Below are 72,089 nucleotides of genomic sequence, written 5' to 3'. Positions count from 1 at the left end.
TGCCTAGCTTCAAAAAGGAGGATATAGAAAAATGACAGTTAATGGATGAAACGTTTTAGTAAATCAGTACTTTAGGTCAAATGGTTAGAGATAAGTTGGCATATTAGGGAATTGGCTTCAAAGTCAGGAAGATTATTTCTGACAGTGACTATGTGACCCTGGACAAATTTCTTCTTAATTTTTTTTATTGAATCACTTAATCTCTTAGGGCAGCAGAAGACTCTCAGAGACAAAGTAGGTCTGTGATGGTCACACTGGTAGAGAAATCCCCCAATTTGAATTCCCAATGCCAATGAAAGCTTAGCTTTTTCCCTTTCTGATTTCCCTTCTTGGTAAATGGTAGTGAATAGTAATAACTGTGACAAAGTTATCCTGGTCTCCACCAGAGCTGGAACTAGGATGGCACAACTAGAGCTTTGTTCCCAGAGGGCTGAAATTTAGAGGTTACTAACAGCACTTTTAAATTTAGATTTGGAAGGGAACTCTAGTTTTGGAGGCAATCTAGCACAACCTGTACCTGAATAAGAATCCCTTTTATGAAAAATCTATTAAATTGTCACCCAGCTTCTGCTTGAAGACACCCAGTGATGGAGAACCAAGGCAGTCCTTTCCTTATGTATAGCCATCATCAGGAAGTTTGTTTTCTTGCTAATTTCCTTATATGAAAAATAAATTTTCCACTTTGCAAATTGTACTCATTACTTCTGGTTCTTTCCTCTGGTACCAACTGGAACATTCCCCCTGTCTCTTTTACTTGACAGGCCTTCAAATACTTAAAGATAGTCTTCCTTTCTCTAGGATGGCATTATTATCAGTGTAGAAATAACTAAACATAGCATAAAAATAACAAAACTAATTATTTTAAATTGAAAGCTACCAGATGGAAACTTTTTTGGCCTGCCTGCTAGACCCCAGATGAGATCACCTCCTATAACAACAATAGTCATTCCCCTTCCTCATTGAATTAACCTTAAAATGATTTGAAGGTCCTTGTTCCAGGTTTGTATTTTGTAAAGCCCACCCTAGACATTAAATGCAATGCCTTGCCTGCCATGAACTCACTTGTGACTTTTACATGTCTCTTTAACCACTCTGGGATTTATTTACTTATAAAAAGAACAGGACTAGGAGATACCTAAAGTCCTTTCCAGCGCTCAAAATTCCTGTTATTCTAGTCCCCAACTTCATCTTTCCATCAGCCTGAAAAGGAAAGAAGCCGGCAGGTAAGTTTCTTAGAATCCTCTTTGAAATGGAAGCCAAACTCACCAATTCTTGGGCTGCCAAAGGAATTCTTTTCATGCAATGCAAAGGTATCCTATTTAAAATGGCTCACAGACAGCACACAATTAGGGGTGGAAATGACATTTTCTTTCTTCTACACATGAATTAATGGCACCAGAGCCCAGAATCTAGCAGGTTATCCCAAGGTCAAGTCATCAGCACCAGCCGTGTAGATGTTTCCATCCTGGAATGCTGGGTAATGCGGTCCTGACACTGCCCCGTCCCAAACACATGGTCAATTCTTGGCATTCCAAATCATGTATTAAAGTGAAGCCAATTATAATAGAGAATTTGTATGCATACGAAGACATTCTTATTTTGCCAAGAATTGCTCAGGCATGAAAGAATATTAAATAAACAGTCTAAATCTGTATTGGAATAAGTCTCGCAAATTGCAGGAAATGTGTTCAAATGACTTCCATTAAGTTTCAGGGTAAATTTAGTAAGAATTCCCTAATAGGTGTATGCATAGAGATTTTTATAAGATATAGGAGCATGTTACAGACTCAAGCAAATTACTCATTTTATGCAGCACTTTTATTATATATCATATTCCATATATAATATATAGATAACATATATATATATATATTATATAGCACTATCTTTTACAACAATCTTGTAAGGTCAGCAGTGCAAATATTGGGCTCATCATCTTACAGACTAGGAAACAAAAGGATTTACCAGAGACCAGAGGATTACCTGGGAGAGGCAGGAGTCAAGCCCAAATCCTGTGCTCTCTCCACTCAGGTAGGCCAATTGTCAAGTTCCTCTTCTCCTATTTTACTTGCTGAACCAATGCTGCATTCCCAAATAGAAGGGAAATACTGGGCCCCATCCTTGCCAGGGTACTGACATTTCAATGCTCCAGAATAGATAAAATAGTCCTAGTGTCTTAGGATTTGTAAAAGGGATTGATTGTCGACAGAATGACCACAATCAGTTGACAATCTGCTTTTTGAAATATAATCACTATTTTTACCCAGTTTTCTACCCGTTATTTTTCTTAGATTCTGTTGTCTCCAGACCCAATTTTGTTATAGAGATAGCAAGAGCACTAAACCTGTGTTCAGGAAGTTCTAAGTTCAAATCCAACCTCATTCACTTGCTAGCTGTGCAGTCCTAGCAAATCTATCTATCTCAGTTTCCTCACCTGTAAAATGGGGACAACTGTAGCACATGCCTCCCGGGCTCAAATGAGGATCAAATGAGATATTTGTGAAGTGCTTCACAAATTCTAAGACACCATATGAATGTTAATTGTTATTGCTATTATTCATCTGATTCAGCTTTCACAAATCTTACATAGAGCTGGAACAGACCCTAGAGGTCATTGAGTCCAACCCCTTCATTTTACTGTTGAGGAACTATGTCCCAGATCAGTTAAGTGATTTATGCCGGATCAGATATTTCGTAAATGTTGGAGGTAATAGTTCTTCCTATCTCCAAATGCAACACTTTGTCTACTATGTCCTGATTGCTTTGATTTGGTGCCCTCTGTCTCTGAAATCCGAGGATCTGGGTTCAAATCCCATCCCTGATACTATCTATGTCACCAAGCATAAGTCACTTTACTGAGTCTCATTTTCCTAATCTGTACAACGAAGAGATTAGGTGAGATAGTTTGCCTTTAGATCTCATTCCTGAGATCTAGTGCCCCTTGGATCTAGTGCCAAATTTCTAGCTTCCCCTAGTATTCCTCACCTGGGGGCTCTCATATTCACAGCCTCTCAATGGGTGGGGGAAGGGATAAAGAATTGGAGTGGATTTGCTTTATCCACCCAGCTAAGATGCTGGTGCCCTCTGCTGATCACTGAGAATTCTGCTGCTGCTAACATGATTTTAAACACCTAATACAGCTTTCCTAGCACATTAAACCATGACAGAGAAGTACTCACCCAGTTACTGGGTACTATTTTGTATGTTACCTACTTTTATTTTCAATCTCAATGCCTTTTAACTAGAGAATTAATTGGGGACAAACCCTCTGCATCCGGAGTTATAATGAAATGGTTGAATTGACTGGTAACAAACTTTGCTATATATCATCTGATCATTGGAAAAGGAGATTAGGAAGTCACATTTTTGACTACCCACAAGCTTTATGTAGTGATTCCAAAAACTTACACCCATGAACCATCCCCATTACATATGTCTCATGTGCCTGGAAAAAGACTTTTTACCAAGAGTGATTTCTCTGGGTAATCTTTTCTTTTAATTATTGACAAGGTCAAACTATATGGCTTTTGCTCAAATCCTGGGCAAAAATAGCATCATTTCTCAATCATTCCAAAATGGATTATTCAGTGCATGGATTTATTTAGGTCCCTAGCTTTTCTTCCCTTGTCCTTGGCCACCTTTTAGCAGGGAGATGGAAAGAGTTAAAACTTAGACATAATTCTTCAAAACTCTGAGAGTGTGAAAGAGCTTTGGGTCTGGTGTCAAAGGACACTGGTTCAAATGTCAGCTATACAATTTACTACTCATGTGATGCTTATGTAAATCCCTTCCCTGGGGATTGACCAAGATGACCTCTAAATCAAAATCATTATCAGCAGCTCAAGTACAAAGAAATGGTGGGATGGTCTCAATGATTGACTTTCCATAATGATGTTGACTTTAATATGTATTTCCGTTTTCTCACCTCTGGCTATCCCCATCCTTGCTAAAATGAAGTCTTGGCTGTCAGAAGAGGAATTTCCTTTCTCTGTGCCCCGATCAGGGCTGGTTTCTTTCTTTTTTTGACTTTTTTTGCCACAGTATGTGGTCAATGACGAACGTCTGGCTCCTCTCCTATTCAATTTGTTCAGAAACCCGGCCATTTTAATTAACCGATGTCTGTTCCAGAAACCCGCATCAAATTCCCTGTGATCTTTCATGGGGATGCAGAAACCATTGGGCAGTGGGGACAGGAAATGGGCCCTGCCCCCGCCACCTCCTGCTGATTGCCCTGAGCTGGGGCCAGAAACACCCCATAAACTCTTGGGCAGCCATTTATTAGAAATAATGTCAGTGAACTTGAAGTTGCCATGGTACAATGGCCGGCCTCCAGCTGCTCAAAGAGTACTAAGGAGGAGGGATATTGCTTTCCCAGCTCATATTGGTTCAATGTTACTTTGACCCCCTACCTAGCAAAGCCAAGTCAATATAATAGAACAAACAGAAATGTAGTATCAGCTGTTTGTTTGTTGTTGCTATTGTTTTTAAGTTTTTCAGACATGATTTCTATTCAACACATCTAAATCCAATTCAGCCAAACTGATCCAGGCAGATAGTTTGAGTTCAGATCTGGTTTAAAGTTCTTTAATTGCTTTGCCATATACATTCCCATCTGAATGAGAGAGGAGCAGAAGGAAAGGTTTCATCACTGAGGTTTAAAAATCCTTAGTTACAGAAACCAAACACACAGCCACAAACTTGACTACCAAGTTTGTGTTCACCGGAAAAATAGCTGATATGTCTGGAATGATGGGGGGTGTGGAGAAGAGAATGACAGAAACACAAAAAGAGAATGATCATTCTGATTTTTAAAAATTAATTTTTGTAAAAGATTCAATTGTCTTTTATTTCTAAAGAGATATACTCATGAAAATCTGGCTGGGAAAAAAGAAAAATTGGTGGAGATATTCATGTTGGAACACATTCTAAAGAACTCGTGCCCTTCTGAATCCTCTGGGTTCTATGCAAAAATGAATGAAGGAATATTACTTAGATATGAACAAATGAATGAATTTTATCTAGATGTAAGTGAATGAATGAATGTCGCCCTTGATTTGAAAAAAAAATGAATGCATACAAGCTATTTGTGAATGAATTAATAAAAATGAATGAATGAATACTACCTAGACATGAAAGACTAAATAAATATAAAATGAATGACGAAGGCATTTATTTAAAGCTCTTACTTACATATAAAGCACATAAACTTTAGTTCCCTGTTTAAAGTGAATGGGAATTCTATTCAATGGAACTGAGACAATGAGAACAAAAGTAGTCTCCTGCTTCTGTCTTCGTTCCACAGGATCCTGATGCCTTCATGCTTAAACAAATACAATAATAGCAGCAATATTGAAATCTAACTTCTGGTTATCCATGGGGTTGTCTGGGACAGCTAGGTGGTACAATGGGTAGAGCACCAGATCTGGAGGGAGAAAGACCTGAGTACAAATTTGATCTAATACATTGCCTTGCTGTGTGACCCTACATGAGTCATTTAACCCTATTTACCTCAGTTTCCTCTTATGTAAAATGGGTATGATAATAATAGCACCTGACTATTGTTAGGGTTATCATGAGAATCAAATGAGGGAATATATGTAAAGTTCTTAGCAACAGTACACATTAGGTGCTATATAAGTATTAACTATTAATGTTATTGTTATTAATAGATATTGAATTAGGAAGCAAAAGTAGTAGGTGCCAATTACAGATCTACTATAAAGTAGCTGGATGACTTTGGACAAATCCATGGGCCCAGTTCTGTCATTTGTAAAAGATGGGAGTTATATACTCAACAATCCATTCTAGAATACAAATGCTCTTGTATTTTGGAATGTTGAATCTAAAAACATAGGATCATATGATTTAGAACCAGAATGGACCTTATAAGTTATCTAAGTCACTGATGTTAAACTCAAATATGATGGATTTCTGCTGACCTGATGATGCCTTAGAAAACCACAAATTAACATTATTTGTGTTGTATTATATTTTTTATCTTGTTAAATATTTCCCAGTTATATTTTAAGGCAGCAACATGGCTTAATGCATAAAATATTAGGTCTGGAGTCAGGAAAACTCACCTCCTAACTGAGTGACCTGGGCAAATCACTTAACACTGTTTACCTCAGTTTCCTCATCTGAAAAATTATCTGGAAAAGAAAAGGGTAAACTGGGGCAGCTAGTCTGACCTCAGACAATTAACACTTCCTAGCTGTGTGACCCTGGGCAAGTCACTTAATCCCAAATGCGAAAGAAAGAAAGAAAAGAAAGAAAGGAAGGAAGGAAGGAAGGAAGGAAGGAAGGAAGGAAGGAAGGAAGGAAGGAAGGAAGGAAGGAAGAAAAAAAGGAAGGAAGAAAGAAAGGAAGGAAGGAAGAAAAAGAAAAAGTAAACCACTTTAGTATCTTGAAAACCCCCAAATGGGGCTAGGGATGTAGAACGCCAGTCCTAAAATTAGGAGGATTTGAGTTTAAATTTGGCCTCAGATATTTACTAACTGTGTGGCCCTTGGCAAGTTGCTTAACTCCATTTACCTCCAAAAAAACAAGAGAAAGAAAAGTAGAGTCATGAAGAGTCAGATAAGACTGACCAATAAGAAAAATTATATTTTAATATGGTTCGATTAACATCTAGGAGTTCTGTAAACTACTTGGGATTGGAAGGCCCATCTTTGACACCTAATTTCCTGAGGAGAAAACTAAAACCCAGATTGACTGGGTTCCTCCTCAGATAATTCAGAGCAGACAATATATAAAGCCAAATGCTCTAACTCCTAATCTAAATCTCTTCCTGCTCCTTAATCCAACTGCTCACTTGTCAGTCACATGAGAAAACAGCAGCTGAAATGAATGATATTGAAAAATAACAATAATATTTAAATGTCACTTGATATAGTCTGAATTTCCCAGGGAATACCAACAGCAAGCACATCAATCAGCCTAAAAGGCAAAGGACAAGAATGAAATGGTCCCCTTTGAGTAAAAAGTCTTCACTGGGGATCTGGAAGCAAAGTTACAAAGAACACTCCAGGACCCATTTGTCTATATACAACTAGATTAGAAAAACTCTTCTTGGTTTACCCAACTACCTCTGAAAACAGTATGATTTTCATCAGCTCAAACTTCTAAGAGGATTTATTATCCCTCTTAGGGATCTCTTCCACCAACCCATATTTGGAAGTATCAAAATGCTGTGGCAATCATATTTTTCAAACTGAAAAAGGGGGAACATGGTAAGACAAAAAGAACTGATTTTTTAAAAAATAATTCTCTGTCAAGGTACAGATGCTTTTCTTGAAATTTAAACAATCCTGTAAAATCTGGGACATGTATCCTTTAAAACAAAGCAAAAATTAAATATTCATGTAGTCTAGCAATGCAATTTAAACAAAAATATAGCATCTGCTGTATTCAGCACATTGTGCTAGGTACTTGGAGAAAGAGGTTTCATATAGACAGAAAAAGGTTTAGATAAGTTTAGATGTGACAAGGTAGGGACTCTTATAGAAGTTACAGCATAATTAGGAGGTATATGCCCATAGAATCCTAGACTGGAAACTGCAAAAGTACAATTTAAATCCCAAAAATCCAACCTCAATGAGATTAAGAGACTTGCCTGAGTCTACACAGAGTAAGCTAGCTGAACTGGATTTAATCACAGGACTCTTACCTTCAAATTTAACATCCATGTCCCTGCATCATCACATTGCTTCCCTCACAAAATAACGCATAATAAATGCATAAATTTCTTCTTCCTTCCTTAATAAATGCAACTGTTTCCTCATCTGTCAAATGAGGGATTTGGCTAAATGCTTTTATGTAGCAACAGCAAGATTATACAATGATCCATTCTGATGGACATGGCTCTTCTCAACAATGAGACAATTCAGGCCAATTTCATTGATCTTGTGATGATGAGAACCATCTACATGCAAAGAAAGGACTGTGGGGACTGAGTGTGGATCACAACAAAGTATTTTCACTTCTTTCGTTGTTTACTTGAATTTTATTTTCTTTTTCATTTTTTTCCTTTTTGATCTGATTTTTCTTGTGCAGCATGATAATTGTATAAATATGTATGCCTATATTACATTTACATATATTTTTTTTACCATGTTTAACTATATTGGACTACTTGCCATCTAGGGAAGGGGGTGGGAGGAAGGGGAAGGGAAATTGGAACACAAGGTTTTGCAAGGGTCAATGGTGAAAAATTATCCTTGCATATGTTTTGAAAATAAAAGGCTTTAATAAAAAAAGGAAAAAAATAAAACGATGTTGTATTTACGAATAAATGAAAAATAAAGGTTCCCTTCCCACTTTAAAAACTATTATCTTATGTTGCTAAATGAGGTCCAAATTAGGTTTTTCAATAATTACTATACACAGATTATTCTGAACCACGGCACCTCCAGACATAAAGGATAGCACAAGGTATATAGAATCCCCAATGTAGAAGTAGAAGGAACTCCAGACCACAATGTCCAACCCCTTCATTATACAAAAGAGGAAAGTGAGACCAAGGAGTCCAAAGTCATTTAAGTAAACAGAGGAACATAACAGATAACAATATATAAAAAGATAGAACTAGTCATTATTTTTTATTTTTCCAAGTTTTTAAAAAAATATGAAGAATGTTTTAAGGGCGGCTAGAGATATGATTTCATTGATTTGGTAACTCCTGGGTGAGGGAAGAAACATTCATTTAATGCAAGGTATCACCCTCTCTGAAACTTTATCATTTATAGTTCCTTACAGAATTGAGATACTAAAGACTTCATCTGAATATAGCATCCCTTCCACATCATGACTTTTGCTATCATGGTTTTGAAATATCATGGGTCAGTATAAGAAATTACATCAGAATTTTGGGGGAGTTTTGCAAAAGCCTCAGACAAGATAAGAAGGCCAGCCAATGACACAGAAAAATGCACTCAGAAATGCATAAAATATATGTATGTGTTATGTAATCTCAACGTATTTTTTCTTTTAATACCATAATAGTTCAGACTTCTTCCCTGGTACGAAGGGAGGGTCAAAAAACTTTACAAAGATCCTCCATATCACCTGGCTGCCATAACCTAACCCTTGTCATGTGGAAGGGAGCCTGGCTAGGTCTTCCTAGATCTGAGGCTGGCTCTCTAACCACTACATCTCACTGCCTCTCAGCAGAACAAGGAAATAATAAGTTACTTCTGTGCTTCCCTAATGCATCATGTTATGGTTTGAAAATCTGTAACACCTGAAATTACAGTTGTTTCCACTAGAAGGCAGATATATGTCAGTAAAATGAAACATTGACATTTTCCACTCAACCTGTGAAAAGGGACCAAAAAGTCAGTTAAAGCAACAACCCATGAAATAATGGTATTTTTAAGCTACCCCAGAGGAGCATAACTACAAAACGTAAAGTGGGGATTTCCTATATGTATTAACACAACTACCTATTTAGGGAAATCCCATGTACAGAATTTTTAAATTATTACAAAAAAAGTACTGTATTTAACATTTTTCAGCATTTCTTTCAAGTTTATGACTGGTGGACTTATTAAGTGACGTGTGTGCCTCTCTTTCTACAACAGATGCGTTCTTGAAGAGTTGTACATAAAATGTATTTCTGGAAACAAAATCCAATTTTCTACTGACTTTGAAAGATGTGTTAGTGACATTGATGACTGAGTGGCAGCAAGGCATTATGGGAAAAGTATTGGACTTTAAATCAATAGACCTGAGTTTGAAACCTATTCCTTACAACTTGTGTGACCTTGGGTTAATTCTTTGATTTTGCTTGGCCTCAGTTTGCAAAATAGGGATATAGTCATTTATCATTTACCATTATTCATTGGTTCTAGAAAAAAATTAACTCCAAGATTAAGGGAAATATATTTGGGATGGCACTAGTGATTTCACAAACTCTATGAATCGAATGCATGTGAAATGTTTCATCACCAAAGTTTGATACAGACCTAAATGGTTCTCTTCCTTTCACTCTTGATGATCACCAACCTTTCTGCTTTGTCTTTTGAAATAAATCCTAGAAACTAAAAGACAGAAGTCTGACGCCATTTAGTCTAGCTTGCACCTAGTCAATGAGCAAATCTACAAGATGTCCACCAGATTATCTATTCCAAGACCTCAACTGAGAGAAGCCCACTCTCTCCTGAAGCAGCTCATTCTACTTAAAGATTGCTCTTATTATCTGGAAGGTTTTTCCTTTCATTAAGTTGAAATCCGCTTCTCATCAATTTTCTCCCATTGGTCCTACTTTTGCCTTCCAGGAACAAAGCAAAGTAAATCTAGCCTCTTTTCTATCTAGGAGCTCATTAAAGACCATCAATTACCACACCTTTTCTTCTTCAGTCTCAACATGTCCACTTCCTTCATAAGATAGTATATATCCAGTCCTTTCATTATCCTTTGTCCCTCTTCCTCAGACCATGCTTTAGCCTATCTGACATTTCTAAGATGTAGAACCCAAACTGAGCTCCAGATAAAGCATAACCAGGGCACGATAAAGTAGAACTATTAAGTCCCTCACTGTGGCACTATCAATGACTATTCTTTGGGGTGAGTAATTGAACCAATTTCAAAAGTTGGCTACCTTTGTTATAAATCTAACCCAAATCTCTCCTTGTTCACAAAGATAGCATGAGAGATTTTGTCAAATGTTTTACTGAAATTTAATAATGTCTATATAATTCCTCTATCAGTATTCTCTTTTTTAAAAAATAAAAAGAAGGAAATGAAATTAGTTTGGTATGACTTGATTTAAATGAACACATGCTTAACTTTAAATTATTGTTTCCTTCTCTAATTTCTCTAATTTCCTTCTCTAATTTCTCCTCCTTTACTCATGTGTTCTAGAATCTTTCCAGGAATTCACTGTCTTCCTTTTAAATAAAAAGAAGGGGGGGCAATTTTCAATTTTCTCCAGGTCTATGTTATCTTATCTATCACCTTTCCCATTTCAAAGGTCTTCCAAAGATCACCAATAGTAGCTGAATAATAAGGATCCTACTGACTGATTTTTTCATTCTTTTAGGATAAGTTCATTCTTGCCTGATGATTTGAATTGAAAGCAACTAAATTATGTCTGACCATCTCACTAAACTTGGGTTTCCATTCCTTACTAGTAGTTTCTATTCTAACTTTCTCAATCCCTGGTATGATCCTCTTTGAAAAAGAAAATAAGCAAAATAAAAGTTGAAAGATTCAGCCATCTCAATTGACCATTATCAACTTACCAATTATCCCAAGGATCTGATATATCCCTTTTTTGTCTTCTTTTTTTAAGACAAAAACAAAACAAGTGTATATTATATGTTTATAGATATCCGTATGTGTGTGTTCATACTTAGTTTAGTCTTCTTTAGGGTGAGAGAGAAGGAAGGTAAAAAAAAAAAAAAAAAGTTTAAAAGTGACCAAGAAAAGGGAAAAGAACCCACATGTGCAAAAATGCTTGTAGCAGCTGTTTTTGTGGTAGCAAAGAATTGGAAAATGAGTGGGTATCCATCAATTGAGGAATGGATGAATGTTATAGTATATTAAAGTAATGGGATATTATTGTTCTATAAAAATGATAAACAGGCTGATTTTAGAAAAGCCTAGAAAGAGTTACATGAACTGATACTGACAACAAAATTAAGTGATAATCACCTATGATATACTTGGCTCTTCTTAGCATTTCAGTGATCCAAAGCAATTCCAATAAACTTTAGATGGAAAATAACATCCACACCCAGAGAGAAAACTGTGGAGATTGAATGCAGATCAAAGCATACTATTTTCACCTTTTTTTCCTTCTGTTATTTTTTTTCTCTTGTGGTTTTTCCCTTTTGTTCTGATTTTTATCTGCCAACATGACTCATATGGAAATATGTAAAAAATAAATGTACATATTTAACCTAATATATATATATATACATATATATGTATGTGTGTAATACACGTGTGCACTGCACCTAATGTACCTATCTATATATTTCTATCTATATCTGTACCTATCTACATATCTATATGTCTATATCTACATACCTATATATATCTAAATCTATATCTATATCTCTATAACTACATATGTGTACATATATAGATATATACATATCTATATGTAAAGTACACAGCAGAGAATAAAAGAAAACCAAGAAGGAAGCAAAGGAAAGCAGGAAAGTCAGGCAGCTTTTAAACAATGTGTAGTATTTATCATATAGGTTTTCTTCAAATAGTAATTTGTTATTTTATATTGAATCCTCTCATGTTCGGCTACTTACATAGCAATTTTTTTCTTTGTATTTGTTTAAGATAAAAAAAGTATTAAGAAAAAAGAAGAAAATGAAAGAAAAATAATCATTTTCTTATCTTTAATATTCTTTCAGTTTTTCCTTCTCCTGGGCTTTAAGACTAGTGACATTGTTGTTCTTAAACTACTCCTCATCCAGGTAGTCTGGAGGATGGGGCACTGGAGTTGTTAGGAAAATCTGAGTCCACATCAAGCTTTTCATACTAACTAGCTATATGAGCCTAGGAAAGTCACTTAGTCTCCATCAACTGGCCACATGTATTTGGTTTTATTACCCAGAATTTGTGCATTTGTATAAAGGCATGTGTGACCTAGGGATAGACATTTTTCTCAATAGCTATTCTCTTGTTGGTCATTTCCTGTGAATTACTGGGCTCCTCTTTTATTATTCTTCCTCCTACATATTCTCAGTAGTAGCAGGCTTCTCCAATCTTCATAATCCCCTCTCTTCCTTTTCATTATGAAGCAGTATTGGAAAGATTTTGAAGATTCAAGGCAGACATGTTGTTGTTTTTTATCAGCCCATTTTGGTACATTGCATCCCTAGCCAAGAGCCCATCATTCATATATTTTAGACTATGGCCCCCAAATCCAGATCCCATTTTAAATACCCTCTTCTTAACTAGCAGGTCACTCTACAAATTTGCCTCTCTCCTGAGTCAATTACTGTTAGTTACTCAGCAGACATGAGGAAGACACCTCTGCTCACCCTCTACCTCCCCCCCCCCACTAAGATCTTCAGGGGAGTTTTGGGCAGGATTTCATAATACCTAACAGGGCCTTCTAGTTCCCTTTTAGTGGTATCATTTATCCTCACATGAATTACCAGAAGTGAGTAGTGCTTCTCGGATTTGACTGTCCTCAGGGGACTATCAAGTCCCAGATGTATGTCCTAAAAAGACATCAATTCTCTCTATTATTTATATCAGATAGACAAATAGCTCCCTCTCAATAGGGAATCACCAAGGTCAAGGTTTCTCACTGTATCTAGGGTCATCTCCAATCATCCTGATCTATATCTGGTCACTGGACCCAGGTGGCTCCAGAGGAGAGACTGAAGCTGATGACTTTGCACAGTCCTCTCTCACTTAAATCCAATTCACTTGCACATCATAGCACCATCTTCCTGATGTCACAGTCTTCTTCAAGAATGAAAGACAAACAACAACCCACAACTACTGATTTTCCCTTTTTTTATAACCTTTCACAAGGTTGCATTTATGGATCACACGTCTTTCTTCTGACACAGGAAGTTTCTTCCTCTAGAGATGATCTAGTTCTATCAGGAAGTGGGGAAAGGGAGATGGGAGGAGGGGAGAGAAAGACAGGGAGAAAATGGGAGAGGGAAAGAAGTAGGAAGACAAAGAGGAAGTGAAGGAGGAGGAGAAAGAAAAGTAGGAGGGAAAAGAGGAGGAGGAGGAAGAGGAAGTGAAGGAGGAGGAAAAAGAAAAGTAGGAGGGAAAAGAAGAGGAGGAGGAAGAGGAGGAGGAGGAAGAGGAAGAGGAGGAGGGGGGAAAGATGGGGGGAAGAAGAGGAGGGGAAGAGAAGGAGGAAGAAGAGGAGATTCTAATAACTGCTGCAAATGTACAGTGGTGCTTTTCCTCCATCTCTGTATCACCTTCCTTCTTCAACCTACTGATATTAATAAGAAATCTCCCCTTTCTTTTTGCATCCTTTTTCTTCTTTGCATCCTCTTTGAAATGCTTCTTCAATTCTTTCAATGAATGTTTCATTTTTCTTGATCTTATGAAACAATCATAATTCCTATGACTCTTCAGACCAAAACTCCTTTTCTTGGCATATATATATATATATATATATATATATATATATATATATAGTCTCCTCTATTAGAATGTAACTTCCTTGAGGGCAAACATTCCCTTTATATTTTTGTATGCCTAGAGCCTAGAATATAGTATGCACTATAAAAAATCTTTTAGAGATCTTAAAGGAAGGAAAGGGACTTATATGTGCAAAAATGTTTTTGGCAGCCCTTTTTGTAGTAGCAAGAAACTGGAAACTGAGTGGATGCCCATCAGCTGGAGAATGGCTGAATAAGTTACAGTATATGAATGTTATGGAATATTATTGTTCTGTAAGAAATGACCAGCAGGATGAATACAGAGAGGCCTGGAGAGACCTACATGAACTGATGCTGAGTGAAATGAGCAGATTATTGTACATGGCAACATCAATATCATACAATGATCAATTCTGATGAATTCACATTCTCTTTCCAACAATGAAATGATTGATGCCAGTTCCAATGATCTTGTGCTGAAGAGAGCCATCTACACCCAGAGAGAGGACTGTAAGAACTGAGTCTGGATCACAACATAACATTCTCACTCTTTTTGTTGTTCGCTTGCAGTTTGTTTTCTTATAATTTTCTTTCCTTTTTGATCCGATTTTTCTTATGCAACAAGAGAATTGTATGTTTATACATATTGGATTTAACATATATTTTAGCATGTGTGACATATATTGAATTGCTTGCCATCTGGGTGGGGGAAAGAAGGAGAAAATCTGAAACAGATGGCTAAGCAAGGATCAATGTTGTCAAATTATCTGTGCATATGTTTTGAAAATAAAAATCTTTATTTAAAAAAAATTCTTTTAAGATATATCCATTCTTTCTTTCTTCATAATTACTTGGACAATAGAAATTTGCTTCTTGCATTCTCCTACAAAGAAGACTAACTTGTTCTATTGTATCTCTGTGTATGTATGACATCATACTGACAGAAACATAAATGTGGTTTCTTTCTTCAGGTCATACTAAAATTTTCCTTATGTATATTTAATTGAGGCAAACCTCATAGACTTTTTTTACAGCAGCTTTCTTGGTTAACTTTTGGGACCGACTATAGCTAATTGACTATGGATGAGAGCACCCAACACAGATATAGTGACATCTACCTACTTTATTTCATCTTGAAATGCCAATGTTGCTGCTCTCTAGAATCCTCCATTTCCCAAGGCATAAGCTTCTTTGAAAAACTCTTGAGATCCGCCCAAAATGCAGTATACTCTCAAGAAACCATTGCCTTCCTGTAAGTGAAGACTGAGACACTGAGTAGCAAAAGTGAGCTTCACTTCTTGGGCAGAATTATATTTTTGCTACTTCATTGATAATGAGTGCTACTTTCTGACAGTTGTTCCTCCTCCATAGAAAAACAACAAAGAATTTTGCTTCCACAGCATCCCAGAAACACCATAAATTTCCCCTACCCTTGGAGATTTCATTCTTGCTTGGTTGGTTGTTCTTCATTCTTGAAAAGGACCAAAAAAATATCACTATATTAGAGTTGAGTTACAGTAAAATCCTATTGTGGCTGATCAGACTGATATGAGCTCAGAACGCTCTGTCACAGGTCAGACACAAATAGGGACATGTTCATGTCCCTATGAACAATGGGAGGGATTCTGTAATTTTGTTTATCTCACATTTCTTCTGAGTTAATTCAATTCTGCTTTGCTCATAGAGCACAGCTCCTTCTCTGATGAAAGCACATCATGCTGGGCCACCATCATTAGTGGCGATGCTCCCACAGAACAAATACTGATGAGGTCAAAGAAAAATTTTATGAAGCCCTGAAGACCCTTATTATCTTTGTACCAAAATAGAACAAGTTTATAGTTGTGGGTGACTTTAATAATAAAGTGGGATCAGACTACCAGACATGGCAGGGAGCCCTTGGGAGGAATGGAGTTAGAAACAACAGCAACAGTGATCATTTACTATTGAAGACTTGTGCATCTTATGACCTCATCACCAACACTATTCTATTTACCTAAATGCAAAAAAAAACCTTTCATGAATGCACCCTTACAGTAAACATTGGCATTTAATTCTTGGTTGACCCACTTCTCAAACGTAGGAACATTCCATGTAGGAACATTTCAGCCTATGGAGAGCAAGCTTCTTAAGGTCCAGGACTATTTGTTTTTCATATTTATATTCTTGGCAACTAACACAGACACGGCTGTAACACCTGGCATGGAAGAAGTCCTTAGTAAACTTTTGCTGAATTTGATTAAATTGAACCTTATATGAGAGATAGAAGGGTGTATTATAAAATGCAGCTTGCGGGCAACTAAGCAACTAGTAAAGTGGATACAAGTCAAGGGACCTGACTTCAAATCCAGCCTCAGACACTTAACACTTATCAGCTGTGTGACCCTAGACAAGTTACTGAACCCCAATTGCCTCACAAAAAGAAGAAAGAAACAAGAAAGAATGAAAAAAAATGAAAAAAATAGGTATACCCACTGGGTGACTATGTTCATTTAACCCCTCTAACCCTCAATTTCTTCATCTTTGGATGTAGCTAGTTCTGTTCATTATAGATCATGTTAGTAACTGTTTAAGCAGAAATTAGCTACTTGATGATAGGGAGAGAGAAGTGAAGAAACATTTGAAGTGAATGAATGAATAATACTTATTTTGCACTTAATATCCATAAGGCATTGTGTTAGGTTCTGGGAAGAGGGAGGTATAAATGCAAAAATAAGATAGTTCATGCACACAAGAAACAGTCTAATCCAATGAGGTGATATAAATACATGGTGAAGAGATGATCAGGGAAAGAAGTTTTGTTAATAATTATATATAATAATATAATAATAATAATACTTATATTTAGAGCATTCATTATTTAAGCATACAAGATCATCATTATGTGGTTAGTGTGGAAACAGAGGAGAGACCATCATGGAATAGGGGAAGTACCCAAAAAGTCATAGATATCAGCATTTAGATTTATTTTCAGAATGGTCTTGCCAGGAGAACCACAGAAAAGGGGAAATGGTGATTGTATCTATCATATATCAGGCCCCTCTGAGGGCAGCAGCATGAACTCTGCTCCCCTACAAGACTCTGAGAGACAGGCCAGTTCCAATGATCTTGTGATGAAGAGAGCCATCTGCACCCAGAGAGAATACTGTGGGGACTGAATGTGAATCACAACATAGGATTTTTACTTTGTTGTTGTTATTTGCTTGCATTTTGTTAACTTTCTCGTTTCTTTTTCCTTTTTGATCTGATTTTTCTTGTGCACAAGATAATTGAGAAATATGTATAGAAGAATTGCACCTGCTTAATATATTACTTGTCATCTAGGAGAGGGGAGGTGCGGAGAAAGGAGGGAAAGAAACTGGAACACAGGTTTTGTGAGGGTGAATGCTGAAAATTATCTATACATATGTTTTGAAAGTGAAAAGTTTTAATAATAAAAAAATCTTTAAAAATAATTTTAAAAAAGATTCTGAGGGAAGTGAGCCCTTCAGTCAATACTAGTACTCAGAGAGCAATTTCTTCTTTGAACAGATGTTCAAACACACCAAACAGCCAACTGCATCTTGAAGTCACACCCTAAATTGACCATTTTTGAAGTAAACCAAGACTACATCTGCAACTGATAGAATCTGGCAAACACAACAGCTAAATTTTGAATGACCAACTTCTTGCTCCTTCTCATTAATTTTGTGCTGGAGGTTTGTCCACATAAAAACTCATTAATATGCAGCTGCAGGGTAGAGTATGTTTCCCAACAGTCAAAAATGTTCATTAAGGAGAGAAAAAAATATTATCCTTTACATTGAAGCATGTCACAGAAATAGCCCTCAAGTCTTTTCTAACCTCTAGTCTTCAGGCAGAAGGTTCCTTACAAAATCCCCCAAAGAAATGTCCACCATTTTTTTCAAAGTCTCTATTTCCATTGTCTCTTCCTCTTTATGGTCATGTAACCAAACATGTATATGTTCTTTTCATATCCACATCTCTTCCATGACTGCTTAAGTCCATTTTTATGGATGCCTCACTTGGCCAATATTAGTAGCTTCATAAGAGCCAAGAGAAGGTCTCAGTAATCTCATAGATTTCAGCTATTATCGTCAAAATATTATCAAGACCCTGAGCCTGTAGGTTCTATCCTTGGTCCATGTACAAGAAATGAAGAAGAGAAGATGTCTTCTCTAGAGTTCTAAACAATATTTTGGCAATCCAATAGTCCGCAAAAATTTCTAAATCACTGCCAGATGTTGTGATTTAATGTCTTAAGGGTAACACAAGTGAATGTACTTATTTCCTTAAATCTTACTTCTGAAAAGCCCAAATTCCATAAGCTGTTCATCCTATGGCTTTATAGAAAACTCACTTATACAGAGTTCACAATCTCAAGCTCAAGTGACAGAATAAAAGGATGTCCTCCTACCTCCCTTACAAGGCCCCTTAATATTACTTCCCTGTTTCCCTGCCCCTTCTTTGCTCCAGCTCTTCTAGTCATACACTTAGAAATTATGGCCTAGTCAGCATGGCATCTTGCCACTTACTCTACTGCTCTGCTTGTAGCACCCCATCCCATCCCATTCCACTCCTTCTTCTTGCTCCACAAACAATAATCAAATCAACTCTGCCATGGTTACTGGAAATGGCATGACAATCACTTCCCTGTGATTCCATTTTCCATTCCTCTGACTACTCAGAACAAAACTTCTTTCCCTGATCATCTCTTCACCATGTATTTATATCACCTCATTGGATTAGACTGTTTCTTGTGTGCATGAACTATCTTATTTTTGCATTTATACCTCCCTCTTCCCAGAACCTAACACAATGCCTTATGGATATTAAGTGCAAAATAAGTATTATTCATTCATTCACTTCAAATGTTTCTTCACTTCTCTCTCCCTATCATCAAGTAGCTAATTTCTGCTTAAACAGTTACTAACATGGTCAAGTAGCTAATTTCTGCTTAAACAGTTACTAACATGATCTATAATGAACAGAACTAGCTACATCCAAAGAAAGAACATTGGAAAATACGTATGAACCACAACATAACATTTCCACTCTTTCTATTGTCTGCTTCCATTTTTGTTTTTTCTTCTCAAGTTATTTTTATCTTCTTTCTAAATCTGGATTTTTTACAGCAAGATAACTGTATTAATATATATATATACACATATATTATATTTAACATGTACTTTAACATATTTAACATGTATGGGACAACCTGTCATCTAGAGGAAGGGATGGAGGGAAGAAGGGGAAAAGTTGGAACAGAAGGTTTTGCAAGGGTCAGTGTTGAAAAATTACCCATTCATATGTTTTGTATATAAAAAGCTATAATAAAAAAAAACATTTACTAACAGTTTAGAGGTTAGCTTATGATTGGTGGTTATCCTTCATGCTCAAAAAGGACCAAGATGACTTCACTATGGCAGGGTCAAACAATGTATAGTATGTTTGACACTGACCATCACTACAGCTCTGTCTGTGACTATTAATATGAGCGCAGAAGGCTCTATCACAGGTTGGGCACAAATAATTCATATGGACATTTGGAGTGGAAGTGGCTCTAAATTTGAACATCTCATGTTTCTTTTGAGCTACCTCAATTCTGCTTCATTCATAGAGCATAGTACCTTCTTTGATGAGGGCACACAGTGCTAAGGTAGTCCTATGCCAGTGTCTCCTATATCTCACAATCCATTCCAAAGTCCTCCAGAGAAACTTTGAGAGTGTTGTTGTATAACTCCTGACCTCAGTGTGAATCCTTGCCTTGTATGAGTTCTTTACAAAATCATCTTTTAGTTGGACATCCCAACATGGAGGACCAATACATTGGAGTTGTACTCTCTGCAGTAGAGTTGGAATACTTGGCAATTTAGTTTTTTTGTTTTTGTTTTTGGGTTTATTTTTTTTTTGCTGATGCAATTGAGGCTAAGTGACTTGCTCAGGGTCACACAGCCAGGAAGTGTTAAGTGTCTGAGACCAGAGATTTGAACTCAGGTCCTCCTGACTTCAGGGCTGGTGCTCTATCCACTATGCCAGCGAGCTGCTCCAGCAATTTAGTTTGAGAGAGAGCTTTAGTGTCTACTATCTTATCCTGTCAAGTGATCTTCAGAATCTTTCTAAGAAAATTCAAATGGAAGCAATTCAGTTTCTTGGTATGGTGTTAGTTCACTGTCCAAGTTTTACATGCATACAACAATGAGGTCAACACAATAGCCCTATAAATCTGAAGTTTGGTAGTCAGTCTAATATCTCTTTTCTTTCATACTTCCCTTTGGAGTCTCCCAAATCCTAAACTAGTTCTGGCAATGCATATACTAATCTTATCACCTATGTGTACATTTCTGGAAATTACACTGTCAAAGTAAGTGAACTTATCCATATATATTTTAAGAAAAGACCCCAAGTTCAGCCCTAGGTACAGATATCAGTCAAGGGCCATTAGACCCTGTAGTAGAGGAGTCTAGTCCCATCTTTTTGCTGCTGTGAACTCAAGATTTAGAAGGAATGTTTGCCAGTGCTCTTCCCCCAACATTCTTCCAGTGATGGACTCAACCAACTCATACCGTGTAAAATTTTTGGTAGAAAGAACTTTTCTCTCACAATTCTCTCCAATTCACAAGGGATAGAATGAAGGAAAGTTTGGAAAATCCTAGCTTACAACTTCCATTCCCATAGAGCTCAAAAACTAGAGGCTTCCTTAGGAGATGATGCTTTGTCCTCACCTATTCCATGTTTTAGCAAAAATATTCTTATCAGTGATTTTCAGTTATGAAAAGAGATACCTCTAGAAAAGAGGCAGTTTGCTGTTGACAAAGCCTTTAGAATGATTTATTCCATCTTCAAGATCTTTCCTGCTACATAATGAAAATTCCCCTAATGCTATAGTGATCATAATTTTCAAATTGTAAATGGGAACACACAATTTGGAAAAGGATATTCTTTGTGTAAATCTTCCTGTTTTTCCCCCTTTCAAATCTAGACTCTCCTGTAAAGTCTGCAACATGTGGATACCTTGCCTAATGAGCACCAATCACTGAGACTCAATTTCATCCCAGTGACAATCCCTAGCAATAGTTGTTCTTCCCTATCACTTCATTCTTCCACATTGGAAAGGGAAAGGGAGCCAGGAAAATCTGTAAAACATAGTCATCAAGTAAGAAAATGGACAGGAAAATACTTTGCAAAGATAATTATAAACATGTATACATACATTGGGTTTAACATATATTTTAACATATTTAATATGTATTGGACTACCTGCCATCTAGGGGAGAGAGCAGAAAGGAGGGGATAATTTGGAACAGAAGGCTTTGCAAGGGTCAATGTTGAAAAATTATCCATTCATATGTTTTGTAAATAAAAAGTTTAATAAAATAAAAAAGAAAAAACTTTGCAATCAGAAAATGCTCCCTAAATATGTTATAGTTGGTCTTATAGTTATTATCATCATAATTGCTCTTCCCAATCAAATTTGTGCTGTTTCATTAAAAAGAAAGTGGGAAAATCCCAGTAGAATGTAAGCTTCTTGAGAGTAAGGATCATTTCTCTTTTTGTCCTTGTTTTCTGAGAGGTAGCTTGGTGTAGGGAATAGAGAATTGGCTTCAAGAGTCAGAAAGTTCTGGGTTCAAGTCCTGACTCAGATGGGCTGTATGACCTGGACAAGTCACTTGCCCAATAAGTCACTCTGTATCTCAGGCAATTTTCTAAGACTGTTGGCTATAGAAAAGATATCATTTTATCATCTGAGAATTCCCAAATGCCATAGATCTAGTCCTCATTTTTCCCTTTATAATCCCAATGCTTTGTACTTAGTAAAGGCTGATTAGATTGGGTTGGATAGTGTTTTGATTCCAGAGGCTAAAGTTGACCATGTGTTAATTATGCCACGTGAGCACTTTGAACTTGCCAGCTAATGGAAGGTGAGAATTGTTGTTCCTATGTTCATTTTCTTTAATACCTGGAATAGGAGGAGCAAGAGAGCAACATCTAACACAGTGTCTTGCTCAAAGTTAATGATTAATAAATGTGTGCTAAAAATGTGCTTCTTGAATTAATTTGAGCTCTGATCTTGGAATACAGAGAGCCCGAATGGAGTCGCAGTTCTGACATATATCATTTGCTTATATGATCCTGGGCAAATCACTCAACTTCTCTGTATTTCAGTGTCTTCCCCAGGAAGATGAAGGATAAAATGGAATACTTGCACTATTTACTTCAGCGCATTTTTGGTAAGTACAGTAGTTTGTATATCTTAAAGTTCTACATGATTGCAATTTGTTATTCAGCCATTCCCATTCCCGACAGCAGAGGCATCTTGTTTTGGAGTTCCAGGAGGCTTAAATATATGCCTAGCTTCATATCATTTTGACATGTGCATCCCTAGGAACTTTCCCTCTTAAAAAAATAAAGACAGACACAGTGGTTGTTTCCATATTGATGTTATACTCATCCAAATTGACATATGAGTAAGCACTATTTGTTCAAACTCATTGGCAGCCATGCTTGGATGCTGATGAATAAGCAAAGGGAACAGTAAGTTTCTGAGAGTAGAGACAATTCACTGGCTACAATAAGTTCTGACTACTGGCTGGCCAAGTTTTGGGGTAGTTGACATGGGCAAAGAAGCCAAGTCTCATGCCAGCTTCAAAAAAAAGTCACCATGTCTGAGAGTATATAAATGAGTCCTCAAGTATTTTCAGAAGAAAATAAGGGACTTTTGTTTTTTATTCCTGGTGCCTGGCACATAGGAAATATAAAAGCTTGAAGAGATGTAATGGAACTTGGGGAAATTGAATGGGATGGGATGAGAAGGAATGGGATTGATTAGAATGGAAAGGAATTAGATAGGATGGGATGGAGTGGGATGGAATTGGATTAGATGGGATAGAATAGAATAGAATGAAGTGGGATAGAATGAGCTAGAATAAAATGGAATGAAATAGGATGAGTTGGGGCAGAATAAAATGGAATAGAGTAGAAGTAAATGAGATAGGATGGAAGGACAAGAAATATAATGGAGCTTCATAGAACTACACACAAATAGCACCTTGGGAGTATATTCATCTAACCTAAAGTTTTGCCTTGGGAGGTAATGGATTTCCTCTCCCTGTAGATTTTCAACATAAGACTATGGGGTATGCTATGTATGAATGGTATTCTTGTTCAAATACTGAAGGGCCTCTAAGGTCCCTTACAATACTGAGATTCAGTGATTTAATAAAGTTCCTTCAGGAAGTAAATGGCCCATGGCCCAGATACAGTGATTCTAAAGGAAAACTGGTAGGCTTGAAATGTAAAGTCAATCAAGTCTAGAGTCTGCTCATTGAATGACTCAGTCTATCTCAGCTGTGTATAGAAATGCCTCCAGTTGATAAGCAGTATAGGAACAGGAGATAGAGGTGGAGTGGAGAGGGGAAAGAGGGTGACACTACTTAGTGGAAGCCTAGCCAAAAAAAATGGCAAAGGACTAAGAACCAAAAAGACATATGTAGTCATATCACTTTGGGATAACTTTTAACTTTTTGGTAAGGAAAAAAAGGCCTTCCAGACTCGTGCAGATTATATAATAGTCAGCAGTTGACCTGACTTTGTAAAGACTGCAGAACTACTGTGAATGATAAGATGGGCCAAAAACTACTCATTCCCCAAAGTTCTAAAGAACCAGATAACCTGAAAAAAAATAATACATTTGGCTCCAGGATCCAATTTCTTATCCTGATGATCTTTTTATTGTTGTTGTTTTTTCATAAAGGACTGAGAATAGGAGCAAGACCATTTGAATTCACACCTTTTTTTTCTTGGCTCTGACTCAAATGCTAGAAAACTTGAGTAGCCCTTCTATTCTGCTACAGCGAAGATGAGAAGGAGAAGGAGAAGAAGAGGAAGAGGAAGAGGATGTCACATTTATACAGCCCTTTAAGGTTGGGATAGAATAGAAAGGAATGGAGTAGAATAGTACTTTATAAACATCATTTCATTCAATCCTAACAATAATCCTTTGAGTTAGTTATTAAAAATATTGTCCCCAAGGCTGATTGTAGTTAATTGTCTTATCCAACATCACAGAGTTGTGTGTGTGTGTGTGTGTGTGTGTGTGTAAGGTCAAGAATATAGCCTACCCTTACCATCTATGTCTCTGATCATCATATTTTCAGGATATTTTTTTTCTAATTTTCCCCCCAAATGATCACAATATAGGGTTTATTCAGTATTCTAGACTTTTACAATGAGAAACATAGGCCAACCAGAGACAAAGCTAAGACATCTCCCCCCCTTCATCCCAACATAACTCTTAGGAATGTATTCTGATCAGTCTCTATGCTTATGTTAGGTGCAAATATTCAGATATTCATGAGGCTTTCTAAAGCCTGAAAATGAGGAGTATATCCAATGTGCTATTTTTTGTGGAAGATTTACAGAAGAACCATGACAAGAATTGAAGAGACTGGAAAATAGGTCAAGAGTTGAGTTGTTAGGTGAAGAAAATGAGCAATCTATAACAAAAGATATTCATTCTGCAAAGCATATTCTTCAAGAAACCAGTTTTCAAACCTGTAAAACCAAATTTTTTAAAAATTTAACAACATAAACAAATTAGACACTTAAGAAGGAGTGGATTTTTCATATTTTTTTTTATCAGTGTTAAAGATCTGGGAGGCCTCTCTTATTTGTTGAGTGGGGAATTTTTTATTCTTCTAAGATCAGTGAGTTGAAAACCCCAATGAGTTCCTTCTTTACATAAAGGAGGATGTTTTGGGGCCAAAACTGCTCCTTCGAGGTTCACATTACTGTTACTATTCACATTCCTATATCCTTTGTATCATGTCCAACATTGTTTCTATCTCAGGGTAGCAGATGACTCATTGTGGGGGTTTGATTTCAGCTTACTGATCTTCCAAGAGTGAAAATTTCCCCTTACATTTATCTGAAAGTTGGTAGAACAGATAGAAAGAGGTAGAGACTAGGGGAACACATGCATTTATTGACCATTGTGGTGAAGTTGTAACCAAACCACCACTAAACAGTTGTCAAACAATGAGCTGCAAACCACAGAAAAGTTACTAGGAAACCACGAAATGTAAACAGAGACAAGGAAATCTTAATGGTAACAAAGTTACATAACTTTAATAAGTATTAGGAAAAGTTGGTGGCCAGGACCAAAATCATTTTTACATTACACACAACTGATTTTTTAATCCATTTTTCTTTTGGCAAAAACAACACATCTTCCCAACCCACCCAATGACAAAAATTTGTAACAGAAGTCCAAGAAGCAACCATGAATGATGAGGCAAGGAGGAACCCAAAAACTGGGGCTTTTGACTGGATATATTGTTCATTCATTTATGCACTCTCCCACCTGGGGAGAAGCTAGACAAATGATTCCTAGATTTGCTGCCTTAAACTGAAAAGGAATTTTAGGTATTATTTATACCAATTCCCTCATTTTATAGGTGACAAAAATGATCATCCAGGATGAATAAATGTTTTGTCCAAGGCCATAGGGAGTAAGTAACAGAGCTGAGATTTAAACCTGATTCCTCTAATAGGTTCGTGTGTGTGTGTGTGTGTGTGTGTGTGTGTGTGTGAGATGAAGCCTTTGGCAGTATGATGAAGCTTGTGGATCTCATCTCAGAGCATTTTTAGGTGATACAGTGGGGGACTTAGAGTAAGAAAGACATGACATGAGTTCACTCAGACACTACTAGTTTGGCCCTGAGCAAATAATTTCACCTCTATCAACTTTAGTTTCCTTCCCTATAAAATGGAAATAAAAGTAGCACCTTTCTCCCAGAGTTGTGAGAATAAAATGAGATAATATTTTTAAAGTCCTTTGCAAATCTTAAAGCACTACATAAATGCTATTATGCTTATTATCATTACTAAATGCAGAAAATGTATAGTATTAGAAAAGAATCCAGAAACTAGTGTAAATAAATATGTATTTTTTCCCCTTTCCAGTTTCAAGATAGACTGAAATTTATCTACAAGTCCCAGGTTAAGAACCCCTGCATCCAACTCCTAATCTTTCTATTACATAACCTCTCTGATGTAAATAGATATGCTTTGGGTTTTAATTTACTTATTAAAAAAAGATTAAGATTATAGGACACATAAGAAAGAGATGGGGGTGGTGATAGGAATAAAAAGAAAATAAGACATATAGATATCTGTCTTACCCTACAGGAAAGTAGGAGGGGAAAGAGATAAGAAGGGAGGGCTGATAGACGGGAGGCTCAATTGGAAGAGGTAATGGTCATAAGTAAAATATTTTTGAAGATGGACAGGGTAAAAGGAGAGAGAGAGTAAGGCACACAGAAGCAAATAGGATGGAAGGAAATACACTGTTAGTAATGGTACATGTGAAAAAAAAAATTTAGCCAGTTTCTCTGATAAAGGTGTGATTTCTCAAATATATAAAGAACTGAGTCAAATTTATAAGAATACAAGTCACTCCCCAACTAATAAAGGATATGAAGAGACAGTTTTTAGAAAAAGAAATTAAGAAATAACACATATGAAAATGTGTTCTAAATCACTATTGATTAGAAAATATAACTTAAACCATTCTGAGGTACTATCTTATACCTATCAGATAATCTAATATATCATAAAATGAAAATGACAAATGTTGGAAGGAATGTCGAAAAACTGAACCATAAATGCATTGTTGGTCACATTGTGAACTAATCCAACCATTCCAGAGAGCAATTTGGAATTATGTCCAAAGAGCTATAAAAAATCAAACATGCATATCCTTTGGTCCAGCAACATCAACACTAGCTCTGTATCCCAGAGAGACCAAAAACAAAAAAGGAAAAAGATGAGTATATATAAGAATATTTATAGAAGCTATTTTTATGGTGACAAAAAATTGGAAATTGAGAAGATGCCCATCAATTGGGGAATAGCTAAAAAACAAACTGTGTTATATGATTGTGAAGGAATACTATAAGAAATGATGAGCAGAATGCTCTCAAAAACTCAGAAAGACTTATGTGAATTGATGCAAAATAAAATAAATAATAGGAGAACATTTTACACAGTAACATCAATTAATGATCAACTGTGAATGACAGCTATTTTCAAAAATACAACAATCCAAGACAATTCCAAAGGACTTATGATTTAAAAAAAAAAATGCTATCAACTTCCAAAGAAAATGGAGTCTGCCACAAACATTCTTGCACATACAGGTCCCTTTTCCTTCTTTAAGATCTCTTTGGGATATAAGCCCAGTAGTAACACATGCAGATTTTTTTTTAAAAAAACTTTTTCTTGTTGGTTTTTTGTCTGTGTTTTCTTTTGCAATGTGACTAATAGGGAGTATGCTTTGTATAAGTTCACATGTATAATCTACATTAAATTCCTTGCTTTTTCAATGAGGATGATGGGAATAGGGAGAGAAATGGAGCTCAAAAAAATTTTAAAAGAATGTTTAGAATTATTTTACATATAATAAGGAAAAAATAAAATTTTGAGTTTAAAAAATACTGTCTTTATGGAAAAAAGTGGTACTGATCACTATGAGTAAGTAGGTTTCCATTCTTTTTCCTTAAAAAAAAATGGAGGGTTTCATATGTGCAAAAATATTTGTGGCAGCCCTCTTTGTAGTGGCTAGAAACTGGAAATTGAATGGATGCCCATCAATTGGAGAATGGCTGAATAAATTGTGGTATATGAATATTATGGAATATTATTGTTCTATAAGAAATGACCAGCAGGATGAATACAGAAAAACTTGAAGAGACTTATATGAACTGATGCTAAGTGAAATGAACAGAACCAGGAGATCATTATATACTTCAACAACAATACTATATGATGATCAATTCTAATGGACGTGGCTCTCTTCAAAAATGAGATGGACCAAATCAGTTCCAATTGTTCAGTAATGAAGAGAACTAGCTATACCCAATGAAAGAACTATGGGAAATGAGTGTGGACCACAACATAGCATTTCCACTCCTGTTTTTGTCCACTTGCGTTTTTGTTTTCTTTCTCAGATTATTTTTACCTTCTTTCTAAATCCGATTTTTCATGTACTGTAAGATAACTGTATAAATATGTATATATATATATATATATATATATATATATATATATATTGCATTTAACATATATTTTAACATATTTAACATGTATTGGTCTACCTGCCATCTAGGGAAGGGGGTAAGGGGAAGGAGGGGAAAAGTTGGAACAGAATGTTTTGCAAGGGTCAATGCTGAAAAATTACACATGCATATATCTTGTAAATAAAAAGCTAAAAAAAAAAAAAATGGAGGGTTTAAACTAAATAACCTCCACAGTCCCTTTCAGATCTAAGGCTTGTGACAGTTGTCATAGCAAATGATTGAATTTTCAAGCTGGATGTCACACCAGAAATGATTTTAGTTCTATCAATGGTAAGATGAGAAAACTAGGATCAAGAGTGGCCAAGCCTTTTGGCTAAGTGGCACAGTGTATAGAATTCTAGGCTGGAAGTCAAGAAGTACTCAACTTCCTGAGTTCAAAACTGGCCTCAGACATTTAGTAGTTGTGTGACCTGGGGCAAGTAATCCTGTTTGTTCCAGTTTCCTCATCTGCAAAATGAGTCAAAGAAGGAAATGGCAAACCACTTGAGTATCTCTGCCAAGAAATTTCCAAATGGGGTCACAGACAGTTGGACATGACTGAAACAACTGAACAACAACAGGGTAATCAAGGCTATATTAGGACTCAAACCTGGACTTTAAAGCACCCCATTAACACTCATTGGTCAACTGCTCTGGTGAGCCAAATTAGAATTCTCAAGCACTCCTAACTCAGTCCATGCCTACCAGTGTCAAATCACCTCCTCCTCAAGCATGGTGCATGACTAGTGTTTCTTGAATTGTATTTGATATTTGGCCCATTCTATGTATCTGCCTCTTTCCCTAAAAACAAAGTTCACAGAAATTTAGAACTGTTATTTAAAGTTTAGAATTGTTTCAATTAGGTACTCTTTTTGACCCCATCTGGAGTTTTCTTAGCAAAGATATTAAAGTGGTTTGCCAGTTCTTTCTTCAGTTTATTTAACAGATGAGGAAATTGAGGCAAACTGAGTGAAGTGATTTGCTCAGAGTTACATAGGCTAGCAAGATTTGAACTCAGGAAGATGAGTCTCCCTTACTCAAGTCCAGTACTAACCACCATCTATCTACCTAGAAGATGTCCCCTAATATATCCCCATCATATTATAGATGAAGGAACCAAAAATAAGATGGGCTAAATGGCTTAGCTAAGATAAACAGGTAGCAAGTAGCAGAGCCCTATTCTTAACTTATTTCTTCTCATGCAACTCCATCCCTTTCCCCCATGTACTATGCCATCCCTTTTGCTGCTGAAGCAGAGGTTTTACACAGGGAGAAAAGGAGAGAATGCAAGAAGAAAGGGTAATAGGAGGTTGAAAAGATTGCTTCCTCTGCTAATATACAGTCTGCTCCAAGCTGCTAAGACCCAGATACTCAAAATCATCAGCTTGTGTTGCTGATGCTCTGAGAACCTGCCATGACCCTGGCGTGTTTTGAAAGAAATTCTCCCCTGGGCTTCTGTCCACTGAACAAATAAAGTCTCCACCACTCTGTTCCCTATCATGACCTGATTATGATTCAATGATGTTTTTCCTCATCAAATGGAAGGAAGTTTCTGGCTCTGGGGATCCTCATGGGATACACACCCTGCCCATGGCAGAGGGCAAAGTTTGCTTAAAGTTTAGTACCATTGCTTAATAAAATATGATTCCAACTTTTTGCTTGCTCTAACTTGAAAAATTGTAATGCATAGAAATATTCAATTTTTTGAAATAATGCATGCAATACTTCAGCATTAGTCTGTCTAGACTTCAAGATACAAAAGCATAGTCAAACCTGCCCTTACACAAGTCAGAACAATGGGCTTCCACCTTCCTTCCCCTGTCAAGTCTCAGTCTTGCTCTCATTCTGAGCAATGAAGCCACATACAAGACTGAAACCAAGGATGGGGGCTCCAGTCTTATTTATAGAGGGACAAAGAGGAATGAGGGTGATTTTATATTAGATGGAGAAAAGAAAACTGGAGGCTTTAACAAATGCATAGATCTAGAACATGCAGATCCCCAAGCACTCTTAAATATTGCAGCTGTAAATCAATGACTAGAGGTTAGTCGAATTCCTTTAATGTTACAGGGTATACTTCCAGATTTAAGAGACATTCTGGTTGCCTTTCTTTCTATCTCCCAGATTTTTTTCTAACCAGCCTTCCATAGCCTCTTGTTGGAATCTTTACAAAGTGTTAAGATATTGGAGTTAATTTAATCTTAGAAAGAGTTATTTTGGGCCAGAACTTGAAACAAGGTACTAAGAGGAAGTGATTGAACAATGCTTGTGTTCACACCTTTAGAGAGCTCATAAGTATCTAAGTACTCAATGGAGTTCACACGTGTAGGGCTTAGTCCGAATTCACACCTCCCTTATGGCCATAGAGCACTCTGGGAGATAACCCAGAATCCCTCTCCCTCCGAAGGTGGAGTTAACCTTTGGGAGATCACATATATAGGGAGCTTTTGAAGCTTGGGTTTAGTTCTTCTTATGGGACTTAAGAGAGAGAAAGACTCTGGAAGAAAGCCTACAAGCCCTATCTTTGAGGCAAGAGAAATCCATTGCATCTTCCAACTTGGTGCTGGCTGGAGGCTGAAGAAAGCAGAGGCAGAAGCCAAGGACAAAGCTGCACGATCTCTTGGAGCCAGGCAGAGAGATAGGCCTCAACTAACCGGGCTAATTTGGAAGGAGAAATAAACGTTTGCATTTTTACCAGCTGGCTACAATTTTGTAATAATTATTTATTTCAATAAGGCTGCCTCCAGAAAACCTCCACAGCCTCTTAAATTTGAAAACATACTTTAAAAAACTTCTTGCCTACTATATTGCTGGTATAGAGTAGTGATGAAGTCTGAAAACTTATAGGGAAGAAAAATCCTAAGAACTTTGACCCAGAATATTAAAAAAAAAAAAATCCATTGCTCCAGTCAGTGTAGATGTGCCCCTGAAGAACCTCATGCATTCTTTGTTCTTTCTGCTCATGTCATTCATTTCCCAGGCATAGCCAATTTTGGAATCCACCCCATCTCTTCATAATTTAGCTCAATATTTGCTAAATCCACTCATAAAATGTTGGGACTAAAAGAGATTTTAGTGATCATTTCACTCAGGATGTTCTTAACTTGGGATCCATCAACTTTGGTTTTTAAAAATATTTTTAAAACTCTTTCAATAAAATTGATTTCATTTGTATGTAAATTTCATGGCATGAATTTAAATACATCACTGAAAAGGGATCATAAACTTTACCAGACTGTCAATGGAGCCGTGATATACACAAAAAAGTTAAGAACCCTAGAATTTCTTCATTTTACAGAGTGGGAAACTAAGACTCAGAAAAGAGAAATGACTGTTTCAATGTCATACAATCAATTAGATCTATTGATTTTCAGGGCTAGACTCTTCTCCTTAGAGTGTGTCTCTTCTTCTCCACAAAAACTTTGCAGTCCAAAGAGAATTTTTCAACTCTTTGAATTCCTTATTGCCTTTATTTTAGTGATTGTGCCACTCAGATATATTTAATACTGGCTTGTTTAATATATGTGTAATATCTTTAATATAATAAATAATTCTATTTACCATCTATTTAATTCTGGTATTTTTTTTTTGCATTGTTTCATTTCTGTTTTTATATACTTAATATCTAGCATAAGGCCCAGGACATTGGAAAAGCACCTACCAAAGTGAATGGAACGAAATAAAGGCTAATGAAATGTTTGTTGATTGATTAGAGCCTCACAATTTTAGAGCTAGGAGAGACCTTAAAAATTATCTGGTCCTATTCCCTCATAGATTATGTAACTTACCCACAGTCACACAGCTTAGGAAGCATTATCACTAAAATTAGAATCTGATTCTAGAAAGTGATCTTAAGGCCAGATAATTTCAATTATGCCTTTCTACCTCTTATATTACCTTGTTTAATTGAATTATATATATTAAGTGTTCTAAATAAGCATTAATTAATGCAAATTATTTAATTCATTTAATACAAATATTGTAATAAGTATTTATTGATGAGGTCGTTTTTTAAAAAAAAACAGTTTTCTAAGGAAGTAAAGCTAGGAGGGGAGAGATAAATGTATAATGAGGAGCATGGGAAGTCTGGATTTGTGAAGAGACTTGGATTTGAATCTAATCTTTAACAACTAATTATATGTAAGCTTCTAGAAGAGCTGTGCCTCTATTTTCTCATTTATAAAATGGACATAATAACACTCACATTCCTTTTTAAATCTTAAAGAGGTAGATAAACTTGATTTTTATTTTTAAATGTAAATGTAGTTACCCATTATGTTATTAGTCAAATATAGGTAAGCAAAAATAAGCAAATACAGTAAAACCAGAAATTTGTGATTGTCTTGTTCAGGTCCAGGTAAGTGATCTTGGATCCCTTCCAACTGTGAGGTACTCTGTGAAGTCCACACTAGCTCCCTGGAGGCCTCAGAATCAGCCAGAGTCAGGATAAATAAAAGTCCTTGGTCTTTAGGGGGAGAAGTGAAGGAGATTGGCAAAACTGCCAGGAGTTTTGCCAAGGATTCTTGATTCTAGAATTCAGAATTTCCACAAATCTCTACACTTTTCTCCTCCTCCTCCTGAGGCCACTTTACCCCCTAATCCTTCCCTACAATTCTCTTAACCCCAAGCATAGAGATAGCATTAACTGTGAGAAGAGAAATTCCAAACATGTGAATTGAGTTATTGTCCAATAGGTAATTAGTTTTAAGTGCTCAACTGTCTGATTCAAGTGCACCTATTCAGAGTTTCAGCCCTTTACAAAACTCTGGTTCTGAAATCTCATACAAACATAAACCATTATAAGATGCTCCTTTGTTCCATTAGTGAAAAAGGGATTCATGGCATCTAAGTTAGGAGGAAAAATAACTTTTTTGGATCCTACCTGAGATTATCTACTATGATCTTAATTACATTTTGTGGGTACTCTCAGCTCTTCCCCATCCCCTCTTAGCTTATCTTCAAATAGTAATGAGAGCCAGAGACATTAATTTCTGTTAGTTTCCTTTTAAAAGATGTTATTGGTGTGGGAAATGATGCAGAGTGAGATGAACAAAAGCAGAGAAACAATATACATGAAGACAAAAACAATATAATTGGAAAGAACAGCAACAACAACAAAACCTGAATGTTGTTTCTAAGCTTGGAAAAAAGGAAGAAAATAGATGTTTCTGTCCCCTCCCCCCCCCCCCAGTTCCCCACCATTACTTCTTTGGGAAGCCATGTAGTGTAATGGAGGGAAAATTGGGCTTAAAGATAGGAGGAGCTAGTTTTAAGTCCTGCCAAGGCTACATACTGTTTGTCACTTAGTGTCTCCATTTTCTAGGCAGCTAAGTTGCAGAGAAGAGTTGGTTTCATTGATAGAGTTGTTTTCCTCAGCCGGAAGTTTGTATGTGTGTGTGTGTGTGTGTGTGTGTGTGTGTGTGTATGTGGGTGTGTGTAAAGGGTTCAACCTTTGATCTTCTTTGAATGGTAGGGAGCTATGATCTGTTGGAATACATGGGGAATACACCTGACTATGGCTGCTGGAGATCCAACCCAGATCTGCAGAATGGATCTATCAGATCTGATTGACATGTGGTTATTCTGAACTGCTTCCTTTTCCTCTTTTCTTCCCTCTTTCTTTCTCTCCTTCCTTCTTCCATCTTTCCTCCATCCTCTCTTCCTTCCTCCCTCCCTCCCTCTCTTTCTTTCTTTGTTTTCCTTCTTCTTTCCTTCCTTCCTCCGTCCCTCCCTCCTTCTTTCTTTCTTTTCTTCTTTCTTTTTTCTTTCTTTCCTTCTTCCTTCCTCCCTCCTTTCTTTCTTTCTTTCTTTCTTTCTTTCTTTCTTTCTTTCTTTCTTTCTTTCTTTCTTTCTTTCTTTCTTTCTTTCTTTCTCTTCCTTCCTTCCTTTCTTCCTTCCTTCCTTTTCTTCCTTTCCTTTTAACAAGGAATAGCTAATTGGTTAAAGGATGAGTATATCTGAAAACAAAAGTGATAAAAAATAAGAACAACAAAAATTTTAAAACATAATATCAATTTTAAGCAAATTCTATCTTTATGAACTCAGTAGATCAAGCTGATTCCTGGTGTCTAAATGCTAAGGAAAAATTAAGGGGACTTGTTACAGAGCAAGCCTAGGGCTGCATTTATATGTAAAATTAAACAGAGTGAAGACTAGGTTGAGACTAGGAGACAGCCACATGGGGACAGAGGAGGATAAGGAAGCAGGAAGGGAACAAGCATTTATTAAGTGCTTACTGTGTTACAGGCATTGTGCCAAATGATTTTACAAATATTTCATTAGATCCTCACAATAGCCTTGGGAATTAGGCCCATTTTATAACTGAGGACTTGAGGTAGACAGTGATTACATGCTTTACTAAGACCACACAGCTAGAAAATATCTGAGAGGATTTTAATAAGGCCTTCCAGATTTGAGACCTAAAAATCCATTAACTAATGCCTCCTAGCTGGAATGGGAATAGAAGAAATTGAGAGGTATGTTTTAATTTTCATTTCTATGAATGCACATTTTTAAATTTCAGAAGACTTTTTTACTTAAGGCATGGATATTTGTTCTGAAAAAAAAAATCATGTTTCAGTAAGGGCTCAACATTTCTATTGGGCAGTGAGTCCAAGAGTGCTCTACCTGGAGTCAGGACAACTTGTCTTCCTGAATTCAGATCCAATCTTAGACTTTTACTAACTGTGATTTTGGACACACCACTTACCCCTGTTTGCCTCAGTTTCTTCATATGTAAAATGAGCCAGAGAAGGAAATGGCAAAACAGTATCTTTGCCAAGAAAATCACAAATGGAATCATGAAAAGTGGGACATGATTGAAAATGACTAAAAAACTCAGCAACCATCACTTTCAAACCCTGCCTAGGATGTCCAAATGCATTTGCAGTATCTTCCAACTCCTCCTCCTCTTCATCATCATCATCATCATCATCATTATCATCACCACAGCTGAAATTTATATAACAATTTAAAGTTCACAAAGAATTTTATGTATATTATCTCCTCTGGCTCACAACAATCCTATTAGATGGATCCCATAGACAGTACTATTATCATTTTACAAATGAGGAAACATCATTGGTATCAGCCACAGGATCTGATACCAAGTATTCCTGATTCCAAATGCAATTCTGTATCTACTATATCTGTTTTCTATTTTATCCTAGCCCTGATTCTGAGATAGCTCAGGAACAACTTTTTTTGGTAAAATTGGGACTATAGTACAAGGAATCTACCATATCCCTGTCTCTACAAGATCACTACTGTAGAAGTCAGTGGCTCCTTCAGATACTCATTTCCAAAATAGTTTGCTTTCTTCCATATATGAAAATGATCATATAAATCCACCACTGGTAAATAGAGAGTGTGTGCTTAGAGTCATTTTTCCCTAGGTGGTAGTGATGATGATTACTAATGACTTATCCCCATTCTTCTTGCCAACTACCACGTGGTGAATTAATCTATTACAACAACAGAGTGAAATTCTAGTGATCTGATTCACCATATTTATTTCCAGGTTTCTTAGTTCTTGCTTATTTCATTAGGCCCTGAAACTGGCTGCACTTCCTTCTTATTACCTGCTCTAGCTCTAGTCTTTACAACCAGAACTCACCCTTTCTTTCCCTATCTTCCTCAGAAAAGTACAATAGATGTCAGGGGCTTTTGACATCCCCTGCCCTGTCAACAACAAGCATTATTAAGTCAATAAGCATTTATTAAGAACTTACTATATGTATCAGACATTCTGCTCAATACAGGAGGCAAAAATACAAATTTAAAAAAGAGTAAGACGTCTTTTCCCTCAAAGCACTTACATTCTAGCAAGGAAAAAAAATGCACAATTTGCCCTGGGATATAGTTCCCTTTCTGTCTCTCTTCCTCCCCCATAAATTCCTCTTCTAGGCAAAGCTCCAGTTATAAAGAAAAATGAGAAATAATGTCTAAAATGCACCTTAAGCAAACCTTAAGGCACCATCTAAATACTAGTAGTTTTAATTTGGGAAGTCATTTTCTCGCTAAGCAACCCAAAGAGACTTTAAAAGCCATTTGTCACAAGCTCAAAGATTTAGAGCTAGAAAAGACTCAGTAGAAGCCACTGAGCCTAAGCCCTGCATTTTACAGATAAGGAAACTGAGGGACAGACAGATTAGTGACTTGCCTAGGATTGCAGAAGTAATAATTATCTGAGAATAGATTTGAACTCAGATTATTTGGTTATAGATCCATCCCCCTGAACTTTGTGCCCTGCCTTTATCTTAGGCCTAACCAAAATCAGAACTTTCATCCTTTATGTTGAAAGTCAATGGCTTGTTTTTGCTTAAAAAATCAGTACTCCAGGAAATTCCCTTATTTCAATTGCCTCCTGTGTCTTATGTTTAAAAAAAAAAGTTTTCTCACAAATGCAAATTTACATATGTAAATTTGGACTTTGTTTTGTTTAAATAAATGAAATCATTTGTTTTGTTTTTTTATCTACCCAGGGAACTCCCAGTGGTAACTTGTAGTCTTAGAGATTGATTCACTGGCAGTTTAGGGGATTTCCCATCATTCTTCAGCAGACATTTGTCATTATCTCCACAACATCTTTCATCTCTATCCTCTTCTCTTCCTCTACATGATCACTCTGTAGTTTTGGGCCCAGTATCTTTACAGGTCTATCTAACTCAGATCTTTCCCTAGTCCAAACTGTTGTTGTTCTTACTGATCCTTTTTTCTCAAAGAAATACCAAAGTGATTTTCCTAAAGACAGGAGTGTAATGATAGTATTCTCCTACTTTATATGTCTAGTAGCTCCCTATAATCTGCCTGTTCAAACATAAAATCATTTATGTAGTTTTAAAGCTCTTTACAATCTGGCCTCCATCCACTATATTTGGAAGAAAAATAGAATTGTTCCATTTGGCAGAGCCAAGAGTTGTAAGGAGATAAATTTAGACTTGATGTCAGGAAAATCTTTGAACAATTAGAGGGGCCCCCAAGTGGAATGGGTTACCTGGAGATATTACCTGTCTTTAGTGGTCTTCCAGTAGAGGCTGAATAACCACTGTCAAGTCCATCACAGTGAACATTCCTTTCCAATAAGGGTTGGACTAGATAACCACTTTAATCCCTCAAAATCCATGATTCTATAAGAAATTTCTCACCTTATTTAGTTATTGCTCTCTTTTTAGCACTCTCAAATTGAACTTCCTGTTGCTCACAAGAGAAATTTCATTTCCCTTCTCTTTATCTTTCCACTGGTCCACCTCCCATGATTAGAATGGACTCTGTTCACCTCCTCCTTTTGAAATCCACTTTCCAAGTTTTAGTTCCTACATCTATAAAGATTCTTTTTTTTCCCTTTTGGCCTTATGGACTCCATTGTCAATCTAGTTTTAAAGCCCTTTTCAAAAAAAAAAAAAAGTTTTTAAAAAGATTGCACACACACACGCATACACACACATACAATTATAAAGGAAGTTAGTCATTCACAATATTTTGTAAAATTCAGTCAAATTGAAATCTTTAGCTTTTTCTGATTTTCCCAATTGCTAGTGTCCTTCTCTATAAATCACCTTTATTTAGTTTGTTTCTATTTTATGTTCTCTTTTTATATTTTTATATTCTACTCCCTCTCAGAGAATATAATCTCTGAACTCCAGGAGAGCAGGGATTGTTTCACCTTTGCCTCAATATCCCCAGAATACCACATAGTAGGTACTCAATCAATTTATTGATTTATTGGTTATTTTAGGCTGGCTCCTCTATTCACAACATCTGGGCTTGTCATTGAAAAAGTTCAATAAGCAAAGATATAAGGATTCTTCATTTCACTTGAAGCAAAAACTTTTCCAAGAAGAAATTTTTATAGAGAATTGCTGGTAGACATTTAGATTAAATGTAATCTCATTATTCTTAAATGCCTCTGATTTCTTTTTGCAAGAACGTGACCATGTTTTAAATGTTTTTTGGGGGGGAATAGGGAGGAAGGGGGCAATCTATTCTCTGTCCTGCTTTACTAGGGGCTTTTTGCCTATATAATTCTTCAAGAACAATGCTTCCAGTGTCTTGGAGGCTATCTAGTATCTAGTGCTGACTCAGAGGGTCCAGAGGGATAACCAACAGCCTCATAGGCATATTGCCACCTACTGGTGTTGAGGGCAAATAGCAAGGAAGGAAAAGAAGATAAAGAAGGAACATAGAAGCCATAAAGAAAGCGTTTAAAATTGTTTCCAGACAGGAGGGGAACCATTATTAGTTTTGCCCCCTTGGCCTTGACAGAGGAGACTGAACTTCCATAGTTGGCTGTCATTGATATTGTAAGCCATTTTTATTGTCATTCAGTCATTTCAGTTGTTTCCGACTTTTGGTGACCCCATTTGGGGTTTTCTTGGCAGAGATACTGGAGTGATTTGCCATTTCCATCTCCAGCTCATTTTACAGATGAGAAAACTGAGGCAGAAAGGATGAAATGACTTGTCCAGGGTCACACACCTAGTGAATGTCTGAAAGTCTTTCTGATCTCAAGCCTGATGCTCTATCCAAGGTACCACCTAACCAAAGTCTTGACTCCAGGTTTAACCCTATTCACTATACTAAGCTGCCTCTCAAATCACTAGGCTTTAAAATAATTGACATCTTACTCATCAACAATAAAAACTATTAAGCACCTACTATATGGAACAACCAAGGCTAGATCTATAATTTTGTGGAACTTTGGCCAGCATGCCAAATTAGAACTGTATTCAGAGATATTCCTTTTTATACTTTTAAAAGTATGTTCAGAACTGTGATGAAAAGTACATTTGCCTCAGCGTATTATCTGCATGGAGGGCAGCCTGGGTTGCCAGGAGATCGCAAATGATATCTTTTGAAAGCTAACGAGCTATAACTAACTGAAAACAAAATGCTGCCTACACATAGTTTTTGTGACCATGTTGTTGGAGAATGGAGGTATGAATAAGGTGAAGCTTGAAATTAAGAAACCAAGAAATATGGCAGAATAGTCTATATGCATTACCAATGAAGTAGAAGGTAGTAGTGGCAGCCAGGGCACAAGAAGTCCTCACTGAATCCCTTACTTTATTTTTTTGTCTCTCTGCCTAGCAGAGTCCAGCATATAGCAGATACTTAATAAATATATGTTGAATGAAATTTTCTATGCTTCTGACAGTTTTCATCTTAAAATAAATTTTATTTTGGAAAAAAGGGAAACCTACTTGGGGGTGTTTCTAATTTTTTTTCTCATCATGAAAACATATACCTGTATTTTTTTTCCCCTTCTTCACTATGCAGTTGTAGATACAATTGATTAGACTTCATCTCATTCTTCTTAATATACTTATTCAACTTGAACCTTTTGTAAATAACAAGGAAAAATGATCATATGCAGTTTATAACAGCGGGTTATTTTTAAAAAGTGTTTCAATCATTTAGATAACAACTTCCTGGCTTTTTTTTTTTTTCTGTTAATACAGCTTCTCAGAAAAGATAAATAAGCTTCTTTCTGACTTGTTTTTATATAATTCCCACCTAAACAGTCACATGAATCTATGAAGAGAAAAACCTGTAAGTAAACCAAAGTGTGCCAAATAACTCAAATTATCTTTCCCAGAGGTTGTAATAAAGATGCCAGAAATTAATTTCAAAATCAAGAGAAAAGCCTTGACTACAGATTAACTGGAAGTGAGACTTAATCTTCTGAAAACAAAGATAAGAGTTTCTGGGAAATTTGTTCCTTGTAGTATGTACATAGAAATTGCTTCCGAATCAACAAAGCTGAAATTGGTTGTGTTAAGTTTTAACCACGGCTAAGTCTGAAATTGGACTTCAATTCTCCAGCAAAAAGTTCTCTATGGAATATTTGAATTGGGTTACAAGGTTATTTCTTTGTTTAAAGCAGCTAGGTGCCATAAGGAATAGTGCATTGTGCCTGGAATCAGGAAAAACTGAGTTCAAGATGTGACCTTAGACACTTTTTAGCTATGTAATCATGGGTCTATTTGCCTCAGTTTCCACAGATATAAAATAAAGATAATAATAGCATGTGTCTTCCAATGTTGTTGTAAGGATAAAATGAAATAACATTTGTAAAGAGCCTAGCACACTGCCTGGCATTATATAAATGCTAGTTATTGTTATTATTTCTTGGAGTCTATTTTTGAGTTAGTAAATGACTTAACCAATGATTTACATAGAGAAAATGCTTCAGTAAAGTTTTTAAGCTACTCAATTAAAAGACATAGACCACTTGGAAAAGGTCAATAAAAGAATCACAAAAAGAATAATAAAAGAATTGTTAATAGGTTAGTGAAACCTATTTAGATAAGAGCAGGCTTCAGTAAAATATACCTTAATAATGACCTGTACCAAAGCTATGACAAGGGCAGGGTGATTAGGGTTTCCTCTTAGATTACATATTTAAGGAGCATAGGATTTAGAGGGCAACTATAGTAACCACAATTCTTCAGCGGCATAGAAGCAACAAAACTTTAATAACAGCCAGCATTTATTTATCATTTACTATGTTCCAGGGTACTGTGCTATAGCCTCTTTAAAAACAGTTATTATTTATTCTTTTTAAATTTTTAATATTTTTATTCTTTTTATATTTATATTCATATTATATTTATTTTTATATATTTATATCATATATATTCTTTTTAAATTTTGAGATCCAAATCCTTTTCCTTCCTCTCACTTCTCCCCTCTCTACTAACAAGGCAAGCAATATAACATTAATCATACATGTGAAATCATGTATAATATATTTTCATATAGACATACTTAAAAAAAAAAGAAAAAGAAAATAATTGAGAAAATCATACTTCAATTTGCACTCAGAGTTAATCAGTTTTCTCTCCCTGGAGGTGGATAGTATTTTTTTTTTTCATCATGAGTCCTTTGGAATATTGTCTTGATGAGAATAGTCAAGTCTCTCATGGGTTATCATCATTACTACATCCTTGCTACTATGTACAAAGATCTCCCAGTTTTTTTTTTTTTTTTTTTATTTCACTTTGTATCAGTTCATATAGGTCTTGCCATGTTGTTTCTAAAACCATCCTTCTGGTCATTCCTACAGCACAATAGTACTCTATCACAATCCTCTGCCACAACTAGTAGTTTTTGAACATATAGGTCCTTTGGGATACTGACCTACTAGCAGTATTGCTGAATCAACAGTGTTACAGCCCTTCAGGCATTAATCCCAAATGATTCTCCAGCATAGTTGGATCAGTTCACTACTCCACCAACAATTCCTTTGTATCATCCAGCATTTGTCATTTTTGTTAAACATGAGGTGGTATCTCAAAGTTCTTTTAATAAATAAATAATCTATAAAGATTTAGAGCCTTTACATACTATGCCTTTTAGAAATATTATCTTCTTTAATGCTCATAACAATCTGGAAAGTAAGTACTATTATTTTCCCTATTTGACAAATAAGGAAACTGAGGCAAACAGGGTTAAGTGACTTGCCTGGAACCTCACACAGCTATTAAGTGTCTGAGGCTGGATTTGAAGTTGGGTCTTACAGGTTCAAGCTCTTTCCACTGTGCCATGTAGTTGCCTAGCACTAACATTGTTTAGCACCTGACAGACAACAATAATTCATTAATATTCAAAGTTTTTAGACAGAGTCTCACTTCACCTTTGTTCCCTTTCATTCTGTTTGGCTCACTGCTTAGCAGTGACTTTGCAAAGGGGTTGCTTATGGCTTCCTACTCCCTCTGCTCAACTGAGAGCAAATTTTTTGCTACTTCACTCCCACCCCACCTTCACTCCAACATCAACCTGGATTGTAGGATTCCTAATAACATCTCTAGTCTTTAAGTCTTAGAACCAAGAAGCCATAGGTTCAAATCCCACCACCACCACAACCCATAGGTATAACAAAGCATATCAGAGATTGGCCAATTAGTGAGACCTATAGATCAATACCTGTTTTTGGACCACTGAAGCTAAAAAATATTTTTACATTTTAAAATAAAATTTGATATTTAAATTTTTTCATCTATTCTTGGTCTGAGGATCAAAAAACCATGCAGTTGAATGTATTTGACTCTGAGGATGTAGAAGGCCAATCCCTGTTGTAATAAATTCTCTAAAATCAAATTTCAGGGAAGTTCCTAGTCTGCAAAGGGAATCTGTGAATTCCCTATCTCAATATATTCACAAGTCCATCCATTCCCCATTCTGTATCTTTAAGGGAAGAAGTTGCTCACAGAGAATGTCTTTATCACAACTGAAGAAAGGAAAAGAAGAAACTGATTTAACCTGTATTATGATATCATTTTTCTTTTCCAAAAGTCAGATGCCATGTATGTTAATGGTGGCCGCATTCTCCAGAGTCCCTTGGACTGGAGTCATAGAATATGAGGGCTGGAAGTGATCTTCTAGAGGGAAAACTTACACCAAGAAAGATTAAGTGACCATGAGGGAAACTAGAACTTAAGCTTTTGAACTTTCCACCATACCTCCATTTATCTTTGATGCCATTTTCCAGTTTGCACTCTCTCAATTAGTCCCCCATTGATTCTGTCTTCATTTGCCTTCCCACTGTCACAATTCTGGTCATTATCTATGCAGATTACTACAAAAGTTTCCAAATAATATCCCCAGTTTTGTGTCACTGTAGTCCATCCTTCTCACTGACGCAGAATTATTTTTTTCTCCAAATACTTATTCTGCCATGGCAGCCTTCCTGGCCAATTCATAGAATCAAAGATAAAGAGCTGATAAGAATCTAGCCCACCTTTTTCTTTTCACAAATGAAGACTCCAAGAGTCCTCAAAGTTGGGAAATGCTTAAGTCAGATGCTGACTCAAATGTTTCCACTGTGCAACCTCTGTCTCTTGTGCAATTTATTTATTCTTTAATTATTGTTTGTTCTATTCAAGGCATCATATTTGTTGTGCTTGTAGTCAGCAAATTCCCTTCTGGTGCTTCTGATCTGGTTGGCAAAACTTTATGTTTTAATAGATTATTATCATGAGGGTCCCTTCCAGTTCTAAATCCACAGTACGGAGGGACTGGAAATTAAGGGGCAAAAATGAAATAGTTCCTATCTTCAAGGTACTTACCAGAGGAGACAATGGGTACCATGTTAAGTTTATATAGAAAATAGGTACCAAAAAACACAACATAGTTTTGGAAGTTAAATTAGAGGAGTTAGATAAGGTAGAGATAAGGACAAGGAATGGTTCTTGAGCTAAGTCTTGAAGGAAATAGGATGCAGGTGAGGAAAGAGTTCATTCTAGAGCAAAGACACAGAACTGTGAGAAGGGTTTTACACAATTCACAATGCTGTTGGGGAAGTGTTTTACAAACCATGGAGTATAAGCTATTGTGATAAGATTCATGCTTTTCCCCATGTGGGAAGTGTAATGTTTTTATCCATATCAAGAGACAGATCTTTATAAAAAGTGAATGTTAAAAATTATTTTTGCATGTAATTGAGGAAAAAATAAAATATTAAATTGCAAGACAGAGCTGAGATTTACTCCAAATATAGAACTCCCAACATGGGAGCAGTCGGTAGATAAATTCTAACGAGTTGACTGTGGTACATCAAGTATAAGAGCCTTTTCCTAGTAAGTATCAGAAGCAGGATATGAATTCAAGTCTTCCTGGGCTTACTAATGCCCACTACAGCAGGGCTTCTTAAACTTTTCCCACTCACCTTTTTTTTAACATGACTTTATATGGGCACATAAAATAGGTATAAAAATCATACATTTACTGGTAATAAATCACAAAGAAATTTATTTTAAACAATTCTTTGGTATACATCTAATTTTACCATTTATTAAAGATGAAAGTAAATTTGCATACTAATGAGATGGATGTGCTTATGCATTTTTACATAAAGAATTAAATTTTGGTGGGATATTTGATAGTGCAGGACCTAGAGCCTTCAGAAACCTTTTACTGTTGCCTAGTTTTTCATGATCCCTACAATAATTATGTGACATGGGGTCACTACCCACAATTTAAAAACTTTACATTATACCACTGTCTCTATTAAGCAACTAAAACAAATTTTAGCAGATGGGAGATATCCTACATCCTGTCAGAACAGACAGGATGTGTTTCTAAGATCAAAAAAGCAGGGCAATTCTTGTTACTGGAAAGGTGTAGCTATTGCCAACAATCTCGCTGAGGGCACCAGCCTCTCTTCCCAGCCAAGGCTATCCCGTCTTCATAAAAATGATTCCATTCTTGACTCCATGTCTAGTCATCCTACACTGGTCCCTATCAGTAGATAAACTGGCTGTGCTCACAACAGAGAGAAATTTAGAGCCAGGTGAACCATCTTTGTGGCTTGAGAGCACATAGCCAATGACAGTCCTATCCACGAAAAAGGGGGGTTCCAAATTTTTTATGGTAACAATAAAAACAAAGGATTTTCCATGTCTTTCCAATATACATGGTAAACAGACGGGGAAGTTTAGATTACAGTTTATACCTTTCTATATGGAAAGAGGTTATAGGTAGATGGAAAATAGCTCACATTTTTATAATGCTCTCAAATCATGGTTCTTCCAAGTATAGCCTTAAAATTGGAAAGGACATTAGGAGTCTTCTAAATTTCTGTGGTTCTCTATTGCCTCTAGGTTGAAATACAGAATTTTCTGTTTGTCATTTAAAGTTCTTCATGTTCTACTTCCTACCTAACTTTATACACTGACTTTATACAATTTCTCCTCATACATTCTTCATTCCAATCTAACTGAACTGATTCTTGTGACAAATATAAGGGCATTCTATTTTCCACATGGATTGATTTACATAGGCTATCCCCCATACCTGGACTTCTTTCCAGAATCTACTTTTCAGAATCTACTTTTCTTCAAGGCTCAACTCAAGGATCATCTCCTACAAAAAGCTTTTCATGAGATTCTCTTTCCCCCTCACCCAGTTATTAGTGATTCTATCCATTCTGAAAATTACTTATAAAAATTATTTATATATGAACCTGAAGAACTGAATGTGGGAGTTGTGAAAAATTTGGCAGCATAAAAAGTTTCTGAATGCTCTATGTCCTGAAGTATCAAATATGCCACCAAAATTTAATTTTTATGTAAAAATAAACAAGCACGTCCATCTCATTAGTATGCAAATTTTCTTTCATCTTTAATAAATGGTAAAATTATTTTACTCTAAAAAATATTTATATATACTGCATACATTTACTTGAATGTGTTGAACATATTTTCCACCAGTAATATGTAAGATCCCTGAAGACAGAAATCATTTCATTTGGTCTTTGTAACCCCAGTGCTTAGAAATTTGTTTGATGCATTTCATATATGTACACTTGAAGTTTTTTCCATATTTCACTGCATTTTTATATTTATCATTGTTATGGTACCATCATTATTACACCATTATATTATATCAATATACCATAATTTATTCAGCAGTTTTCTAATTATCATATGTATAGAATCACAGACTCTCAGCTGAAAAGAACTTCAGAGGCCCTCCTGTCCAATCTATATATGAGACCCATCAAGGGATCATCTTGTCTTTCCCTGAAGAGGGGGAACCCACTACTTCCAGGGACAACATATTCCATCTTTTTAATATATCTAACTGGTAGAAAGTTTTTTCTTTACATTGTCTCAGTTTACAACTCTTTACAACTTTCCCTCGTTACTCCTAATTTCGTTCTCTGTATTTAAGCAAAATAAGTTTCGTTCTTCCTCCTTTTGGTAACTCTCAAAGCATTTGAAGACTGTGATCAGTTTGCCCAATCAATATGCTGTAACAGACTACACTTTGGCCTCCTTGTCCCTCCCCTAGCTCCCCTGGAGCTAGAGCTGGAATCCCTGCTCTATTTTTAAAGGTGATGAAAATTTCCAAGAACTAAGTCCAGTTTCATGTGATATGGGATAGGTGCAAAAAGATGATCCTAACACCTTCTTGATAGAAGTTTCTTGAACCAAAACACACCCACAAACAATTCCAATCATATTTATAATTTTTTTCAACAATATTATATCATTAGTGGTAAAGTAAAGTATTCTGGCGAAATTATAGGAAGAAGTTGAAATTAATTTTGCAACTGCTCTGACATATATATTGTTTGAATATGCAAAGGAGAATAAAGAACAATTCAAGGAGAATCATCATCCTGTTAATCCTATCACATCAACAAACAATATTGTTTCAGTTGAAACTTCTAAGATGACTCCATCAGATAAGAAAAATAAAAAAAAAAAAAACTTTTCCAAAACCCAGAAATGAAAGCTGGCAGACAAGATGGCTCACAAAAGTGAATTCAATAAGGCTGGACGTAGGTCAATGTGGTTAAGCATTTAACCAAAACTGGCTCTCAGGATGATGAATAATGAAAGAAACTTGATACAAGAAAACACTAAGTTTTAATACAGCAAAATCAAGTTAGCATGTTTATTTCAGTACTCCTTTTTTCTAGTGAAGTGGCATTTTGCAAAATACAAGTTTTTTTGCGTGTTTCCTAAGTAATTAGATCACAAGTTCAAGCAGATGTTTGTTGGTATTTCATTATTCTTACAAATTTGCTTTAAAGGAAAGTAAAACATTTCATAAGCAATGTCTAGTGTCCTTTCAGGAATCTGTTAAGCTTTATAAATGATCAAATACCATGAAGAGTAAATATATGTAAATAAATGCAGTGCCAATATTTAGACTTACTCTAGAGTATGATTTTTAAAGAGAATATAAAGTCAATTAGAATAAAGTTGCTTATCAAGAATAGTCTTAAAAACATAGGAAAGTTTTAAAATACACAGAAGATAGTTCTGAAAGGAGCCCAGAAAAGCAGGACAGCTTTGAAATCAATGTGTGAAATCTTTTATATACATTTTTAAAGGCAAGAGATATGGAAAAACGATTCCCAATTTCATATAGAATCTTCTTTGTCTATTCTGCTCCACAAATAGAAATATTCATTTTTTACTGTTTAAATTCAGATCAAAAATTATTTTTAAATGTAGAATAATTATAAATGAATATAATTAAAGTACCTTTGGCAACAAATGGATTCCTAATGATTATTATACTCATTCATATTATGATAGTTTTTCTGTTCTTCATCATTGCTCTTAATGTTACTTTATGACCTTGATAGAGTAAAGATAAAGGTTTAGATTTTTTTTTTTTGCATTTTCAAATCACTAATGGAAGATTCTTGACATAATTGTATCTATTATTTTATTCAGAGAATTTTTTTATAACTAATATTCATTGCCATAGAAATCTAAAGAAATCACGTGTCATTCTGGAAAGAAGGAAAATGTTAAGAAATCTCAAGAAGATTCTTCTTTCATAATCTAAGGAACTCAAGAAATTTAAAAGAGGAAACAGAAGAGATGCTTGTAGAACTACTAGACTCCTCAGAGTCAGAGGAAATTTCAACATCTAGGCCTTGCCCCAAGTACAGAGGACAGAGGCTTGTCAGGGTCAGGGCCTAAGATGTAACAACAACTCCCCAGAAACTAACAACTAATTTTTTTTTTAAAGGGAGAGACCCAAAGTGAGGAAATGACAGAGTGAAGCCATCATTTACCTAGAACTAGAAGGAGTCATAAATGCTATAGATGAGAGGAAAACAAAACTAGAATTCTGTCACAATGGTCACGTAGGTCATATAATAATTGTGTCAGAGGTGAGGATGCAAGATCCAGGTTGTCCCTCTGCTCTCCAGCCTCCATCCAGGAGCCTGGGAGAAAACTCTTAATCAGATAGTCGCATATTCTAGCACCAGTTTTTTTTTTTTTTTTGCTAGAATTTTATTTTATTTTTATTTAATAGCCTTTTATTTACAGGTTATATGTATGGGTAACTTTACAGCATTAACAATTGCCAAGCCTCTTGTTCCAATTTTTCACCTTTTACCCCCCACCCCCTCCCCCAGATGTCAGAATGACCAGTAGATGTTAAATATATTAAAATATAAATTAGATACACAATAAGTATACATGACCAAACTGTTATTTTGCTGTACAAAAAGAATCAGACTCTGAAATATTGTACAGTTAGCTTGTGAAGGAAATCAAAAATGCAGGTGGGCAAAAATATAGGGATTAGGAATTCAATGTAATGGTTTTTAGTCATCTCCCAGAGTTCTTTCTCTGGGCGTAGCTGGTTCAGTTCATTACTGATCCATTGGAAATGATTTGGTTGATCTCATTGCTGAGGGATGGCCAGTCCATCAGAACTGGTCATCATATAGTATTGTTGTTGAAGTATATAATGATCTCCTGGTCCTGCTCATTTCACTCAGCAACAGTTCGTGTAAGTCTCTCCAGGCCTTTCTGAAATCATCCTGTTGGTCATTTCTTACAGAACAATAATATTCCATAATATTCAGATACCACAATTTATTCAGCCATTCTCCAACTGATGGGCATCCATTTAGTTTCCAGTTTCTAGCCACTACAAAGAGGGCTGCCACAAACATTCGTGCACATACAGGTCCCTTTCCCTTCTTTAGTATCTCTTTGGGATATAAGCCCAGTAGTAACACTGCTGGATCAAAGGGGATGCACAGTTTGATAACTTTTTGAGCATAGTTCCAAACTGCTTCCAGAATGGTTGGATTCTGTTCACAACTCCACCAACAATGCATCAATGTCCCAGTTTTCCACATCCCTCCCAACAATCATCATTATTTTTTCCTGTCATCTTAGCCAATCTGACAGGTGTGTAGTGGTATCTTAGAGTTGTCTTAATTTGCATTTCTCTGGTTAATAATAACTTGGAGCATCTTTTCATATGACTAGAAATAGTTTCAATTTCTTCATCTGAGAATTGTCTGTTCATATCCTTTGACCATTTTTCAATTGGAGAATGGCTTGATTTTTTATAAATTAGAGTTAATTCTCTATATATTTTGGAAATGAGGCCTTTATCAGAACCTTTGACTATAAAAAATATTTTTCCCAGTTTATTGCTTCCCTTCTAATCTTGTCTGCATTAGTTTTGTTTGTACAAAAACTTTTCCGTTTGGTATAGTCGAAATTTTCTATTTTGTGATCAGTAATGATCTCTAGTTCTTCTTTGGTAATAAATTCCTTCCCCTTCCACAAGTCTGAGAGGTAAACTATCCTGTGTTCCTCTAATTTATTTATAATTTCATTCTTTATGCCTAGGTCATGAACCCATTTTGACCTTATCTTGGTGTACGGTGTTAAGTATGGATCAATGCCTAGTTTCTGCCATATTAGTTTCCAATTTTCCAGCAATTTTTGTCAAATAGTAAGTTCTTATCCTAAAGCTGGGGTCTTTGGGTTTAGTCAAAGACTAGGTTAGCTATAGTTGTTGACTGTTTTGTCCCTTGAATCTAACCTATTCCACTGATCAACTAATCTATTCCTTAGCCAATACCAAATGGTTTTGGTAACTGCTGCTCTATAATATAATTTTAGATCTGGTGCAGCTAAGCCACCTTCATTTGATTTTTTTTCATTAATTCCCTTGAAATTCTTGACCTTTTGTTTTTCCATATGAATTTTGTTGTTGTTTTTTTCTGGGTCATTAAAATAGTTTTTTGGGAGTCTGATTGGTATAACGCTAAATAGATAGATTAGTTTAGGTAATATTGTCATCTTTATTATATTTTCTCGCCCTATCCAAGAGCATTTAATATTTTTCCAATTGGTTAGATCAGACTTAATTTGTGTGAAAAGTGGTCTGTTATTTTGCTCATAAAGTTTTTTATTTTCCCTTGGCAGATAGATTCCTAAATATTTTATATTATCTCTAGCACCAGTTCTAACAATTTACACAAACTAGCCAAGAGCCTGAATGGACCTTCTTGTTGTTGTTTGCCCTGTGGTTCTTGAAGAGGACCATAACATCAGGGAGGTGAGGTCCCAACATGCAAGAGAATTGAATTTGTGAGATCAAATGGCTTAAAGTCACCAAAGGGTCATCTAGGTCCAGTGGCAAGAGAAAGGTCAGGACAACTGGAGAGGGCCTGATGCACTGGGGGATGTTGGCCTTTTTAAGGTAAGTCTTAGTTTGAGACAATACTCAATGGGTGATTAAGCATAGGTAAGAACTGAAGCAAAAAATTAATTTTTTTACCTAGTCAAAAAAAAAATCCAATCTGGGAGGTGAAGACTTTCAGGGTTTCTGGCCAAAATAGAAACAATTGTTATTTAAAATCACTCTGAATGAATCAGGTCCAAACAAAAACCAATTTGAGCTTGTTCTAGGAGCAATTGTTGGCCAGTCAATGAGAGCCAGAATGATTTGGTCCTTAAGAAAGAAATCTAGCAGGTAAACCCAATTGAGACTTATTAAAGACCTTAGCTTCAAAAGGTCACTATCACCCACTGCATCCAGGGCCATCTCTAGTCATCCTGATCTATATCTTGCCACTGGACTGAGATCATTCTGGAGGAGAAAGTGAGGCTGATGACTTTGCACAGCCCAACTTTACTTAAATCCAACTCACTTGAATGTAACCTAATGAAGTAAGGGAAGAAGAGTCGAAGAATGCTATTCATTCTCCAAATACACCATTGTAGTATCAATCAACAAGAATTTGAATGCACCATGTGCCAGATACTGCCAAGCTCTGGGCATAGAAATACAAATATGACTATCCCTACTCACAAGTATCTCGTATTCTAAAAGGGAAGAAAACAAGTATATTGAATGTGTGTATAGAAAAACATATATATGTATAGAGTATAAGTATATATAAATATATGTGTGTGTAGTCAATAAATATGAAATGAATAAAAGGTCTCATGATTTGTCTTGAAAGTGTTATCTACTCATGGTTATTGGGGATCTCAGTAGCCTTGGTACTAATGAGAGCAAGGAATGGCTCTCCTGGTCTGATTAATCTCTGATTGTGCATCTAGGAGAGCTGTCATAAGGAGACAACGTTACCTTTGCTTTCTCTGTACTATAACAGACTTGAGACCTTTTTAACAACTAACCCAGTTCTTCTTTATACATCATAAGGTGCCATCTTCTTCATAAGACTTTCCAGACAGGAGGAATCTTTCCTTCCTTCATTCTCTTAAACAACTTTGTTTTCCCCTCTTCTACTCATTTATTGCATTCAATTTTGTGTTATAGTTATTGTGTATCTTTGTTATCTCTCCTGCTAAACTATGATTTCCCAGAAAGTAGGAATAACATTTTGCTGAATTGTATATCCCTAAGAAATTAGCACACTGAACTGTAAGTGATTAGTTAATGTTTGTGGTAATGAACTCAACTGAATTGCAATGCAATGCAATGAAATTTGGCGCTAATGAATGGCACTAGGGAAAGGGAAGAGTAGTGATCCAGGAAGAGCCAAAGTCCCAGTTCAGAAGACCACTTCAACTTTTCTATATAGCCTCTAACCTGGAAAGTCATAGCCTTTTTCCCAGCCTAGACTTCTGGTTAGTGGTCCCAGTTATTGTTTGCACTGGGGACCTTGACCATAAGTGGACAAATTACTAAGAACCAGAAGATATTTTACAATTACCATATAACCAATTTATGTTTGATGTGGAACCAAGTAAGGTTAGATATATGCAGGGAACCAACTTAAATTGTCTCTTAAAGTTGTTGAATTTTCAATGGGAGCATTTACTCTCTGTAAAATCAGCAAATGCTACAGATCAGGGCTTAACTTATGTTGTTGATTGTCTAGACTTAAGAAAGTGAAGGAGAAATATTAAGATTATAGATTAAATATTAAAGTATTAAGATTAAACTTAATAGTGTATCCTGTGTATATCTTTTTTTGGACAAAAGGTTATTCAACATTTACCAACACACCCCTAAATATGTATAACACTCTGAGGCTTTGTTATGTTCTCATTTTGTTTGAAACCCTAAGACAATTGTGATGTAATGTTATGTATTTATGTGCGGAGCCAGGGATAAGGAAGTGGAATTACCCAAAAATGTCCCAAAAGGAGGTTGGGAAAACGGGGGTGATGTCTGTCATGGCAGGAGTCTTTTAACCCCTGACATCTAGGTGGCCAGAAGTTCCCATGCCAAAAAGCACATATGTATAATCATTTCTTTTCTCCAGTCACTGAAAAACTGCCTTCCAGCAGTGAGTGGCTCCAACCCTTCCATCATGGAGGTCATTTTGAGGGTACTTTTCTGGTCTCAAAATGAAATAAACCTAGGGTACAAATAATTTTTAATATATTGGTAATAAATTACATAAGCTCTCTTTTTTAATTGAATTGTCATTTCTCCCCACCCCCCCACTCCACACATACACAGTGTTCACTGGGAAAACAATCAAATTCTCCTCTCCACATTGAATTTTGGCTTCTTCTCTCTTGATCTGTTCCATGCATTCATCAACAGTGTAATGGTAAGTGGTCTTCTAGATTCTTTAACAATCAAAATAGCATGGAAATGAAAGTAAGTAGTTATGGAAATAAAACTTCCAAGAATAGGGAATAAAGGACAAGAAACATTTCTTTCTCCCTCATTCTGTGCTAAATCATATGGAAAAGGAGGGGGGAAAAAAGCGCATGTTAACAGATTAACAATCATCTATCTGGGCAAGGTAACCTTATCTGCCTCAGTTTCCTCCTCCATAAAATGATCTAGAGAGGAATTAGCAAAGCACTCTACTATCTTTGCCAAGAAAATCCCAAAAGGAGGTACAAAGAGTCAGAAAGGATTTAAGACCAACAAAGTGAATGAATAAACACAAATGAATGCATTAAAATAGCAGTTCTTAAACTTTTGTCTCAGGACCTCTTTACATTTAAAAAATTATTGAAGACCCCCCATCAAGAGTTTTTGATTATGTGAGTTATATCTATCAATACTTACCATATTGGAAATTCAAACGTGTAAGTATTATTACAAAAATAGTTTTGATTTTATGGCCTCCCTGAAAGAGTCTAGGGGATTCCAAGAGGCACCTGGATCACACTTACAAAACTCCAGAAGTAGAAATATCTAAAAGTAGAATGGCATTGTAATATAGACTTTACATGATAACTTTTTATATATTTAAAAGAAATAGCAAATTGTACATAATAGATTTACAGGTTCATGTGCAATCACCTTTTTATTATTATTATTATACTATATTATAGAAATGCTTGCAGTATTCATAAATTTAAAAATAACAACAACAATACAGACACAGAGAACTTTGGAATACTACAGTCCCAGCCAGGGAAAAGGGGAATCTCCTTTATCTGCCCCTCGCACTGCCAGAGGGGAAACCCAAGAGGCACAAGCTTGGGGGCAGAGATCTGATCATGCCTTGGTATTATAGAGAAGGAGGAAGACTTGCCACTGACATATATATTTCCTAAATCAAAGACTTGAAAAATGGGGTCTGGTTACCAAATCACTAATTATATAGTCACATAGTTCAGGTTTCTAAGATGAGGAAGGGCATGACAGGGAACATGAATGCGCTGCTAAATATTTAACTACAAGCTTCCCCCCAAAAGAAAAAATAAAAATTCATATAGGATGCATTTTTAGATTAATCTCTATTATTCTTATTTTCTCCTTTACTGACTCTAAACAATAAGACAGATAATAAATCATGATCTGTAACATTTGTCAATTTCTACATTATAAATCAGATAAACCCAAAATACAGCACAAAAAAGAGAGCAGAAAAAAATGAAATAAGCAAGTTTTACTCAAGGAAAATTCTCACACAGCACAGGAGCAATCAAGGAGATTGGACTCGTGTGGCAGAGACTATTGGAGTCTTGGAGGGACTGTGGGCACCCAATGTGGGCAAAGTGGGGTAGGTTTTGATCAAGTCTGGGTCAAGCAGGAGCAAATATTAGGAGCAGGGAGCGAGGCAGCTCAGATCTGGGGAGGGGGTCAAGGTTCAGGACTGGTCTGACTCATATTGGGGGAATCAAGGGGAAATTAGCTAGTTGATATTCAAACTCCCTCGGTGTGAAAAGGAACTTTGGACTTGTGCTTAGAGTACCAGCCCTGAAATCATGGATCCCTGAATTCAACTCCAGTCTCAAGACACTAGCTCTGTGATGTTGGATAAGAAACTTCCTATTTTGCCTCAGTTTCCTCATCTGTAAAATGAGCTGGAGAAGTAAATGGAAAATCACTCTGGTATTTCTGCCAAGAAAACCCCAAATGGGGTCAGAAAGAGTCAAATACAATTGAAGCAGCTGAACAACAATAACAGGTGATTAATGACTTGAAGTTAAACTGGAAAGAAATCCCTAATGAGATGCTGCCCTTCATGATGCAAGTTATACAGTTCTCTGTCTCTGGCCTGCTCAACAACTTTAAGGATCAATCAATCAGTAAACTTTTATCAAGCAACTACTATATGCCAGACACTGCTAAATAGCAGGGATCCAAAAAAATAGTCCTTGTCCTCAAGGAGCTTACAACCTAATGGGACAAACAAATATATACAAATAATATATATGTGTAGAATAAATAGGAAGTAATTAATTAACAAAGGGAAAATATTAGAATTAAGAGGGCTTGGGGAAGGCTTCCAGGAAAACATGAAATTTTAACTGGAACTTAAAGGAAACTAGGGATGACTCGAAGGCAGAGATGGAATGTCTATCAACTTTTCAAATGACTCATGGCCAAAAGATTTTACTAATATATTGTTTTACAGAACTGGGCAAGTATCTCTCTCTTATAAGCCTTTACCCAAAAGTTTATTCTAATGTATAAAATCTTGCTCACATAATTCCTATTCAAAACCTATCTATGACTCCTCATTTCTGACAATAAAATTGAGGACGTTAAGTCCCTAGGTTCTAGAATTATTGTTGTTTTTGCTTTTATATTCACAGACTCTGGCAAGGAAATTAATTAAGAAAGGATGCCAAATGTAGGGATTTCCCATGATGTTAGGGTGACCTTATTCAAAACTACAAATAGGGGCTTCATGGTATAACAGGGTCTTCTAATCATTTCATAGCGAAAACTCCCAAAATGGTGAAAAAAAATTCAGTTGCTTGACTACAGGTTTCATTCTGAGATAGAACCAAAAGATCCCAAAGTATGAGGGAATGAAACTGTGAGTTGGATAAGAGGAGGTTGCCTCTGAAACCTGCAGACTGTTATTTGAGTTCTGCTTTCAACCAGGAGCTTTCATTGAGCCCTAGAAAACAATGAGAAAAGGAAGTTGCCACAACTTCATGAGCCAGAAAAACTGATGTAAAATAGCTGACAACGCCTCATGAAACCGAAAAGTCCCTTAAATCCTGGGAAAACCAGCATTTATTTGGAATTCTTACAGAATCAAGGCTTTATGTGATTTTCATTATTATTACAAACTAAACAAATATTTTAATATATAATTCAATAATAATAATGGGCATTAATAATTAATAATAAATGTGCCTACTTCAGGCCAAGCATAATGGTAAGCACTGATGATAGAAGCAAATGACAGTTTCTGCCCTGAAGGGCTTCATAATATAATGGAAAAATACAGAGAAATGAGGTCAAAAGGGCTAGAGAGTGGTAGCACCTGTCCAGATAGAAAATGACAGAATGGTCACCCCGGGTTCCCCTCTTTAAATGAAAAATCTGGGAGGAACTCACTACAGTTCATCTTCCACCCCTCTCTAATCAAGAGGGAGAGCCCCCAGGGGCAAAGGACACTTGCAGATGTGAACATTTCAGGGTTGATGTGATCTTGTAGGATGAGGAGACTGTAGAGAGGACTGATAAAGACCAGGGTGCTGCATTAGAGTGGGAAATGAGCAGAGAACAAGAAAGAAAAGCTTGCATTAAAAATACTATGAATTGTTCTATTTAGTTAGTTTTTAAAAGAAATGTATATATATGTAATTTTATATCTTGGCAAAATATGTGTGTATATAATATATATAATGTATTATTATATGATATGTTACATGTAAATATAAATAAAAAGCAATATATTTGCATGTTTTCATCTATACTTTTTTTCCGTAAATTAATAAAAAGGTTTTATTGAGACTAAATTTATATATATATATCTATCATCACTGTCTCCTCCAAATATATTTGTTGTTATTGTTCATTTGTTTTCAGTCATGGCCAATTCTTTGTGACCCTATTTGGGGTCTACTTGTTTCCTGGCAAAGATATTGACCTGATTTGCCATTTTTTTCCCTTCATTTTACAGATGAGGAAATCGAGGCAAACAAGATCATACAACTAATAAGTGTGGTGTCCTTTCTCATAATAAATATAGGTAGATTTTGCCCCTTTTCATGACCATTCAATTCATTGACTGACAGCAAATTAACAACAAACATTTATTAAATATCTGCTATTTTATGCTAAGAGCTGGGAATACAATGAATGAAAGAATCCTTACTCTCAAGGACCCAAGGCAATTGACTCACCACCACATTAAATAAAATAAATTATTCATAATAATTTGATATATCATATTATGTTATATATATGTTATATATAATAAATAAATAAAAATTAAAATAACAATATGGTTATGAGGAAGACAGTAAATTGCTAACCTCTAGAAATGTATGGCCACCTTTAACTGCAAGGACCCCAGGAGGGATTCAACCAACACATAAAGACAAAAATGAGGTCATTCTTGTCAAGAAGTGTGTATTTTATCAGATGAGATAGCATATAGGAATATAAATATAAAGATACATGACACAGATGCAAAATAAATACCAGGTAATTTTGCCAGTTGAAGGCACTCAAAGTTGTCAGGGTCTGAATGAAAGTCTGTACAACAGAATAAGTGACATCATAAGCAAAATTGAGCATATCCCAGCAGGGAAAGAAATGGGCAGCAAAGCAGATGTTGACATACAAATGATTGTATGCCCCAGGATACAATAGGTGCTAACTGTATATGACATGTTTGATTCTATTAGTGAATGGAGAAATGAGCAAAGAATAGAGAATAAAAACACTAGAGAGCCAAGATGGGAAATAAAAACTAACCTCAAAAGAAACAAAAGATCAGGCTTAAATTGAAAATAACACACAATTTCTAGCTGGGAATAGCACTAGGCTTAGGATATACAGAATTTTATCCCCAAGTCAGAGATGGATGGGAGTCTGCTTATTTTCCTTCTTTGCTGGGGGTCACTGATTACATGATACACATGGCATGAACCTACAAAGCAGATCAGTAACAAGGGTGGAAAACTTTTATTTGAGAAAATAAATACATCCAGACTTCTGACTTCCCACCCAGGATATCCAAATACACCCAGCAAATTAAGTCTTCATAAATTTGGATGTGATTTCTAAGCAGTCTATATGTTGCAAGGGTATACACAAATGGATCCCATCACTTCTGATGGATATCTGCTTTTTTCATAATTAACAAAGAATAGAGTCTTTCTAACGTTTTTCCTAGAAACTTCCAAAAGTTTAATCTTTTCACTACTAACACAATTTTGGGAATCTTCAGGATCAAATTCATCAAAGTAAAAGGTAGAATACTGAGTTCAGGGAATAACAGTCAGCCACTGGGGCTTGAATGTAGATATGTGAAAGGCGATAATGTGAAAGAAAATCTGGGAAGGCAGACTGAAGATGGAGAGTAAAGGATTTTGGAGAGTAAAGGTTTTCATATGCTTTCATATGTTTCATATGTTTTCATATGTTTTTCATATGGCTAAAAAATTTTTATTTTGTTCTGGAGACAGTTGGCAGTCACTGAATATTGATCAGGAGGAAAACATAGAAATAGTATTTATATGGCACTTGACATATACTGTCTTATTTGATTCTCATAATTCGCCTGTGAAGTAATAATAATAATAATGCCTAATGTTTATACAATACCTACTCTGTACATTATTCTAAGTACTTTTACAAATATATTTTCAAATGATCTTTACAACTTTGGGAGGTAGATGATATTATTACCACCACGTTCAGATGAGAAAACTGAGGCAGAGTTTAAGTGACTTGCCTAGGGTCACACAGCTGGGAAAAGTCTGAGTGAAGATTTGAACTTAGATTTATTCTAACTACAAGTTTCTACCGCAACACCCAGTTAATAGGGTCAGAGCCTGAGACTGTTTTGGCACTCTTGCCATATGACTAGCCCACCTCCTTTTCTCAATATACATTTCCTGGATGGCATAATTGAAAACCCAAGGTGGAGCACTTGAATTCAAGTACATTATAATTATGATAGGAGAATTCATTTGAAAATTTCCTTTCAGTAAAGACAAATGGGAACTCTCTGAGGTATCACCAAATTAGAACTGGGAATGACTTCCCTAAACTGTATAAACCCCCAAGACTTAACTACTTCCCAGTTGTAATGCCCTTCCCATGGCTTCTAAGGATTGGGAGTCCCCTAATTACTTGAGAGGACTCCTAGATAGGACAGAGACCCAAAGTACTGACTTCCTCATAATGTGACCTCTTTCTTCCTGTTCCTTTAAAAACCACAATTTAAGAGCCATAGGCTACTTCCTCTATGTGCCTACTGACTTTCCTATGTCTCAGAGATCTCAGCTGCTCTCAGTTTTTTGGGTCTCCACCCCTAAATTTCCATACTTCTAATCTGTTACTCCCTCTATATCTCCTAGTGTTCTCATGGGTCCCCAGATTTCCACATTTTGCTCCCTCCTTTTCTTTTTCTGTAGCTCTCTATAGCTGTCTCTCTATAGGCCATTCATTTTTTTCCTAATTTTAAGAGCAAGTTGAGTAATTTCCCCTCTCTGACTGTTCTATGAAAATAATAATTGATCATTGGTTATGATTATCAACATGGCTATCCTATTTGGGGAAGCAGGTTGGATATTCAGATACTTTTCTTAACAGACATGTTGAGGTATATATGCAAATTCCCAAAACTCTCTCTGCAAGTAAAGGGAGCGATGGGGAGAAAAAACAAACAACTTAAAAAATGAATGAGGAGGTTCACATCATGTGGGAGGAAGATAGATTAAAAAGAATTCTTTGAAGGTAAATCTCATAAAAACAGTCTGTTTTAGAATTATCCTTCTTGTAGCCTTTAGAAGCTCTGTGATTTAAGGAGAAGCCAGGTGGCACTGTATCAGGCTTAGAATCAAGAAGACTCATCTTCCTGAGTTCAAATCTGACCTCAGGCATGTATTAGCTATGTGATTCTAGAAGAATAACTCCACCCTGTCTGTCTCAGTTTCCTCACCTGTAAAATGAACTAGAGACGGAAATGGTAAACTAATCAAGTATCTCTGCCAAGAAAACCCTAAATGGGGGGTCAAAAAAAGTCAGACATGACTGAACAAAACAAACTTAAGAGATATTTTCTCTTTAATTATCTTCAGGACCAAATAAATTCACTAAAGCTGACTTATAACTGTTATCAGAAAAATTAGTAAAATCTTAGGAAAGGATGGTCAAAAGTTCGGTATAATCCTCCCAATAATCTTGAAGAAACTAGGAAACAAAACAAGCAAAAGAGTGAGGATATATTTAAAAGATGATGGAAATTGGGGCAGTTAGAAAATATTTCTGAGAAAGGGCTATGCCTTCAAATGGAAGGGCTGAGTGCTTCAAGGTTCCTGTTCTTTTTGTAGCCTGTAGAAGCCAGGGGGAATAAACTACCATCTGCAGCAAACCCAATGTCTCACTCCTACATGCTTTATATAAAGAAGAAAAAACTTAAAGTCAGAGGTACTATGTTTTTGTTATGTGAATATTGATTTGTTGATTCAGTTTAATCATAAAAACAGAGGCACAAAAATACAGTGCCCCCAGAAATTAGATAATAAATGAATCTTGCTTCAAAATACACACAAATGTCAGATATGTGATCAGATATGTGCTCTGTACTAAGTTGCTTTCATGATTGTTTTTGCTCAACTGTTTTAATTTGTTACAAAATAGGTTTTGATTTAGGGGGTGGGAATGAGGATAGAGAAGCTAAAGAATACATCCAGAATTCACCATAATACAAAAGCAAAGAAATAACTTATTAAAAATGTAAAATAGAGTAAATTAATTAAATGCAACTTCTAAGTCAGAATTCAGCCCACTGAATAAAATGGGGCTTTCAACCTGTCTTCCAAAGAAGCTTATTAAGGAACCATGGGATATTTGCAGGTGGTGTTTGGTTTCGGGAGCGTATATAAAATTACCAGGGTGCTATTTCTGAGTATTTGTCAGGACATAATTTCTTTCAGAGGGGATTAATCAAGGAAATTCCCAGATCACTGTGAGAAGCTTTCAGGGTAGTGAACTTTTGGATGAGAGTTTCTATCTTCAGCATATGGCTATGAACTTTGGCACCTCCAGGAAACTGTTTCACTGATAAGAGCTGCTCCTTACATTGAACTGGTTTGCTCCCATTGTTGTGGGACAAACTGCTTTGAGAGAAGCCACCCCTTATCCACAAGGTGCCCTTAATATAAAGCTGTTTCTTATCCCAGTACCCTCACCATGCTGTTATTAAGGACTGCCTTGGAACAAAAATACCCTGCAAACTGTATGTCTCTGTAGGAAAACTCCTAGACACTCAAGACTGTCTGATCATTCTACCCTATTTCAGGTGAAGATATGGTAGCAGTTAAGGCAGTGGTAGAATGTCAAGAATTATTGTAGGGTTCAAAGTAGAGACAGATGTGGAGCAGAGCCACCCATGTGGCTTAACAAAAAGTTAGGAACTCCTCCTAACAAAGGAGTTCCTGGAAAATGTCATCCCTGAACTCCAGCCTTATAGTTAGAGGAGAGGGGATTTTATAAGTGGGGCTAGCTTTTGGGAATAACTCCAATTTGTGAATCTTGGTCTTCAATTGAGAAAAGGGGAATTTCCTTAACAATATATTTCTTGAAGAAAGAAAAAGGTAATGAATGTGGTTCCTAGTGCAAGGGACTAAAGTCCCTAACAAACAGAAAGAAACTAAAATCATTCTGTAAAGAATTTAGAACTTGCCTTCTGCTATTAACACAAGTTATTTGGGCATTTTGAGTCCAGTGATACTGTGCTATTTAGCAACCTCAAGTCTATTTCCTTTCTGGAAAAGTTGAAGAGAGAAATGCTAAATGGCTGTATCCATTATCAAGATTAGTGGGATATTCTCTATGTAGCAGCACCAAGTTGGGCTCTTTTATGAGAGGAATCCAAACTATAGCATGACATAAGTCTAGAGAACTTTGAGGTTGTAAAACTAGGAATCCTTAGGAAGATCAATCAATTAATCAACCTACTACGTGCTAGGTGCTGTCCACCACCACATCCCTCCTGAACAGGGTGTCTTTCTTTCCACAGTCTGAAATTACATTAGCATTCTTTGGTTGAAAAAGTAAAAATTGTTCCTCCTTTTAAGGAACTTAGGAGGAGACAGCAAGCATATAAGTAGATACAGTCACAATTAGAATTTAACAAAACTATAAACTGAGACAGATCTCTGAGCAAGATAACATTTATTAGTAGGGATATGCTATCTGTCAATAAATAGGTCAATGGATTGCTTTCATTTATGCCAAAAATCCCAAGCAAGAGGAAAGTTCCCCTTATATAGGTTTTGGGGAGTATAGAACAACACATACAACCAAGTAGTAAATACAAGGTTGATTTCATTTAATTTAATTTCCTCCAGTTACTTGTAAAAACAACATTGTTTGGTTATACATGTACATTTGTTATTTTTTTTTACATAATCCCTTATGAATCATGTTGGGAAAGAAAAATCAGAACAAAAGGAAAAATCCACAGAAGAAAAAAAAAACAAAAGAAAAAGGAAAAAAAGTGAACATAGTATGTTCATACATTCAGTCTCAGAGTTCTTTCTCTGAATGTAGATGGCTTTGTCCGTCCAAAGTTTATTGGTATTGCCTTGGATCATTGAATCACTGAGAAAAACAAAGTTTGCCATAATTGATCATCATACAGTCTTGCTATTGCTGTTTACAATGCTTGCCTGATTCTGCTTGTTTTGCTCAGTTCATATAAATTTTTCCAGGCCTTTCTAAAATCAGCTTGTTCATCATTTTTTACAGAATAATAATATTCCATTATTTTCATATACTACAACGTATTCAGCCATTCTCCAATTGATGGAGAATCCATTCCTTTTCCAATTCTTTGCTACCACAAAAAGAGCTGCTACAAACATTTTGCACATGTGGGTCCTTTCCCCTCCTTTATAATTTCTTTGGGATACAGAACCAGTAGAAACACTGCTGCATCAAAGGATATGTAGTTTAAAGCCCTATGGACATAGTTCCAAACTGCTCTCTAGAATAGTTGAAGTAAGGTGATCTTAGCAGAATGAATACTAGCATCTGAGGAGATTAGAAAATGCTTCTTTGGAAGATGGAGCTTGATGTGAATTGATCCAACCATTCTGGAAAGCAAAATGTCCAAAGGGCTATAAAACTGTGCATACCCTTTGGTCCAGCACTACCACTGCTAAGTCTATACTCCAAAAATAACTAAAAAGAGGAAAGGAACTATTTATACAAAATATTTATAGCATCTTTTTCTGTGGTGGCTAAGAATTGAAAATTGAGGGATATCCATCAATTAAGGAATGGTTGAGCAAGCTGTGGTATATGACTGTAATAGAATATTTTTGTCATGTAAGGATGAGAAAACAATAACAAAAAAGAAAAAATAACAAGCAGCATGATTTCAGAAAAAACCTAGAAAGACTTGCATGAACTGATACAAAGTGAAATGAATAGAACCAGAAGGATATTATACATAGTAACAGCAATATTGTTTGAGGAATTATGAAAGATTTAGCTATTCTCAGCAGTACAATGATACAAGACAATTCCAAAGGACTAATGATAAAGTATACTATCTGTTTCCAGAGAAAGAATTGATATTATTTAAATATAGACTTAAGAATGCTATTTTTCATTTTCTTTAATTTTTTAATTCAAATCTTCTTGTACAAAATGGCTAATATGGAAATGTTTTACATAATTGCACATGTATAACCTATATCTGATTGTTTATCTTCTCAGGGAAGAGGGTAGAGAAGGGACTAAGGGAGGGATAGAATTTGAAATTCAAAAATTTTTTTAAAAATTGTTTTTAAAAAATTTTAAACATGTACTTGGGGACAAAATAAAATATATGGTACTTGAGCTGAGGATTCTAAGAATCCAAGGATTCTAGAAGCCAAGGATTCTAAGCAGAAGAAGTAAGGAGGGGTAGTATTTCAGGCCTGGGGGAACAGCCAAAGCAAAGACATGGAGTTAGGCCTTGGAGGGGTGTGTGTAAAAAAATAAAATTGTACTATAGAATTGGTGGAGGACCTGGAAATTACCCAGGATGAAAAAGCATAAATAAATTATGATCTGCATTTGTGGTAGCTACATTCATATTAATGAGATCTCAGATCCAGTTAAGTATTATTGATTACATATGTATGTGTATATCTACGTAGCATCAACATTTTATTAACTGATGAAGGCATACTAAGGTTTTTTGAGTAAGACATAACTTGGAGTTACTGAAAATTTGGTTTCAGACCACTTTAATAAAGTGAATAATACAATAAAGTGAGTCATAGGAATTGTTTGGTTTCCCAATACATATAAAAATTATGTTTGCATAACTGTTGATAGTATAAAATATTTGGGAGTCTATCTGCCAAGGCAAAGTTAGGAACTATATGAACACAACTACAAAACACTTTCCACACAAATAAAGTCATATCTAATCCATTGGAAAAATATCAAGTACTCATGGATAGGTTGAGTGAATGTAATAAAAATGACAATATTATTTAAAGTAATCTACTTATTTAGTACCATAACAATCAAATTCCCAAGAAATTATTTTGCAGACCTAGGAAAATAATAACAAAGTTCATTGGGAAGAATTTCAAGGAAATTAACAAAAAAATGCCAGCAAAGGTAGCCTAATTGTGCCAGACCTAAAACTATATTATAAAGCAGCAGTCATCAAAACCATTTGGTACTGGCTAAGAAATAGAGTAGCAGATCAATGGAATAGGTTAGGATCACAGGATAAAATAGTCAATAACTATAGTAATCTAGTGTTTGACAAACTCAAAGACCTGAGCTTTGGGGATAAGAACTCACTATTTGACAAAAACTGCTAGAAAAATTAGAAACTAGTATGGAAAAAATTATGCATTGACCCACACCTAATACCATATACTAAGATAAGGTTGAATTAAAAATAAAGTGATGTTGTAAGTAAATTAGAAGAATATAGGATAATTTGCCTCTTAGATCTGTAGAGAATGAAGGAATTTGTATCCAAAGAAGTGGAACTCATAATTGAGCACGAAATAGATACTTTTGATTATATCAAGTTAAAAAGTTTTTGCACAAACAAAATCAATGCAGACAAGATTAAAAGGGAAGCAATAAATTAGGAAAACATTTTTACATTTAAGGGTTCTGATAAAGGCCTCATTTATAAAATATATAGAGAATTGACTCAAATTTATAAGAATCCAAGCCATTCTCCAATTGATAAATGGTCAAAGGATATGAACAGACAATTCTCAGACGAAGAAATTAAAAACTTTTCTATCATATGAAAAGACGTTCTAAATCACTATTAACCAGAGAAATGGAAATTAAGACAACTTTGAGACACCACTACATACATCTATGATTGGCTAAGATGACAGGAAAAGATAATGATGAATGTTGGAGGGAATGTGGGAAAACTGGGATGCTAATACATTTTTGGTGGAATTGTTAACAGATCCAACCATTCTGAAGAACAATTTGGAACTATGCTCAAAAAGTTATCAAACTGTGTATATATTTGATCCAGGAGTGTTTCTACTGGGCTTATATCCCAAAGAGATCTTAAAGGAGGTAAAGGAACCCACATGTGCAAAAACATTTGTAGCAGCCCTTTTTGTAATGGCAAGAAACTAGAAACTGAGTGGATGCCCATCAATTGGAGAATGACTGAATAAGTTATGGTATATGAATGTTATGGAATATTATTGTTTTCTAAAAAATGATCAGCAGGATGATTTTAGAGAGGCCTAGGCAGACTTATATGAACTGATACTAAGTGAAATGAGCAGAACCAGGAGATCATTATATATGACAAGATTATATGATGATCAACTCTGATGGACTTGGCTCTTTTCAACAATGAGATGATTGAGGCCAGTTCCAATGATCTTGTGATGAAGAGAGCCATCTGTAAGCAGAGAGAGGACTGTGGCCACTGAGTGTGGATCATAACATAACATTCTCATTATTTTTGTTGTTGTTTGCTTGTATTTTATTTTCGTACTCATTTTCTTTCCTTTTTGATCTGATTTTTCTTGTGCAACAAGAGAATTGTATAAATATGTTTACACATATTGGATTAAACATATATTTTAGCATGTATAACATATATTGGATTGCTTGCCATCTAGGGGAGAGGATGGAGAAAAGGAGGGGAAAATCTGAAACACAAGGCTATGCAAGGGTCAATGTTGAAAAATTATCTATACATATGTTTTGAAAATAAAAAGCTTTAAAAATTATATTTACATTATACTATAGTCCATTAAGTATGCAATAAAATATATTTCTAAATCTATATATATGTACCTTAATTTTAAAATACCTTATTGCTTAAAAAAAAAAAAAAAGAAAAAGAAATGCTAACCATTCCCTGGGCCTTCAAATGAGTCATAATTTTGTTTTATTTTTTGCTAGTTGAGGGTCTTGCCTTGATGTTGATGGCTGCTGACTGATCAGGATGGTAGCTGCTGAGGGCTGAGGTGACTGTGGCACTTTCTTAAAATAAGACAACAATGAAATTTTCCTCATTGATTGACTCTTCTTTTTATTTGAATGCTTAGAGGCCATTGTAGGCTTATTATTTGGCCTAATTTCAGTATTGTTATGTCTGAGGTAATAGGGAAACCCAAAGAGAGGGAAAGAGTAGGGAAATGGCTAATTGGTGGAGCAGTCAGAACACATAATATTTATCAATTAAATTTACCCCAAAATGATTGTAATAACATCAGAGATCACTTATCACAGATCATCATAAGAGATAGAATAATGAAAATATGAAATATTGAGAAATTTGCCAAGTTTGACAGAGGTGCAAACTTTTAATTTGCAAAAAACGTAGTATCTGTGAAGTGTAAAAAAGCAAAATGCAATAAAATGAGGTATGTCTGCAGGTGTGTGTGTGTGTGTGTGTGTGTGTGTATTTATATACATATATAATCTGTCTATATCTTTCTATATGTATATATCTGTGTGTATATGTGTGTGTGTATAGACTGACCTCAAAAAAGTATAAAAACTCTAGGAATAGAGCATTAAACTATGAATTCAAAAGAGCCAGGTTTTATTCTTGGATCAGCTACTTACAGGCTCTAGGGAAATAGATCACTTAATTTGTTCACGTCTCAGACTTCTGACTTAGAAACAAAGATACTGGTTAGTCAACTACTTCACATGGATTTTGGAAGAATTAAGATGTGTGTGTCCGGATCTTTAAATTCCTTGGAAGACAAGCAGCTATTGTGTATGATTACATAGTAAATGGATATAATTACTGGTCTTATGAGTGGTAAATCTCTGCATCCTTTGGGTATTTTGTTTATTTCTTCTTTGACCGTTGACAAAAAAGGGTGATATGGTTTCTCATACTTCTGACTTTCCCATACTCTAGCTAAGGGTATATTGTTTACCTAGCTATTTGGATGGTGAAGTCCAAGTTTGTTTAGGTTTGTCCCAATAAAGTTAGCAAATACTGAAAAGGGAGGCTGTGTGAAATAGCTATCTTCAGAATTACAACTGTGAAAACAATTTGTGTCTGGAAAGAAATATCTTTTAGAAAACCAAGAAAGGGCTGTTTTGAACTGGAGGACACAGATTTGGACCAGAACATGACTTGGTTATTCACCTCAGTTCTAAAAGACTACTAAAGGTAGTGCCCTCTGGTGCCTTCCAGAAATCTAAATCCATTTTCAAATGGGCATGAGATACTGGGCTAGTCTGGAGTCCCCATAGAGTGCCATTCCCAATTCCACTTGAGTGAGAGTGAATCTTCTAAATTAATCTGGTGTCCTTGCATAAGTGTAAAGTTAAACAAGGCTTAATCTTGTTCCAGTCTAGTGATACCTTTTGAATTAAACTAGATTTGGCTGGACCCTGGACTTCAAGTCAGGTAAGCCAAGATTTGTTATTTAGGAAAATACCCATTAGATATATCATAGAATGGCAGAACCTCAAAATTAGAAGGGTTAACCAAGAGTACCCTCAGCAATGTTCCTTATCTGTTTTATACTCTCTAGTCTTGAACTGAAGACTTCCAGTGAGATGAGCAATGTTTTCCACCTTTGAAGAACTAATTATTAGGAAGTTTATTCTTTATGTCAAAATGTGCCTCTCAAGTATTTTTTGCTCATTGCTTCTAGCTCTGTTTTCTAGAGCCAAAGTGTGATCTTTCTTACCCATAATAGTCTTTAAAGTACTCCTTTTTGGATTAAGCACCTCCAGTTCCTTTAACTGGTCTTCATCTACTGGAATATTCAAAATATATTTCAGTTTGCCCATGCCTTTTCTAAACTGAATCAAAGAAGTTACTCTGAGGGTGATTTGTTTAGGGGAGAATACCCAGCACTACCATTGTCATCCTTCCAGTCCCATGGCATCCCTCTGTTGACACGACATATAATTCTTTTAGAATTTTTGGTTGTCACATTATATTACTGATTTCCATTGCACTTGTTATCCATTGATATTCCCAAGGACTTTGCCACATGATTTCACGACAGCACATATGGGTATAACTGTTATTCAAACAGCATTTTAAGGTCCCACAATGATAGAAGGTTCCCGGGCTACTTGATAAGGCAGTCACTGATGGGAGAGAGGAAAAAGAGAGAGCAGAGAGGAAAGAAATAATTTTTCAAATAGTTATTTGAGGGCCCCTATGTTAAATTTACATCTCAATATGGTACAACTTTTTCCAAAGCACTTGATCATATTTTTACAGATAATTCAAGAATAATTGTAACTTGAAATGTCAAGGACCTCTACCAGTCATTCATTGTTCAATCCTTTGTTCAGGTAGTCTTTAGTTTTCAAAGGCTGATGAGCGAATTTCACATTTTTAAAAATCTCAACATGTTGAAGGGAAGGCCTTCAAATTTCAGCCCAATGAAGGACAATAAATCCAATTTGCTATGTGTGGAAAAGAGAATAGAGGCAGACTACATGTCTTAACCCTATTCTGATCCAGTAACATCCTTTTTATTAGTACTGATGGCCTGGTCTCTGGAGATAGGCTAAGGTTTATCACTTACTATAGTGAAAAGGGTAATGAACTTGGAAGGAAGATTGAATCAGATCTGAGTTTCAATCCTAAATCTGCCCCATCACTACTTATTTGACTTTAGGTAAATCACTTAAGCTCACTGGGTCTTACTTATCTCTCCTGTGAAATGAGATTAGACGAAAGTCCCTCCTAGCTCTCTATATGTGATGCTACGAAGACTGGCTATAAGGTATTTATTTTATCTCAACACTTCATGGAGCCATCTAAGAAACTATGGGGCTGGGATGGAGAAAAGGGGACAATGGGTAAGAGCACTATGTGCATAGGAATGAAATCATGGATGTTTACAACTTCAAGTAAATGTCAATGAATCACAAACACATGGACACTGATAATTCAATAGACTTTTTAATCATTTTTTCTTAGTGTCTAAAATGTTACCTGATAGAAAAATCTGTGGTCAAATAAGGACCATGTTGAGGAAAGGGAGTAGATGTCAATTGGCACATTGTTTGACTATGTGCCAATTGACTATGTTTGAATGTGCCTGAACCCCAAGAGCACAGTCTGGATATAAAACAGCATTGTAAACAATAGGAATTGGGAAGTATTAAAAAATCTCCAAGTCCCTCAATTCTTTCCCCAATAGTTTCTTGGAAATTCCCACCATATGTATATATATATATGTTCCCCTAGAAATAGCTTAGGCATTGTTAGAGACAGAAATTGGATGGGGCAATCAGGGCTTATTTCCTCATGTTGGAATATTTGAGCAAGGGTGGTAAAATGAAAGGGCCACTGATAATTGTACTTTCTGAAGAAAAAAGGGTGGGGGGATTAGTTTCCTTGGGATGAGCAGCTTGATTTGCAGCTCCATCTTAGACCCATTTCCTAAAAAGAGCTCAAGAGAAATTAAGTCATGGCTGAAAGGACCCAATTTGCAGCCCTATCTAGGAGTGGAGAAGGAGGTCTGGATCCCTGATGAGTTTCCTTAGGACTTTCAGGTGGCTCTGGAGATCACTTTTCATACCATTCTACAGATGATACAATTGGGGTAGGGAAAAATTACTTTACCTTGATGAGCCTGCAGATAGGGAACCCCTCAGTGACTACTTCTCAGTGGAATCTATTCAGTTGGAGAGGAAGAGGAAAACAATTCAGTTGACCAAAGTTAAAGAAGGAAAATAGCTCCGTTGGAAGGCTATGACTTCCCTAGAATATTTTGCTTCCCCAGTGTGGGGAGGGAGAAAACAAAATCCTTGCTTCCCCAAAAAAAGTGCAAAAAAAGGGCAAAGTTAAGAAAAACAAGTCCCCATATTAGCCATGTTCAAAAATTCGAGTCTTACTCTCCATATCTAGGTGTTCCCTTCTCTGCCAGGAAATGGGTAGCATATTAATGAGTCCTTTGAAATCATGGTGGATCATTGTGTTAACTAGAATTCTTGAATCTTCCAAAAACTGTTCATCTGTATTATGATGTTACAGCAGAAATTATTCTTCTGGTTCTGCTCACTTCGTTCTGTCTCAATCTGAATCTCAAAGTGAGATTCAGGTGATACCCTCTTTCCTCATCCCATTTTCATTTTTATAGACTTCTAGGTGAGACCTTCATTTCCTCACATTTTCTTCCTTTTCCCCTTTCTTTTCCTTTCTACTTTTAAATTCATCACAACAGGATCAAAGTATAGGTATTCTCACCTTTTTTGTTGTTATTGTTGGTTTGCATGTTTATTTTTTCTTTCTCATGTTTTTTTTCCCTTTTGACCTGATTTTTCTTACATAGCATAATGAATATGGAAATATGTTTAGAAGAACCGCACGATTGACCTATATTGGATTCCTTGCTGTCTAAGAGAGGGGACGAGGGAGAGAGAGGAAGAAAAATTTGGAAGACAAGGTTTTACTAAGATGAATGTTGAAAACTATTGTTGTGTGTATAGAAAAATAAAATACTATAAATCATTTTATAAAAGATCATCACAACAATAAATCTCTCCCTGACTTTCCATCTTATTTGACTCCTTCAAAGACCCTTGCTGATTTTACAATTCTCTTGGGAATACTTGTATCACCTTTTCCTCCACCTTCCCATTAAAATGTAAGAATGCAAACAAACACTCATCCTCGTAGCTTCTTTTCTGATTGGTCACTTGTATTTAAATTTTTATGTTCATCTTTTCTCCTGTGTTTGTATTTTTAAATTTCTGCTGAGTGCTGGTCTTTTCATCAAGTGCTTATTGTTGTTGTTCAGTGATTTGTCAGCCATGTCTAACTCTGCAACCTCATTTGGGGTTTTCTTGGCAAAGATAATAGTTTTCCTTTTCCTTCTCTAGCTCATTTTATAGTTGAAGAGTGTAGGATCTTAGCAGTATTATACTCAAATTTTCTGGACAAATTACTCTCGGTTGTAAACCAATTTTATTTTTATTTTTCAGAATCTCATATTCCATTCTCCATTAATCTTGCATGACACTGACTGGTTATTCATTATTTGAACTCTTTATTTCTACCTGTTTAACAGTATTTTTCCTCTGACTTAGAAATTAAAGGGATCCCCAAGTATCCCTAAGAGAATTGTAAAGTCAGCAAGGGTCTTAGAAGGAATCAAACAAGATAGAAGGTCAGGGAGAAATTTTTTGTTGTGATGATCTTTTTTAATGATTTATAACATTTAATTTTTTCAAATACAGACAAAGATAGATGCGGGTTAAAACATTCCTGGGAATTTAAATTTGGTGTTGTTAATAATGGCCTATTGCAAGGCCCTAGCTGATTGAAGTGACACTATGTTTAACCATTGATTGACCCACCTAACTATTTCAAGTTCCTACATAGCCAATAATTGTCTTGATCACTTATATCTAAGGTTAGAAATATGAAGCTAACAAATTATCACTTTAACAAACTTGATCCAGTCCAAGTAAATGAGGTTGGCAAAATGTTATAATCACAGTGCCCTTGTGGTTGATATCAGGAGTCAAAGTCCAGACCATCCACTAATTTATTGCCTCTTAGGTCACCTTCCCGCTAAGTCCTGTGAATCTGCCCAGCAACCACAGATATAAAGGCAGAGACTCAGAATACCCATCCCATAGTGTGCCCAAGCAATTATTCTTCATGTATCTATGGGACTATGGAGCTAGGGAGCTATATTCTTGCATGCTTATGAATAATAAATGGCTGGACTCATGATCCTGTGAGTGTGTTTTTCTTAATGCCTCCTTAACCATGATTTCTTTCAAAAGGTAATAGACAGGATCCTTTCTATTTTAACTTTGATTTGGGGTTATGAGAAATCCAAGAAATTTTCTTTCATGATTTCTTGAATTATTATGTGCAGGACTTTTGTCTTTTTTAACAATGGCTTTCAAGGGGTGCGATGATTCTTAAATTATGTCTTTGGTCTTTTTTCCAGGTCATGCTGTTCTGTTTTTTTTTTTTTTTCTAATGTACTACCTTACATTTTCTTCTACTTTTTCAACTTTTTACTTAAAACACACACACACACACACACACACACACACACACACACACATACATATATACATATATACCTAATTGTTTTATGTCATCATTAGTTTCTATTTGATCCATTCTAATTTTCAGGGATTTGTTACTTGGATAAGATTTATGCATTTTATGTAACCTCTTAAATTCTCTTTCCAAATCTTTCCTTAATAGCTCATTTCTTTTATAATTCTTTCCTCTTTACTCTGATTTCATTTCTAA

The 72,089-nt window shown here is 35.8% G+C and overlaps 1 pseudogene; it reads left to right on the top strand.

Moving 5' to 3' along the window:
- The first annotated feature begins 39,132 nt into the window (after positions 1-39,132).
- LOC100916929 lies at positions 39,133-46,557 on the top strand (annotated as a pseudogene).
- The last annotated feature ends 25,532 nt before the right edge of the window (positions 46,558-72,089 follow it).

Source organism: Sarcophilus harrisii, chromosome 5, assembly GCF_902635505.1.
Source record: "Sarcophilus harrisii chromosome 5, mSarHar1.11, whole genome shotgun sequence".
NCBI classification, from domain to species: Eukaryota; Metazoa; Chordata; class Mammalia; order Dasyuromorphia; family Dasyuridae; genus Sarcophilus; species Sarcophilus harrisii.
Note: the sequence above shows the minus strand (reverse complement) of the source record. Positions and strands in the feature narration are given on the sequence as shown.